Genomic DNA, 72,089 nt, shown 5'->3' with positions numbered 1-72,089 from the left:
GGCCGACAAACTCAAGCCTAAAAAATAAGACAACGCAGACATTGGAGAAAAATACATCACGAGAAACCCATACTGAGGATTACCTCCAAGAATTCCAATAATGGCCGTCGAGACCGAAGCTGCTCCATTACTTGCGGCGCAGACAGAGAGGAGAGAGGAACGCAGTGGTTATCGAGACGATCTGCAAAATCAGACCCAATGGAATCGCCACATAGATGAGATTTTCCACCTGATTAAAGGAGAGAACTATTTCAGGGCCCCAAAAGATTATCAACCAGGAGCACCAACGCCGGGCAAGAATAATCTATTATGCGAGTATCACAACCGTTATGGTCATCTCACCCGCGAATGCGGACACTTGAAACATCAATTGGAGATCTTAGTAAGAAAGGGGTTCCTGGACCAGTATATAGAAAGGCCCCGTGGCACATACAGAGAGCGCCGCTATGATGAACATAGACGAGACAGAGAAAACGAACGGCGCAGACACGACGACTTCCGCCGTGGTCACGACGACAGGGATAGGAGGGACAGACACGAAGAAAGAAGGGAAAGAAGAGACCACAGACGAGACAGTCAGGATAGACATAACCCCGCAAATCATGCTCAGTATGACAGAGAAGTGCACATGATCACAGGAGAGAACAATACACCAACATCTAACAGGGCCAAAAAGTAAATCGCTCGCATAGTTAGATCCGGATACTACGACCAATCTGTCATGACAGTCAGCACTGCGCCCGATGAACCGATAATATCTTTTGGTCCAAAAGATGCTAGGCCCCTGTTTTATCCTCATGACGACGCCTTGGTATTTTCCGCGAATGTGGCTAACGTACTGGTGCACCGCATCTTTGTTGATTCAGGCAGCGCTGTCATCATTCTATACCTGGAATGTTGGCAGGTGATGGGTTTGGAGGCTAAGTTAGAGCCTGATGTGGCTCCTCTTTACGGTTTTTCAGGGGAATCAGTCCTACCAGTGGGAACAATCGAATTGCCAATCACGATAGGGCAAGCAGGGGGAAAAAAAACTCGAATGGTCAAATTCCTGGTCATCAACGCACCAAAGCCTTCTTACAACATGATCCTTGGGAGACCAGCGCTGAATTCTTTCAAAGCAGTGATTTCCACTCTTTACCTGAAGATGAAGTTCCCCTTGGAAGGTGGGAAAATTGGAGAGGTTTGGGGAGACCAAGCCGTGTCAAAAAAATGTCACGTACAAGTGCTAACTCAATACTCAGGACATAAAAGGGAAAGGTCAATACATCAAGCAGAGATAAGCAAGAAGGGGAAAACCGGAACAGTGACGGCCTCAGAGCCCCAGCGTAAGGAAATCGCAGAGCTACAGGGGGGAATGATAATATTCCTCTCGTCACCACCAGTGATACGTGCATGATTATCGAACTTTTTATGGATAAGGAGGGATTTACTACCAAAATCGGAGCACACATGGAACCAGAGTTGCAAAGAAGGGTAATCGCTTATCTGCGCAGAAACGCTGACGTATTCGCATTTAGTACAGCAGATTTAAAGGGGATTGACAGAGAGCTAGTTGAACATCGATTGAACGTAGATCTCACAATTAAGCCAGTGAAACAAAAGACGAGGCACTTCGGTGCCGAAAAAGACGCCGCTATTCGGGAACAAGTACAAGCATTGCTAGAAGCTGGGCATATTGTGGAAGTTCAATATCCAGAATGGGTGTCCAACGCGGTTATGGTAGAAAAAAAGGCCAAGACCTGGAGGATGTGCGTGGACTATCGGGACCTCAATGCAGCTTGCCCAAAAGATTGTTACCCACTGCCGCGAATCGATCAACTAGTGGACGCTACATCAGGATGCGAACTTTTGTCAATGATGGATGCTTACCAAGGGTACCATCAGGTTAAGATGCACAGAAACGATGTTATCAAAACAGCATTCGCAGTCTGTGCAGGGATCTTCGCTTATCAGAGCATGCCATTTGGACTAAAAAATGCGGGAGCAACGTACCAAAGAATGATGGACAAAATTTTCAAAGATCAGTTAAAGGAGAATGTGTCGGTTTACGTAGACGACATGCTAGTGCGCAGTGTCGAAGCACGTACACATGCGGATGATTTGGAAGAAATCTTCTCGGTAGTGCGAAGACACAAACTCCTGCTCAACCCGGCCAAGTGCACTTTTGGGGTCCAATCGGGAAAATTTCTGGGATACAAAGTTACACCTGAAGGGATAGAGGTAAACACAGACAAGGTTCGGGCTATTCTCGACATGACAGCACCGCGAAACGTCAAGGAGATACAAACACTGAACGGAAGAATAACCGCGCTGAGCCGGTTCATATCAAGATCGGCGGAGAGAAGTTTGCCTTTCTTCAAAATCCTAAGGAAAGGAAGCTGGTACGAATGGAACAGTGAATGCCAACAAGCTTTTGAAGACCTCAAGAACTATCTCAAAGAGCTACCCATCTTGACCAAGCCAATGCCAGGGGAACCATTATATCTATACACTTCAGTGGGAATAGAATCGCTAAATGTTGTGCTAGTCCGAGAGGAAGGAGGTATTCAGAAACCAATTTACTTTGTGAGCAAAATCATTCAGGGAGCCGAGATTAGATACACTGCGGCAGAAAAAACAACCTATGCTATCATGATTACGGCAAGAAAATTACGTCCTTATTTCCTATCACACAAGGTCATCGTCAGAATGGCGCTGCCTTTTCAGCAAATTTTGGGGAGACCCGATCTCGCAGGAAGAATGGTAAAGTGGGCCATTGAATTGGAAGAGTATGATGTGGTGTTTGAACCTCGCACAACCATCAAAGCGCAACCTTTGGCCGACTTCATCCAAGAAACTACAAGGTGTTGCGAGGACCATGGACGGCGCAGGTCGATGGCTCCGTCTCCAAGGAGGGGTGTGGAGTCGGAATATATATCGAATCACCGGAAGATGGAACATACCAATTCGCGATCAAATTTGAAGATAAATTGTCAAATAATGAGACAGAGTATGAGGCAGTAATAAGGGCCACTCATATCCTAAAGGAGCTTAGAGCAGACACAGCCATCATCAAGACTGATTCTCAACTAGTAGCCCAGCAATTGAGGGGTGAATGCGAGGTCCGCGATGATAGGATAAGAGTCTATTATGATCAGATGCAGCAGATCAAGGAAAAATTTGAAGAATTGAAAATAGTACAAGTTCCCCAAGAAGAAAACCGAAAAGCTGATCTTTTAGCAAGGATGGCCAACGCCATCGAGAAATCATGGAACGATGAAATTACACTCATGTTCGAGCCAAAGAAGGGTTCAGGGGTCCAAATCTGCGCAGTCGAAGTCGGAAAGGATTGGAGAGCTCCAATTATTCATTTTTTACGAACAGGGGTGATGCGTCTTCGACTTTTGGGCCATTTGGCCCTATTTTTCCCTTTATTTGTGTCGGTACAGGTCTGTCAGGCGGAAAAACGGAGTTGTGAAGGAAGGAAGGTCAGTAGAGCGGAAACGGAAGAAATGCGGTCAGAATGGGCATTACCGAGCCTGGATTGCTAAGTCATGTTTACCAGCATGGAGCTTCGGCCAACAAGTACCTCTCCAATTCAACTTGGGGCATGGGAACCTGGAGCAACCCACCTGGTATAAGTCACACCAAAGAGAGCAATCCGTCTGATCGTTACCATGAGAAGCAGACAGCCAGAGCCATAAAAGGAAGGTAAATCTCGGAGATCTGGAAGAAACAAGTAGAAGGTGGAAGAAGAAACTGGAAGGATCGAATGAATGGGAAAGGTTGACTAAGCTTGCAGCTGGACGCCATCTTCAATCAGGATTAATCAAAGATCGAGCTAATTAAGGAAAGAAGATCCCGGCGAAGATTTGGAACCGGCGCAGCTAGGGTTAGGCCTCTACCATCCGGCAGTATAAAAGACTAATGTTGTGCAGCGTGAAGAAGCTCTTGGCACCTTGAAACTCTTGTTTTTACTTTTAGTATTCAATTAAGTTCGCCGTGTGTGGCATCCAAAACAATTTACATTTTCGTGCTTTTCCATATTCCGTTGTGTTTCTACTTTTGAACAAGTTCGAAGGCTTGAAGCCTAGGTACTATTTATCTATTTCAGCATTTCTTTTCGTTCTTTAATGTGTTTAATCCCTTTTGTATTTATGAATTGCGTTATGTGTGAGTAATTCCCTTGGTGAGGTTTTAGGGGTGGAAATAATTGTTGTTGACATGTAAACATTCGTGAGGCACTTGTTCTTTCGGTTGAATCTCGTGGTTCCGGAAGGATCTATTCGAAACCATGGACAGTAGGGGCCTAACGGGTGATCTCCGTTCGGTAAAACGCTATCCATGTTAAGCAAAGGCCAGGGTATACCAAGGTACAACAATCGGTATGCCCAAGACCGAGTAGCTGAGCAGCGTCAACAAAAGGCGTTGTAGATCCAGAAGGTGGGGAAAGGGTTGATGGGATACACTGCCCTTCCTCAGTCTTGGGCTTCTCTAGAGACTATCCATCAACTGTGACGAGGCATAAAGCCATGGTTATCAAACGAGGAAAGCAATCTCGGCGCCGTAGCATGTCTATGACTGGTCGGCTGACAAAGCCGGAAATAGTTGAGTCCAGGAGGCATGTGTCACTAAAAGCGTGGAGTTGGGGACCTCGGGAGAGAAGGTTGTTGAGGGTCATACTTGGTAAGTAACGGGTATGACTACTATCTACGGAGAAGTGAAGCACTGCCTTGTGACCGGGGATTGTGTGACCTTCGGACCAAGTGACCACAATGAGAATCAACCATCCTATATGTGAAGTATAACCCCTTGAAACGCCCCAATGTCTTTGGGCCACGCCTTGGGCTTGTATGGATCGTAGAAGGATCATCAGTGTGCCTATGACTGAAACAAATGTTAACAACAGTTATGACCTAACCGAATAACCTCACCCCTTTGTTATTATTGATCTTGTTTATTTCTTGTGCAAAGTATACAGATTGAGAATTGTGACACCTCAGTTTGTCGTAGGAGAACAAAGTGGTTCCTCACTCCCTGTGGGATTCGACCCTACACTTACCGCTAAGGCTAAGTTTTTATTGCGAGAAGTAGGAGCGTGTATTGTCTGTACTGCGCATACACAGGTATTTTGTCCGCACCGCACGACGGGTGTGTGTCAAAATTGGCGCCGTTGCCGGGGAGTGACGCGCAACAATTTTGTTCTCTCCTCATTCCATCTTCCGCTACTGGTGTATGCGTGGAACTCGTAGAGCTGTAAGAGCATTGGTATTTGACCCCGATATTGATCGTACAGAAAGACGACTGCGTGCAGAAGCACGAATAGCGAGACACGAAGCTATGGCAGAAGCCGAACAAGCAGATGCCGTACCGGAGCAGACCCTCAGACAGTTGGCATACCCAACTAACCTCAACTTGAGGCCGAACGGAATCACCTTACCCGCAAATCCGTTCGCACCTCGTCGGTATGACATGAAGCCCTCATTGCTTCAAATCTTACCGAAGTTCAATGGATATCAAGGAGATGACCCTCATACTCATCTCCAAGATTTTGAGATGACAATCATGCACCAATCAAATGATGAACAGCAAGAGTATGTCAAGTTGATACTCTTCCCTTTTACCCTGGTGGACAATGCAAGAAGATGGCTGTATGACCTACCCGAGGGCAGTGTCACTACATGGGCACAACTGCAACAAGCCTTCTTGGAAGAATTCTTCCCAGCAGCACGAGTGGAGCGGATGCGATGGGATATCCGCAGCATAAGGCAAGATGGGCTAGAATCCTTCTACGAATACTGGACGAGATTCAAGAGAATGTTAAGCAATTGCCCCCATCACCAAATCTCTCCGAAAGATCAGGTGGAGAGCTTTGTAAAGGGCATGCGGAGGAACGATCGCAGTCTAGTCCTAGCAGCCTGTAATGGATCGTTGATGAGCAAAACCCCGCTGGAAGTCTTCCAACTGTTGGGCACCATGGCAGAGGAATCACGCGATGAAGGGCATGAAAGGAATCTGGAGAAACCAAGGAAAGTTGAAGAGAAGGAAGGGATGTCTAATCCGGAGAAAACTATGGAGAAGAGCATGAACGAACTCAAGGAACTTCTTTTGGGCTTGACTATACCATAGAAGATTCGCCAGTGTGGCCTTTGCGATGCCACTGGACACCAATCTGAAAATTGTCCAAATTTTGGTGAAGATATTGTTGATGTCAATGCCATGGGAGGACATGATGGGAATCCACGGAAGTACGATCCTTATGCAAATACTTACAACCCTGGGTGGAGAGATCACCCCAACTTTCGGTGGAAGCAAGATGGTCAGCCCCAACAACAGAACAATATGGGCGCACCAGTGCAACGTCCTCAGTATAATCAGAACCAGCATCAACAACAATACCAGTTAGGACCACCTCAACACCACAACCATAATCAGCAACAACCTCCTTACCAACCCCCACATCGGAGAGCACCTTGGGAAGAAGCAATTGAAAGCATGGCTAAGGAGAGCGAGAAGTTTCGCAATGAAATTCGTGCCGGCATGAACCAAACTAACCAGCAAATTAGTCATTTGACTAAGGCAGTGGCCAAACTGGAGGAGAACGCTGGTAAACTCCCAGCCATGGGAATCAACCCCAGAGAGCATGCCCAAGTAGTGCTAACCGAGTTTCCTGAGGGAGAAGAAAAGGAGGAAGGATTGTTAGCAGAAGCTGAATTGCTTCGAGGAGGCTGGAATAAGAACGGGAAGGGTCCAACCAATGAACAAGCTGGAGGTGGCAACCCAACCGAAGCACCCTACTCGGGACGCTTGAAACAGAAGGCTAGAGAGAAGGAAGCAAGTGAAATGATGAAGATGTTTCAGAAGGTTGAGTTAAGCATACCTTTACTCGATGCTATCAGGCAAATCCCCAAATATGCCAAGTTCTTGAAAGACCTTTGTTCAAGAAAAGTCAAAATAGAGGAAGAAGTCCGGTACGTGATGGGAGAAAGTGTTTCGGCAGTGATCCAACGGAAGCTACCCGCTAAGCGAAAGGATCCAGGGATGTTTACCATTCCATGCAACATAGGAGGAACCAACATGGATAAGGCAATGATGGATCTTGGAGCCTCCATTAATGTGATGCCATTGGCTGTGTACAAGAGATTGAATATTGGCGAGATGAGGGACACCCGTGTGGTCATACAGTTAGCTGACAGATCCAACGCTTACCCTGAAGGAGTAGTGGAAGACGTGCTGATCAAGGTTGGGGATTTGATTTTCCCAGCAGACTTCTATGTTCTAGATACCGGACCTGAAACTGGAGAGAATGCCATACTATTGGGAAGGCCGTTCATGATGACCGCCGGAACCAAGATCGATATGAAAACCGGAATCTTGACATGTGAGTTCGACGGAGTTCAAGTGGAATTCAATATCTATGAGACCATGAAGAGGAAACAAGCAATGGAGACGGTGGACATGGTCGATGTATTTGAACCCTTGGTGCAGGAACAAGAAATTACTTTCGGTTCCAGGGATACCACGGAGAAGGTGATTCAATATGGTCTGACTGATCGGGATGCCGAACATATGAAGGACGATGAAATGAAGGAAGCTATCATGGAGCTCTACTCCCTCCGAGAAAGTACTTTAGAAGCCGAGGTGGAGGTAGACCAGAAGATCAAGGAATTAATCCAGGAAGTCTATCTAGCTGGGGGAGCAGAGGCAAGTAAACCGGAGTTATTGGCTCAGTATGGGCAGAACGAGAAGCTGTTACCTTCAATTCAGAAAGCACCCGTTTTGGAGCTCAAACAATTACCTAAGCATTTACAGTATGCTTATTTGGGACCAGAAGAGACGTTACCAATTATCATCAGTTCTGATCTAACCGTCGTGCAGCAAGACCGATTGGTCAGAGTATTACGAGAGAATAGGGAAGCCATCGGTTGGACCTTAGCTGATATAAAAGGCATCAGTCCTACGGAGTGCATGCATCACATTTACCTTGAGGAGGGAGCCAAACCCGTTCGAGATTCTCAAAGGAAGATGAACCCGGTCATGAAAGAGGTAGTGCTGAAAGAAATTCTCAAGCTGTTGGAGTTGGGAATCATCTATCCCATATTCGATAGCCAATGGGTGAGTCCAGTCCATGTCGTACCGAAGAAGTCAGGGATACAGGTTGTGGAGAATGATCAAGGCGAGCTTGTGCCCACCCGATTGCAAACTGGATGGAGAGTTTGCATTGATTACAGGAAGCTGAATGATGCAACCAGGAAGGACCACTTCCCACTGCCCTTTATCGACCAGATGTTGGAGAGATTGGCCGGTAATGCCTATTACTGTTTTCTAGACGGATATTCTGGATACATGCAAATTTTTGTGGCACATGAGGACCAGGAAAAAACCACTTTCACCTGCGTATTTGGGACATTTGCATACCGGAGAATGCCGTTCGGACTCTGCAACGCACCGGGAACTTTTCAACGGTGTATGATGAGCATCTTCTCCGACCTATTGGAGAATTGCATTGAAGTATTCATGGATGACTTCACCGTATATGGTAGTTCTTTCGACACATGTTTGAAGCATCTAGAGCTTGTCCTGAAAAGATGTGTGGAGAAAAGCCTAGTCCTTAATTATGAAAAATGCCATTTTATGGTAAGGGAAGGAATAGTGCTTGGGCACGTGATTTCAGAAAGGGGTATTGAAGTGGACAAGGCGAAAGTCGATTCCATCGCCAAATTGCCCTACCCGACGACCGTGAAGCACATACGGGCATTCCTAGGCCATGCAGGCTTCTACCGGCGATTTATCAAAGATTTTGCCAAGATTGCCCAGCCCATGACCAGACTTCTTCAACAAGATGTGCCGTTTGAGTTTAACGATGATTGTAAGGAGGCATTCACAATTTTAAGAAACAAGTTGGTGTCGGCCCCCATTATTCAACCACTGGTGTGGGACATACCGTTCGAGATCATGTGCGATGCCAGCAACCACTCCGTTGGAGCAGTACTAGGACAGAAGAAAGGCAAAGAGAGTTGCGTGATTTATTACGCATCCAAAATACTGAATCCAGCACAGTGCAGCTATACCACTACTGAGAAATAACTACTGGCGGTGGTATTTGCCATAGAAAAGTTTCGTTCCTATCTTTTGGGAACAAAGGCGGTGGTCTACACGGATCATGCTGCGTTGAAATACTTGATGGCCAAGAAGGAATCCAAACCTCGACTCATCAGGTGGATTATGCTACTACAAGAGTTCAATATAGAGATAAGGGACAAGAAAGGAGCTGCGAACCTCGTAGCAGACCATTTGAGCAGGTTGCAACTGGAAGAAGATGACGGTATGCCCATTACCGATACCTTTCCAGACGAGAGACTATATTCCATGAGCGCCCTGGAGGAAGAAGAAGAGATGTATACTCTAACCAAGCAGGAGCCCTCGTATGCGGATATAGCTAACTACCTGACAACCAAAGAGTTACCCTCAGGATTGACAAGATTCGAACAACGGAAGTTACTCGTACAAGCACGTTATTATTAGTGGGAGGATCCATATCTCTGGAAGACTGGAGCAGATCAAGTCATACGGAGATGCATACCTGAGGATGAGCATGCCCAAATTTTGGACATGTGTCATGGAACAGCAAATAGCGGACATTTTGGAGGAAAACGCACGGCCCACAGAATCTTGGAGAGTGGATTCTACTGGCCCACCATATTCGCGGATGCAAGGAAATGGGTACAGAGCTGCCTGAAGTGTCAGATGACAGGAGGTATTACCGCAAAGGATGAAATGCCACAAGTTCCGATCATGCCGGTCGAAATTTTCGACGTATGGGGAATTGACTTTATGGGACCCTTCCCAAAGTCAAGGAACTACGAATACATTTTGGTGGCAGTAGATTACATGTCAAAGTGGATTGAAGCCAAGGCAACCGCAAGCAATGATGCCCATACCGTGGCAAGTTTCCTGAAGGAACAAGTGTTCGGGAGATATGGTATACCCAAAATTCTAATCAGTGACCAAGGGTCCCATTTCTGTAATGCCATTATCAGAGCACTAACCAAGAAGATGGGGGTGACACATAAGGTCACCACTGCATATCACCCCCAAGCAAATGGACAAGCCGAGATTTCAAATAGGGAGATAAAGAGCATCCTGGAAAAGGTGGTGCACCCCAACCGTAAGGACTGGAGTGATCATTTGGGAGATGCGTTATGGGCATACAGAACTGCTTTCAAGACACCGATTGGGATGTCCCCGTTCCGTTTACTCTATGGGAAAAGATGTCATTTGCCTGTGGAGATAGAACATAAGGCGTACTGGGCTATCAAGCAAATCAATCTCAGTATGACCCTAGCTGGAGAAGCAAGAAAGTTGCAGCTGAGTGAGTTGGAAGAACTTCGGTTGGAGGCTTACGATAATGCGGTGCTCTATAAAGAGCGAACCAGAAGGATCCATGATGCCAAGATCAGGAAGAAGGAATTCGTGGTGGGACAAAAAGTCTTACTTTTCAACTCACGCTTCAAGATGATGGCTGGGAAGCTTCGTTCAAAGTGGTCAGGACCATTCGTGATCAAAGGGATCTTTTCAAATGGAAGCATTGAAGTATATGATCACAATGGAGTTGATACGTTCGTGGTGAATGGGCATCGCTTAAAGCCCTATCATGAGCTTGCTGAAGTAGGAAAAGAGAAGGAGGAGTGCCACCTTCTCGACCCTGAATACGAATGAAGAGTGAAGGAAGGTCGAGCTCAAGACGAGAAACAAGAGCGCTTGCTGGGAGGCAACCCAGTGTGGTTACTTCGGTATGGTCTATACCGAATTTTCTTTTTCTTTAAAGTTGTTTTGTTTTTGTTTGGATGCACTAACATGCAGGAAAGTCGGACCGAGATAATTCGGAAAGAGGCCCAGAGGTTGATCCAAGCCCACTTTGCGTTGCAAAGTGTGTAGGTGGAGAGTTAGGGATTGGAACGGTCTGGAAGAGGGCTTACGGAGGGAGATGACGCGAGCGTGTCAGAGGCAGGCGGCGATGTGACTGCAACTCTTCGGTTTCCGCAGAAATTTGAATTTCAAATTTTGGCCAAGTTTTTATTTCCTTAAAAATTCTTTTTCTGCCATAACCGTCACACTTACCATATTCAAAGCCTCAACCCACGATCTTCCTCCCCACAAACCCTAACCTCCGAAAAAACTGCTACACCACGATCACCACTCGCCTCAAACCCTAAATTCCCATAATTACCGATCACCCTTCTTAAAGACCAACCTTGCCTCCAAAAACCCCACAAAATCCGAAACTTCTGCACAAATCCTAAGTATTTTGATCTCTGCAAATCGCAATGGCCAAAACCAAAGGAGGAGCAGGCTCCGGAAGCAACCAACCGCCGAAGAAGAAAGGCGCCAAACTCCCACCTCCAAAGCGTACCACAAGGCGGACCGCTTCGGAGGAGACCTCCACTAAAATCACCGAAGACCCTTTGCTGGAGATCCAGCCCGAGGACAAGGGGCGTGCCGAAGTCCTCCAACAAGAGGAATGAGAAGTAGCAAGAGCAGCCGCCGAGTTGACGCAACCGGAAGAGGGGGAGCCCGAGCTCACCCCTCCTGTGAAGAAATCAAAGAAGGCTCAAGCGAGCAGAGCAACTCCGGCGCGGTCCACTGTCGCATCACCACTTATTCAAGCTCAACCGCAACCGCAAAATCCAGAAACCTCCGTGCAAGAGGGAAGAACAGCTTCCGAAGATACGGAAGAGGAAGAACAAGAGAAAGCGGAGGAGGAGAAGAGCGAAGAAGAGAAGGTGGACGAGGAAGAGGATGATGAAGCGGAGGAAGTTGAGGCCGTTCAGGAAAAGGAAGTAGAAATCCCGACACCCCAGAGCAAGAGACCCGGAGTAAAAAGGAAGCTAGATGTTGCCAAGCCCCCACTACCAGTTAAGGCCAAACCGGCACCGGCAGGCAGTAAGATCCGAACAAAAGCTGAGCAGAGTAAGAAACCAAGGAAACCCACTGCAGCCGAAAAAGGAAAGGCCAAGGAGATGGAGGAGCCAATGGAAGTAGACCCAGAGAGAACTGAGACCGTGGATAGCTCCAAATCTGAGGAGGTTTTGGCACCAAAGAAAACCACCTCCAGTACAGCCACTACTGCAAAGCCGAAACTTACAAGGCAAAAGGGGCTGATACGCACCACTGCTTCCGGAGTGGTCATACCGAGAGAAAGTCAGAGGTATGCCATCCTGCAAAACAGAGAAATTACCCCTTGGTATTTTCTGGTGACTGAAGCTTTGGAGGATTTGGGGATCAAGGAGAAAGTAGAGGGTTATTTTGAAGGGATTGGTTGGAAGAAGATACTGGAGTGGAACCCTAAAGCATACCAGAAGTTGACGGAGGAGTTCATGGGAACTGTCGAGTTTAAGCCCAAAGGGAACTACACAATTGAGACCCCAGGTACCTTGCGGTTCCAGATGCAAGGTAGGATATTCCCGCTCTCGATCAACGAGCTGAATATCCACCTGGGGGTGATTGAAGCCACAGAAGTCTACGATGAGGAGTACAAGCAGGCAGAAACCATAGCCACACCGGAGTGGAGGAGTCGGATTGACCATTACTGGTCACTGCTGTATACCGGAAGCAAGTATGTCAAAAACATCAGCAAATCGAACGAGATCAGGGACCCCGCTTTGCAGATCTGCCACAGGTGGCTGGCCTACAACATCTACGGCCGGCTGGAAGGTTCCAATGTGGTCACCCAACAGGAAGTCTTCCTGTTGTGGTGCATGATGGAGAGGAAAAAGGTGAACTTCGAGCTCACCGTGGCGCTTCAATTTCAGTATGGGGTAACCCATACCAACAAGTACCTCTCGCTCTGCCCACTGGTGACCATCTTGGCAGAAAAGCTCATTAAGTTCGACACCAAGAGCTCAGATGATGCAGCCCTGGCCGAAAGTCGTCTTCTGGACTTGGGCAGGTTCGTGCGTTGGAGGGTGGTCGAAGCACACGAAGGCGGGAGATACCGTTTGGTGTATCCTGAGAGAGCAGCGGCAGCTAGACCAGAACCGAGGAGACCACTGGAGCCAGAGGGACCCCGCCTTGTCAGCAGCGAGAGCGTAATGTTGTTGGCAGAGATGAATGAAGTGAAAGACGAGCTGCTGATGCTGAGTGCGGAGATCACAACCCTGAGGGAGGCTATGGAAGCTGGCTTCAAAGCAATCATGGACCGGCTGAATGCGGAGGCAAGATCCTCCGACCAAAACAATTAAGTTTTTCCCCCTAACTCGTAGATTAGGTTTTATTTTATCTTTTGCTTTTCTTGTTTTAGTGTCTGTTTAATCTGTTTTTGATGTCGAGTCTACTTGCACTGTTTGATGGTGAAAGATTATGCATGCTGATTTCTGTTTTGGTATGATTGGTGGATTGAGTATGAAATGCATGATGGTAGTTGTGAGGATACAGAGAATACCCCACCGGTGAGATCAGGACCAAATTGAAAAATGCATGTTTATGGTGAGAATTTGCTGTGACTAGGAAATCTTGACTTTGTTTGAGGACTCATTTTTGCTAGTACATGATTTGTGTGATTTGGGCACGATTCTTTGACTTAGGGCCCCAGATTTTTCTTTGATGTTTAATGTGAAAAATAATCCCTTGTATGCCAACTTGAGCCGAATTCATTCTTTCTTGAGCTTTGTCAATGCTATATTTAGGAGAAAGAATTTATGAAGTGAATAAAATGGTGGACAAGGAATTACAGGAAAGAAAGAAAATCTGGGCACAAAAAAAATTTGTATAAAAATTATTGCCCACAAAAGAACCCAAGGAAAGATGAGCCCCATTGAAAATGGAGGAATAAAGGGTTGGTTGTAGCTGTACTGAATGTGTATACTGAGTAAGGGTGATACTGAAATTAGCCACTGAACTATATATACCTCACCTTAGCTCCGTATGCCCCATTACAACCCAACAAAGACCCTTTGATGAATCATACTAGTGTGCTTAATTTGTAGTCATCAATCAAACTCTTAGAGGAACTAGCACAGCAAATTATGAGTGTAAACACTTAACCCGGTGCTTGAGCGAAAAGAGAGACTACCATCACACTTTATGCATGATCATTACTCTGGTTTGTGGTCTGTTTGAACTGAATGATGCATGTTGGTATGATCTGATCCTGAAATCTGTGCAAGTTTCGTGTCTTTTAGTTTTATTCCTTTTCTTTCAACCTTTTCGTCCGTGTCTTCTGTGAATCCACCTACATACTTGAGGGCAAGTATGCTTTAAGTGTGTAGGTGTGATGCGTCTTCGACTTTTGGGCCATTTGGCCCTATTTTTCCCTTTATTTGTGTCGGTACAGGTCTGTCAGGGGGAAAAACGGAGTTGTGAAGGAAGGAAGGTCAGTAGAGCGGAAACGGAAGAAATGCGGTCAGAATGGGCATTACCGAGCCTGGATTGCTAAGTCATGTTTACCAACATGGAGCTTCGGCCAACAAGTACCTCTCCAATTCAACTTGGGGCATGGGAACCTGGAGCAACCCACCTGGTATAAGTCACACCAAAGAGAGCAATCCGTCTGATCGTTACCATGAGAAACAGACAGCCAGAGCCATAAAAGGAAGGTAAATCTCGGAGATCTGGAAGAAACAAGTAGAAGGTGGAAGAAGAAACTGGAAGGATCGAAGGAATGGGAAAGGTTGACTAAGCTTGCAGCTGGACGCCATCTTCAATCAGGATCAATCAAAGATCGAGCTAATTAAGGAAAGAAGATCCCGGCGAAGATTTGGAACCGGCGCAGCTAGGGTTAGGCCTCTACCATCCGGCAGTATAAAAGACTAATGTTGTGCAGCGTGAAGAAGCTCTTGGCACCTTGAAACTCTTGTTTTTACTTTTAGTATTCAATTAAGTTCGCCGTTTGTGGCATCCAAAACAATTTACATTTTCGTGCTTTTCCATATTCCGTTGTGTTTCTACTTTTGAACAAGTTCGAAGGCTTGAAGCCTAGGTACTATTTATCTATTTCAGCATTTCTTTTCGTTCTTTAATGTGTTTAATCCCTTTTGTATTTATGAATTGCGTTATGTGTGAGTAATTCCCTTGGTGAGGTTTTAGGGGTGGAAATAATTGTTGTTGACATGTAAACATTCGTGAGGTACTTGTTCTTTCGGTTGAATCTCGTGGTTCCGGAAGGATCTGTTCGAAACCATGGACAGTAGGGGCCTAACGGGTGATCTCCGTTCGGTAAAACGCTATCCATGTTAAGCAAAGGCCAGGGTATACCAAGGTACAACAATCGGTATGCCCAAGACCGAGTAGCTGAGCAGCGTCAACAAAAGGCGTTGTAGATCCAGAAGGTGGGGAAAGGGTTGATGGGATACACTGCCCTTCCTCAGTCTTGGGCTTCTCTAGAGACTATCCATCAACTGTAACGAGGCATAAAGCCATGGTTATCAAACGAGGAAAGCAATCTCGGCGCCGTAGCATGTCTATGACTGGTCGGCTGACAAAGCCGGAAATAGTTGAGTCCAGGAGGCATGTGTCACTAAAAGCGTGGAGTTGGGGACCTCGGGAGAGAAGGTTGTTGAGGGTCATACTTGGTAAGTAACGGGTATGACTACTATCTACGGAGAAGTGAAGCACTGCCTTGTGACCGGGGATTGTGTGACCTTCGGACCAAGTGACCACAATGAGAATCAACCATCCTATATGTGAAGTATAACCCCTTGAAACGCCCCAATGTCTTTGGGCCACGCCTTGGGCTTGTATGGATCGTAGAAGGATCATCAGTGTGCCTATGACTGAAACAAATGTTAACAACAGTTATGACCTAACCGAATAACCTCACCCCTTTGTTATTATTGATCTTGTTTATTTCTTGTGCAAAGTATACAGATTGAGAATTGTGACACCTCAGTTTGTCGTAGGAGAACAAAGTGGTTCCTCACTCCCTGTGGGATTCGACCCTACACTTACCGCTAAGGCTAAGTTCTTATTGCGAGAAGTAGGAGCGTGTATTGTCTGTACTGGGCATACACAGGTATTTTGTCCGCACCGCACGACGGGTGAGTGTCAAGGGGAAAGAATGGAGGGAGACACCGCAAAGTACGCTAAATATGAGAATTTCTGTCTGATCAGTGACCAACTTTACAAAATATCTTTCACACAGCCGTTCCTTAAATGCTTGTCACCAGAGGAGGCAGAGTTTGCTTTAAACGAGATTCATCAGGGCTGCTGAGGGAAACACGCGGGATACAAGGACTTGACCAGGAAAATCATCAGAGCGGGATTCTATTGGCCCGGCATCGATAAAGACACCAAAGCCTACGTAAAGAAATGTGGATCTTGTCAAAGACATGCGCCAAGAATTAACACCCCAGGAGAGGAAATGAGGATAATGTATTCGGCACATCCTTTCGACAAATGGGGAATTGATATCGTAGGCAAGCTACCCGACAGCGCCCGGCGGAAAGTGCTTCCTGATAGTGGCGGTGGACTATTTCTCGAAATGGGTAGAGGCAGAGGCTGTAACAAGAGTGGATGAGGCCACCATCGAAAAATTCATCTGGAAGAACATCTGTTGTAGATACGGAGTGCCCAGAGTTTTAATATCAGACAACGGAGCCCAGTTCACTAGCCAAAGAATCAAAGATTTCTGTTCAAGAATGGACATCAAGCAAAGATTCGTCTCAGTGGCTCATCCACAAGCCAATGGTCAAGTAGAGCTGGCTAATCTCACTATTTGTGAGGGCATTAAGAAAAGACTGGAAAGGAGCAGAGGGCGATGGGCAGAAGAGTTGGATACAGTTTTGTGGGCATTGCGTACCAGCCCAAAGATAGCTACGGGTGAAGCCCCGTTCACTTTGGTTTATGGTTCAAACGCGGTCATACCGGCAGAAGTAAGGTTAGAATCACATCGAATTTGTACATATGATCCAGCGCATAATGAGGAATTGCGCAGACTCGAACTGGACTTGATAGACTTAAAGAGAGAAGAGGCCCAAATCAAAGCATCTAAATATATGAGTATTGTCAAAGCAGGGTACGACAGAAAAGTCAAGCAGCGCCGACTCCAGAAAGGGGACCTAGTGCTCAAGCGCGCGGATGCTCTAAAGACCACTGGGAAATTTAAAGCTACTTGGGAAGGACCTTATATTATCACTGAAGTCTTAGGAGGCGGAGCCTATCACTTGTCCGATCAAGAGGGGAGATCTCTCACGAGGCCGTGGAATATCAACCATCTCAAGAAATTCTATGTGTGAACTTCAAATATATTCTGTCGTTGTGTAGACCAGATACTCTTTTTACCCACAGGGGTTTTAACGAGGTCTGGGGCCATGGTCATCATCAATAAAGATCTATGGTTTTAGGGAAAATTCGCCTCTTATATTTTCTTCAGCATGATTTTCAACATAGGTCATAGAGACGGCGCAGACAAAGGCATCAACTGCAATATTCAAGGCATAAATTGCACGACGAGGGCATTAATTGCACAAATTCAAGGCATAAATTGCACGACGAGGGCATTAATTGCATAAATTCAAGGCATAAATTGCACGACGAGGGTATTAATTGCACAATTCAAGGCATAAATTGCACGACGAGGGCATTAATTGCACAATTCAAGGCATAAATTGCATAACAAGGGCACTAATTGCATGATCCAAGGCACGAATTGCAAAATCTAAGGCATTAACTGCAACTCCTAAACCGCGATGATTAGTCTCCTGGCGGCGCAGACCAATATCCCAAGTCTGTGCAGACGAACACAATGCCCAAACAATCAGCCGAAGTTCCCATTATTAAACCACGGGTTTAAACATTTTAACGTACGCAGGGGTGCAGGGCATTAATTAAAACAACGACCCTAGTTATCATTTGAAGTGTAATCTGACCCGAAGAATGTCATCTTACAACAACAAAAGAGAGATTATAAATAACAAACAATATTTACGAAAGCACAGTGCGAAATAACGAACAGCTGTCAAGAAAGGGAAAATACTTGAAAGGAAAGATTCACGCAAAAGATAAAAATATTATACCAATCTCAGTCACAAAAATCTCGGTACAAATATTCAGAGGTTTTACAAATCAAGCACAGAAATATTTCAAAGTCTAGGGATTGGGGGTCGGAGCCGGGGGATCTTCCATCTGCAACTCCTCGTCCGCACTACCGTTGTCATCATCACCAGAGGGTCCGTGCTGCGCAGGATCATGAACTTCGGATGTCGGCGCCGCCTCAGCCACGGGAGCCGGTGCATAGAACACCCCACCGCCGGGGAAGTTACCCCGAACTGATCGAATACGAGGGCAGATAGCGTCCAGGTATGGGGTTCTCACGAAGGGCTCTGCCGGCAAGGGGTCAGCGCTGCGGCCGGTCACAAATAGGCTAATCGCCTTGTCTACAACCGGGAACCACCACTCTGGAGTTCTCGACGCATTTGCATCGATACCCAGAATCCCTCCGAGACCACTCGAGTCGATGGCATTCAGTACTGCATCATTCTCGCATAAAGCTCGTTGCTCGGGATAGGCTTGTATCAAGTCAAGAGTGACCTGGGTTGACTCCTTAACAAGCCATTGCAGCGCTGGAGCTGCCGCATTCAGCAGCTCGGGGGTGCAAAGGAATGCATTACGGTTTCCATCAGCATGATGCGCAAGAACGCATGACCCTCCGAAGAAAGAAAATAGCGCAGCTGATATTGCTCGGTTTCGCGCCGGAAGGCCTCATTCTCCTTGGCCACGACCTGCTGCTGGAGGGCAGACAACTTCTTCGAGCAATCCTGAGTAATCGCCGCGAGTTCTCCCCCTTTCTCGCGGGTCGCATGCGCTAACTCCTCTCGAACCCGGGCCAACTCTGTGTCAACGGACAATCTCTCGGCTCTCAACCTCTCATTTTCCTCTCGCAAACGGCGAGATTCCTCCTCAGCATTAGTACACCTGGCCAGCGCTGCCAGGAATTCCTTATCCTTGGCCTGGACCTTGCCCTCCGCACGAAGAAGGCTTCGAGAGAAAGCCAGACACTCAACCCTGGCCTGCGCAGACAATGTAGAGAAGAAATTGAAGGAACGTCCATTAAAAACACCATAGAGAGAGTAAATAACGACATCTTACCGTTTCAATCATCAACACAAGGTTGTCAGCCATTTGTTGGCCTCCCAAGGATTCCTGGGCCTGGAGGTCAGAGGGAGCGATCTGGGCGATCATTTGAGACCGACATTCTTCGCCGATCAGATCTGCAAGGGTACGAGGGGCAATGCCCACTCCGGAGGTCGTCCCACCATCGAAAGGACGGGGAGGAGAGACAAGCATCTGAGCAAAAGAGTCGGCATCCTCCGAGATCAGTTGAAGGGTTTATGGTTGCGCCGCTGGCGTCACTGCCTTCTTCTTCTTCTTTTGCTGGGGTTGTTTCTTAGTCGGAGCCCCTTTCCGTTTTCTCTGAATTAGGGGACTGCTCTCTTCCGTATCTTCATCGCCCAGTTCCTTATCGCGAAGCTGAAAAGTACTGAGCTAGGGCCGACGAGAGGCCGAAGACCCCGCTGCAATGGCCTGAGCGGCGCTGCCAATGGTCTGCGCAGCCGGGGCCGATTGGCCAGCTCCTGTTTGAGTAAAGTTAAAGCTGACGACGACACCATGTGACTGTGTTTTTCATGAATCCATACCTAACACGGATTAATCAATATGAAAAACACGTCAGAAATATATTTCAAGAAACAATACGAGCATCAGCAAGATCAAAGGAACAGATAAGGATGCAGAACAGAACAAATACTAATATTAAAACACCAACAACACGTTCAATACCTACAGGGGACAAAGGATAGCGGGAGAATAATCCTGCGCCGGCCAAGACAAAAGGCCTAGTCACTAGTTCCTTCACCTTCAAAACATTAGCATTACGGGCTGCAGCTAATTGATTCAAAAGGTTGTCCTCAATATTAGTGATACGTTCGGAGCTGGAAGGGGAAAGATGTTTGGTACGATGCCATTGAAGCTGGGCATCAGCACCAATAATATCTGGCCAAGAACCATGACGGGTTTGGACAAAGAAATATTTGTCATGAAATTTTTTGTCTAAGGAAGTCAATTTTTTCATGAAGGCCATATGGCCCCCGGACTTGGAAGTAAAATTATAGTGGGACCCGGTCCGTTTCAAGACATGGGTCTTATGAAATAGGGCGGCGCTGTAAGGGTAATTGTTAGCGGCGCAGACTATATGCAACAAATGGGCTCGGCGAATAGAAGAGGGAGAAAGCTGGAAAAAAGGAATCTCATACCGATTACATACGTCAATCAAGAAGGGGGAGGGAGGGATCCGCAGTCCTGCATCGAGTTGATGCACCCAAACCGGAACGACGTCAGGGTTAATGCCCCGATGAGTATCAGGCATATCAGAGTTAGGATTAGCCGAATTTTGGATTCGAACTTTGAAGTCCGGATCGGTGATGTATATGAAGAGCATCTCTTATCACCTTTATAGACTGGATAGATAGGGTAGATTGGGGAAGTTCGGACCCCACGGTAGCCATGGATGACACAGAATTTTGAGGGTGGAGGTAGTACGAAGCGGGAAAGGGGGATGGCGAAAAGATTGCCGGGAAAAAGAGTAAAGTACAATAAATCAGAGGGAGGAAAGAATGGGTACCTGGTCAGACCTAGCGACGGGTAAAGCGAGGGGGGGAAGGGAGGCGATCGACAGAGAAGAAAAAGAAACTGGAGCAGGAATAAAATGCAGAGGAATGTGAGGGAAAAAGAAGAAGAAAGAAAGAAGAAGATGACAAATATTTATAGAGGAATGGAATTCAAAAGGACGAGAGAGGAGGAAATCATTAGGGCTAATACGTGTGCAGAAAAAGAGGGGTCCAGATTGCATCGAAAAATGACGGTTGGGAACGGAAGGCTCAGATTGAACCAGGGGCTGCGAAAAGGTACGTACGGGGAATAGTGAATGTGTCAGTCATTAAATGAAGAGACGTCATAGAAAGAGAAAACTCTGCGCTGATGGGAAAGCGTCGAAAGTCTAGTGCAGCTACGAAAATTCAAAAATTTCTTTTCGTAGACTAGGGGGAGTAGCTGATGAGGAGTAAGGATCTCATCAGCCACCCTATTCCAGAAATATCAGGTCAGCATAGAAACTAGGAGATGAGAATCAGCAGCGCCGATTCAGGCTCTAAACATACTTGATTCAAAGAGCATAAGATGCGTCATATAATTGTCAAAGCAAGTCAGCGGCGCAGACTAAAGTATGCGCAGACTAGAAGAGATGACTTAACCTCAAGATAACACCTGGAGAGGACTCAAAGAAAGAAACATCTTCAGCGGGAACAAGGATCAAAAGAGCTGTATGGATAAGACCAGAAGGCAACACACACGAGGGGATCAATTGCGCCCTATATAAAAGACGGCGCAGGTCAAGGTCCGTCCAGTTCAAGACGGCGCAGACTCAGGGCCGCCCCGTTTTAGGCGGCGCAAACAAAAGTTCGTCCCGATTAAGTCAACATAGATGAAGGCTAGTCCCTATAAAGTCGGCACAGACGAAGAATGAAAGCAACTAGCGTCGAGCTTGGGAGGACCACATGTTCAGCATAAAGCTGTGAAGTAGTTAGGAAAGTTTGTTAAATAGATAGAGAATCATTCACGAGCACCGCATATGGAGCACGTGAATGACCTGTAAAGTCTTCTTTACCCTTCGCCCTAATGTAACTCTATAAATACTCCTTGTAACCCATCATAATAGACAGGCAAAAAATACTTTAAGGAATTCATCTGCAAGCTTTCTCTCATATCGTTACACAGGTTGTTCCGATCTCCTTTTCCGATTTGTTTAGATCTAGGTTTGAATGTTGAACTTCACCACTAGGCTTTGGGTAAACAGGGGTTTGCCTAAGGTTTAAGAGAATGTATGTAATCAGCAGTGACTCATTTTTGGCTTTGGTATTCTCTTCTTCGATTCAAGCTTTGGAGAGATTTAAGCTTTTGGCTCAGAATCAATTTTGGTAGAGTTTCAGCTCAAGTTGTTGAATCGGTGAAGATTGAAGTGATCCTCGAGCGCTATTTATAGGAGAGGTCTTGAATAGATCCGTTGGCGGAGAACGTCTTCAAGATTTCTTCCGTTGGAGAGCTTTTCGAGTTTGGGCTGAGGCTTCAATCTTCGAGGTTCCTTGTTTGGTGAGAACGGCTATGTTGAAGAGCAGGAAATGCGACGTCTCTGATAAAGTAGCCACCAAATAGGAATGACCTCTGCAGAGAAAGGAGGATCCTGAGATCTCTGCATTTAATGCGGCTGTACTTTTGGAGTACGTGGCTTCCTTTGAACGTTGGAGGTTCAGTCCGAGGAAGAATGTTTAACTGATACTTGACTTTAGTATCAGTCCGCTGAATCCATGTGGCACACATTAAGTAATCAGTTCCAGACTGATTCTTCAACCGATACTTCAGTTGGTAACTTCAGTCTTCAGTCCTTCGTCCTTCAGTCTTCAGAACAACAATCTATACTAGGAAAGAACTCTAACACTTGAGTTCGAACAGTTCTAGTCTATTACAATTAAGGCCTATGGATTTTGGTATCATCAAAACAAGGATTAGGATATTTCAATAAGTTCCCAACACTACCAAATGTGTGTGCAAGGCCCTCTGTGCCGCTCTCTCCTTTGCTTCGTTACTCCACCACCTCAGCAACCAATCCTGCACCCTCACCCTCAAGACCTCCCACTGTTACGTCTCCACCCTCCTCACACTCCACGCCTTCGACCCCGCCGCCAATCAGTGGTTGAAATTCTCCTTCTCCTTCCTCCCCTTTGCTGGTCTCCACCCAATCACCTATTCCAACGGCCTCATCTACCTTTGGGCCTCCTTCTACACCTCCCAAACCCCCAAACCCAAAAAGCCCTCGTCGTATGCAACCCCCCTCACCAAGCTCGCTGTTCTCTACTACGGGTGGTGGTGGTAGACTGCAAAAGGAAGGTGTTTGGGGAAGGGGGTAGGTTTCGGAGGTGTTTGGGAAAAGGGGTAGGTTTTTTTAAAAAAAAAATTGTAAATTAATTTATTAACAAATTATTATATTTTATTTAAAATAAAATTATTAAAAAAATAAAAAATGACATGTCATAGTTTATTGCCATGTAATTGACTCGTCATCAGTGTTTGCCAACTAATGTCGTCGGATTTTCTAATTTTGAGAACATTAAGAAAAAAAAATTCGTTTATGTATTCCTATGTCAAATTGAAAGGTCGTGAGAAAGTTGCGAAAAATCCGAAACCTTTTAAATTTACAGGCAATTAACCCTTATTTTTATTCATTAAATTAAGGATAATTTAATATTTTTATTACCTTTTGGATATAAAACTTACATTTTTATCTTGGTCGCTATATAAGTCCTACACTATATGAGATTGGCTAGTTATGTCTTTCACCCATAAAAAAACACCTACGTGTCTACCATAACAACTACAACAAATTCTCGATGATGGCCACCCACCACGTTATCCATAGTGGAAGTATTCTTCGTTAAGACCACTTGCAATAAACAATAGTAAAGGTCTTAATTTCTACCTGGATTATGTAAAAATGACAGAAATCGCCTTATTTCTCTTTAGCTCTTACAATATTAATTTGCGTACAGAAGACAAAACGACACCGTTTCACATCAAAACAATGTAGTTTAGATGTACATTGTCCATACGCCGCCGTTTTACTAATACACGTGTATATACACACGACATTTTAAATGACACGTAAAATTTCAGGGCGTCGGAATTGAATTTTATGAAAAATTGAACTTTATAATTTAAAATATAAATTTTAAAATTCATGTACAAAATAAAAAAAGTAACTGAAATTTGTATATTTTGATGCAATTAACTTCATAATAATAATCCTTTTTTTTTTTTGAGGAATAATAATAATCATCATCCGTGTAAATATAGTACCGATTATAATCAAAAGATGCCAATTGTAATCAAAATAGTGGATGGAACCTAGAAACTTCTCAGCATATTCCAAACCCCCCCCCCCCCCCCCCCCCCCCAAATATTTATTTGTTAATCTTATGATGAAATCTACCTAACTGAAGGTTGAAAAAAAAGAATTTCACACGCTGCACAAAGTCAGTCAACAAAATTCCAGCGACAAGTTAAAGCAATCAAACCCCAAACCCTACCGCCACCGCAATGCAGCCGGACTCCGACTTGCCTCCGCTCGCCGCCATCAAGGTCCGCTCCTCCTCTCCGCGCTTCCCTCCCCCAACCACCCCTCTCTCCACCGAAACCCCTACCGCCAACGCTCAGCGCAAGATCGGCATAGCCGTCGATCTCAGCGACGAGTCTGCCTTCGCCGTGAAGTGGGCCGTCCACCACTACATCCGCCCCGGGGACGCCGTCATTCTGGTCCACGTCCGCCCCACCTCCGTCCTCTACGGGGCCGATTGGGGCTCCGTCGACCTCTCCATCGTCGACACCGAGAACGAGGAGTCGCAGCGGAAGCTCGAGGACGATTTCGATACGTTCACCACCACTAAGGCGTCCGACCTCTCGCAGCCGCTCTTGGATGCACAAATCCCCTTCAAAATCCACATTGTGAAGGATCATGATATGAAGGAGCGGCTCTGCTTGGAGGTGGAGAGGCTTGGGCTGAGTGCCTTGATTATGGGGAGCCGGGGATTCGGTGCCACCAAGAGAGGAAGCGACGGGAGGCTCGGGAGCGTCAGCGATTACTGCGTGAGGCACTGCGTCTGTCCTGTTGTTGTTGTGAGATATCCTGATGAGAAGGATAACGCTGGAGGGGGAGAGGAGCCTGTCGTGTCGGTTGCTTCTGCTGCCGAGGATGAGGATGAGCCTGAGTATCATGATGCGTCCGATGGTAGAAAAGGTTTGCCCTCTTGTGACTGTTGTTCTTTTTATTTACTTATTTTCTCTGCATCTCATTTTATCTGGTTTATGTACTTATTATACACGTGGTTTATTATTTTTGTTTTTATGCATTATTGTAAATTTGAGCTGTTGTTGAGCGGTGAACTTGATGAATCATCACCACATTAGATGGATTACTTAGAACTGTATGAATTCTTGCTGATAGATGCCATGGATATCAAATCTAATACTTGGTTAAATGATTAATAACTTAGTGGATGTGTGAGATTACAATTGGTGCCCTTTTTTCTTACAGTTTTTGCAGGATGAGTCTTGCAATCTAACTTTGGCATGAGTATATATTTCACTTTTAGATACTTGGGGATTACATCATAGCTTGAGTTTACTTCTCGAGAAAATCTTTTTGCAGTGCTTCTTGCCTAAATATAGCAAATTAAATTATACTAAAAAAATCTCGATTGAAGCTAACAACTTTGTGAATGGCACACTGCCTTCTCATAAACTCCAGCTCTTTTACTCATTTTAAGTAGTGACAGGCACTAAAGATCTAACTTGCTAACTTACTGCATCATTTTCTTGTGAAAGTGAAATGTCGTTATTGCCAGAAAGGCTATTGCTGCTGTGTATTGGTTGTATCAATGATAATGAATTTTGTCTACTGAAGAATCTATCAGCTGTTGTATTTAAAGTTTGTATAAGAACTTAAGAAGTGCTAAAGCTTAAACCTTAATACAAGCTTCCCAGATACAGGCCAAAATTAAACAAATCTTAGAGCACTACGAACTCATTTCTGTTTTCCCAGTTAATATACTTCATATATCTGTCAAGTGGTCCATGATTCTCAGTTCAAAATTATACATGCAAGCTTAATAACTTATACAGTAATCCAAAAATTAAGATAAATATTTCAGTGAAGCAAGATTTAAGTATACCTGTTTTATAAACTATTGTATCTTCTTTTTTATGAACCTGACTTAAGGACCAAGCTAAACCATCGATTCTAGCTAATAAATAGATAATTGTATTTGACCTTCAGTCTTATTTATCTTTATATTCCACCTTTTGCCTAATAGGGCCTAAAATCTGTGATTATTTGGCTAAATTTACTGAAGTAACCAGTCTTTTCATTTTGTTCAGGTGGTTGTTATTGATAAACACTTGAAATGGTTTGGCTAAAGCTTCCAATCTTTGTATTGTTTTTGTTGACTTCAGCAAGTGCACATGTAATTGGGGCAAATTTCTGGAAGTCTTTTCAATAATTTCATTTTTAGGAGTATTAATCTTGTTTTTCCCTAGCTTCATTACTTACATGACTTGGACTTGTTCCATATTGAATGTGATCATTGTTGTTTTGCCTCCTAATGCCTTTGATTTTTTAAGAAAGAAAGAAACAAGTATCCCACCGTATTCATGCTATCATGCATATAGTGCATTAATTCAAATTTGTGACCAGTGGTTTGAAGGTGTGGGAGTCACATCCAAGCAACTTTTGAGGGTATTTCATTAACATTGAATGTCTTTTGCTCATATGATGCCTCCTCATTGACCTTGAAATCATATGCTCAAACCTCACTTTGACTTGGATTGGCAAAACTTTGATGCTGAATTGAAAGAATGAGATGTTGGCTGCTTTTGATTGACTTGGAGTTTGAAATGTTTAGATTTAATCCCTTCATGACAGGATATTTCTTGAACTACTTTTTCATGCACTTTTGAATATTGTTAGACTTAAGGGGTGCTTACTTAAGCTTATTTTTGACATCTTATATGCTCGAACATCTTATAAGATGTTGGAGCATATAAGATGTTTTTCAAGAGTATAAGTTGTCAAAGTTTTTGGATAATTGAGCAAAGTTAGAGAGAATTGTGAATTAGAAAGAGAGAGAATTATGAATTAGGGCAAGATGAAATGATAAGGTTGGAGATAACAAAACATAGTAGGATTATTTTTGTAACTTGATTATTGCTTAGAAGATGGGATTGATGAACTTAAATTTTCTGGAAGCTTATAAGTTGACGGAGCTTATTTTTGGATCTTATAAGCTATGTAGGATCTGACTTAAACTTATAATTTCAGCCAAACACCCCCTTAACATCTGTGTTTTTAATCACTATGGGTTGCTTGTCTTGCAGATTCCTAATTACAACCTGTCTTCAAGGCTCTATTTCATGGACACAGGTCTGTATTTATTTTCTTTGAGTTTTCGCTGCCAATATTACCATATTCTAGTCCTATATATTATAAAAAAGCTGTTTTCCTGGAGTGTGTTGCTTTATGCTGTGAAATTCTGATGATTATTCTGTGCCTTGTTTTTGCAGCACATAAAAGGCATCTTAGCAAGCAGTATTTCATTTTATGAGATTTGACAATGTAATGCCATTTCATTGCTACTTTATCACATCTTATGTAACATTTTTACATGTATCCTAGCGGTATCTTATGTGCTGAGTGTGCGTAACATCTCATTGCCTTCTGCAATATGTAAATCACTGTTAGTTTCTGTATACCTCAGGATTTCTTCTCCTTACTTTTGTATCAGTTTGATGTTTGAGATACGTTTGGTTTGTCTCCGCGGCTTGGGTTTGTTTTCATGTTTCTCTTTTTAGTGCTCTTTGCTACTTGTGATTATCAAACAATACGTTAAATCTCTTGTTCGCAAATGGCTAAATTGTCTTCTGGTGTTTTGGGAAAGAATAAACAAAAATCTACGGTGCATTGTGGTTGTATGGTAGTCAATTCTTTTTATTCGGTAGAAAATTTTGTTTGTTATGTAAAGGTTTAGTATGGGATTGTGTATTTATTGAGCATGGCATTCAATAGAAGAATTTGATACACACGGAGATTTGTCCACTCCTCCATGTTGACTCTTAAGAACACTCACTGCCTATTAAACTGATGCACAGAGAGACTTGTATTAATTATATATCAAATTATACATTCTATCTTACAAATTCAATTAAAGTTATTTTTGAATCAAGCAAACTTAATATTGAAATTCAATAGGTGAAACTGAGGGCACGAGAAAGATGAACGTACGCGAAAACAATGTCGAAAAGTTGTTAAGAGGAAATATTTCAAGAAGTCTTCAAATAAAAAAAAAAAAAGAAATATTTCAAGAAATTTCTTTCCAAATATTTAAAGTTTGTTCTCTGCCAAATTCACTAAATTAGAATTTTATTTTATACTAGTAAGTGAGCCGTCGAAATTCGACGGAATCTATTAAAATATAAATTTATGAAATTATTAATGTATTTTTTGTTTCATGATTTTTTTTTTCACAAAAATAGAAAAGTTAATAAAATTGTTTTAAAGTAAAAAAAATTATAATATTTATTTGAAATTGGCCTAATTTAAATGTCTTACAAAATTTATATGTAGTAGAATTTCGATCCAAAAGAGAAATTGGAACAATTATTTGAAATGTATCTATATTAGATGTCTGTAGTTGGAACAAACAATTAAAAAATAAGAAAAATAAATAAATTAAATAATATCATTAATGACTTAAACTTTAAAAGTTTGAATAAATTATTAAATTTGTAATTACCTCATAATATATCAAAAATTTCATCATACACCACGTTAGTTGTTGCGTCTTGCGTATGACCTCTTTTTTTAGTTACTTTTGAGATTGCCACGTAGAATTGTCCATAACTAAAAATATGTTTCAGCAGGTATAATCCTACATTTGAAAGAGTTTGTCCATGACTTTTATTTATTGTCGACATAGCAAAAACAAACGCTCATAGGGAATTGCCTTCTCTGGAACCGAATTGGGAATTTAGTGTAATGCGATGAAATCATAATCATTCTAGCTATAGAAAACTTATTGCGCACATTTTTTCCTGAAATGAGTGCCTTCACTTGCGCGTTCCCCAAGTTGAGTTACTATCAGTCTGGTGCCATTGTAAAGCTCATTAGATTGATCATATTTTTTAGAAGCATGATTATGCATTTCTCTTTCAATTTAATCTCATGATTCGACAATCCTGAACACTTGACTGTTCTTTGCAAATGCTATCTGAACTTAGATAAATCCTTTCTTTGGTAGACATTAGAGACATGACGTAATCATTTATCGTATCAATCATCTCATTAATTAGTGGGGGCAAAGTCATATATATTAAAGTAAATCCTGTACGTTTTAAATTGAAATTGCAAATTTGGATATCATAAAGTATAATATTACAATAATCATTGCAATCTCAAAATTACAAATACTTATGTATTTTCTATTTTTCGTGTATGGATATAAATAAAATTTTATTGATCAGTGGAATATTAGTATAATGATTTTAGATATTCAATAGTTTTTAGATATATAATGATTTTTAGATACTTAATAGTTTTTGGATATGAAAATTGATTAAAATTTTTAAAAAATAAGATTGAATGAGAATTGAGAAAAATTAGAATGGAGTTATTATAAGAGGCCACGTAGGATAGAATTTATTTTGTTGGAATATTTATATAATAATTTTTTAAATATTTAATTTTTAAATATATCATGACTTTTAGATTTTTAATGGTTTTTAGACATATAATGATTTTTAGGTATTTAATAGTTTTTGGATATGAAAATTGATTAAAATTTAGAAAAAAATAAGAATGAATGAGAATTGAGGAAAATTAGAATAGAATGATTATACGATGCCACATAGAATATGATTTATTTTGCTTTAATATATATATAGATTAAGGGAGGAAATGTTTCAAGAAAATTCTTTCAAATATTTAAAGTTTGTTCTCCGCCAAATTCACTAAATTAGTATTTACTTTTAGAGTTAATATATAGAAGTATCCCCTTTCATATTGTAAAATTAAAATCTAGCCTATGAAATAAAAACATTAAAATATGGCCAATTTTTGTGTAAAAGTACAAAATTACCCCTTACTTTAAAATTTAAAAAAAATGGCCAGTCACAAGTCATTCAATCCTCTCTCTCACACACACACACACACAAATCCACCGCCCGCTGCTAAACTTCGCCGCAGCGCAGTCGCCTTCCAGCGCACTGTAGCCGTCGCCAATTGTTAAATCACCGGCGCCTTCTCCGTTGGCGCAGCCGCCGAGTCACGCGAGCCCTAGCCCAACCCCTACGACGGTCACCACTCCTTCTAAATTGAGAATTTGTCGTGCGATTTCGGAGGTATACAGTTGCTGCGATTGATTTAGATATGAGTGACAATTTGGTAAAGCATTTTAGTTTCGATTGATCTAAATTTGAGTGGACTCCCTCTCAAGCCTTTCGTCAAACAATCGTGCCATAGAATGGCTGAGATGGTGATCTCAGCAGCAAAGTGCATACCTCCGATTTTTTTTTTGGATCAGCTAGGGTTGGGTTTGGTTTGGGGTGGTGGAAGTCGGTGTAGCAGAATTCCTCGAGCACGACGCCAGATTTTTTTTTCTTCATTAAACCTTATTTTGTAATATGAATGACTGATTTTACTTTGAGCTTGAAAAAAAAATCACAACTAGCTCTATAAATTCATAATGTTCTTGAATTCACAATCGGGTCTATGAATTCACAACTTTATATTCTTGAATTCACAACTTAATACTTTTAAATTCACAACTAGATCTAGGAATTCACAACTAGCTCGATTAATTCACAACTTAATATTCTTAAATTCACAACCAGCTCGATGAATTCACAACTTAATATTCTTGAATTCACAACTAAATCTATGAATTCACAACAAAAATAAATTCTAGTTTTAGTTGTGAATTCAAACTTTAAAAACTCAAATTCACAACTACTTTAATTCACAACCAAAAAATTCTAGTTTTGAATTAAATTTTGGTTGTGAATTCAGAATCAAAAAATTCTGGCTGTGAATTAAATTTTGGTTGTAAATTCACAACCAAAAAATTCTTGTTGTGAATTCGACTGTGTAGGGTTTAGGGTTTAAGGTTTAGGGTTTAGGTTTTAGGGTTTAGGGTTTAGAGTGGATTTAGGATTTAGGGTTAGGCTTGTGAATTCACAATCAAAAAATTCTTGTTGTGAATTCGACTGTTTAAGGTTCAGGGTTTAGGGTTTATGGTTTATGGTTTAGAGTGAGTTTGGGGTTTAAGGTTTAGGGTTTAGATAGGGTTTAGGGTTTAAGGTTTACGGTTGTGAATTAAATTTTCATTGTGAATTCGACTGGTTTTGAATTCACAACCAAAAAATTCTGGTTGTGAATTAAATTTTGGTTGTGAATTGTGAATTCACATCGGTTGTGAATTGCGGGATTTTTTAAAACGGTGATGTTTAAAGGGTAAAATGAAGCAGACATTTTTTTAATTTTTAATGTGAAGGGTATTTTGGTAACACTGGCCATTTTTTAATATTTTTATCTTAGTGGACAATTTTTAATTTTACAATATGAAAGTGGCCATTTTAAAAATCCACTCTTTATTTTATATTAAGGGTGTATTGTAAAATTATCATGAGAAAATGAGGGATACAAAAAATTTATACTTTTAAATCTATTTTTTGTAGTGGACAAATTTCGCATAGTCCATTTGAATAAATATTCACGGCTCAAACATCTAGCCTAATTTAAAAACACTGAATTAATTCCAATTAATTCAGTCTGTACTCTCGGTCATCAAGGCCCATCGACCCAAACCCTAGAGAGGGTACCGACTTGGGGAAGAAGGCAGAAAACGTATCAAGGATATCGACCCCACAAATATCGGAGCAACTAGGGTTTAAGGAAAAGTGTTAGCAAAACCCTAGCCGTCAGGCCATCATGGTATAAATAAAGACAATTAGGTCAATGGACCGACAGAATCATTCGCACTCCAACACATTCTCTCCACCTTCTCTCCATACTCGCACTATTCTGCCTCCACGCTCTCAGCCTTAGGTTTTCCGGTGACCCGATCAACCGAGACGACCCAACGGCCCTCGCTCATCGCTCAATCGCCCAATCGCCCTCCAATCCCATTGACCAAATCGACCTGATTTACTCTTCCCTTTACTATATATTTCAGTTATTTCAATACAGTTTCTTAATATTGTTTACTGACTTGAGCGTCATATGCCCTTCCATCGACATCCCCACCGGTGCTCTAAGAAGGGCTCTAACATTTTTCGTGTTTTGGGTTGCTAGTGCCCATCGTACCGGACGACCCCGACGTCCTTATTCGTAGTTGTTGAATTTATTCCCAACATTTTTCATTTCCAGCTATTTTCTACAAAATAGAATTTCACCATTTATCATTTTCACTTTTCACTTTGAGGGATCCCTCATATTATCCTTCATTGAAATGAAAAGAATGAATGAGAAATGGTAAATTCTCTTTTGTAGAAAATAAGGATAAGAAATGAAGAATTTAAAGGGAGGTTTTTTTTTCTTTTTTTCTTTTTCTCATGATAAATTTACAATAAAAAAGAATATATCCTAAGATTATAAACCTCAAGATTTAAGGTAATCAAACTTCTTAAATTGTTAGCTTCCTAACCTTAATAAAATATAAAATTTATATTTGAACTTATAATATATTTTTAAACCTATCTTTCGGGCTAATTTTTGGTGCCAAATGGATGACATGGCATGCAAGAGAAATATTTTAATTTCCTTTTAAAAGATAAATTACATATAAGCTTTTTATATGTCCTGTTGGAAATTTAGTCTAATGGAAGATTTGAAAATATTTTTAAAAATTAAGTATAAAATTGATATTTTTCGTAAAGAAAATATCTATCAAACACGAGGATAGAAACTATAACAAACCCTAAAATTAAAGACTAATTTAGAAAAAGATAAAATATAAATTTTACTAAATATCTTTAATATCAAAATTGAATTTCATTGATTCTCACTAAAAAAAAAAATTTAATTTCATTGTGATTTTTTAAGAGGCCAATTTTGTAGGTGTTCGCTAATTTTATTTAACACGCCGCAAGTGTACGAGTGCAATTGTGTATAGCAGTTACAATGTCGAATCCATAGAGACTAATTATTATCAATGCTTATCCTAAATTACTTTATTCTATCTGGAAAAACAAAATTTAAAGTTTTGATTTTGAAAACAAATTAAATAAATAAATACTGAAAAGAGAAGAAATCAAGCTATGAGAATGCGAAGTAACAGAAAAGAGAGAATTTCCCAAGATAAAGGTTTCAACAGATTCTCCTAACTAACACGTTCAATTCAATTAATAAGATGATTCCTAAGGCAATCTCTAAGTTAGTTCATACCCACTCCCGTGGCATACAAACCGTTGATTACATGCAAGGCTACCATCCCTGGATCACACTTCTAACATGTAACTCCTAAAAGTTCCTAGGATTAATGCCCTCACAATTATCAATTCCCTTTAGAATTAAAATAAATGTGTTCTATGTTCTTAGTTCAGGTAATAATCATCATCTCCCGATCTCAAATTAAAACCTATGATTATGCTAAATTGGTGATCAAGCAATAAAGCAAACAAGATAAACAAGAACAAAGAAAGGAATAACAATCTAAATTAATTGAATCAAACAGTCAGAGAAACTTAAGCCTAACAATGTGCTCAACCCAAAAAGCTATTGCGAAACAAAGGATTTCCGCTGCGTGTGTTATCAGTCTGACTGATCTATCTTCTGATAGTCAGTAAGATTTATAACATCTCTGTTTATCAAACTCGACTGAAGCCTTACGTGCATCAGTTAAGTTCTTGTGACTTAACTGATAACTCCTTACTGAAGAGTCTTTCAGTATCAGTCGTCAACCCTGTTTTGGTCAAATCTCTTTTCAGTAAACCGGTGTCTGAGTTTGTGTTTAAAGTTTCATTTTGATCTCTATATTGAGATCTTCATTAAAAATAGCCTATAGGTGTATCCCCCTCATACACCTATTCGAGACCCTCCGGACCTAACATCTGTGGTACCACGCTCCGACATAGTACAACTTACCATCCTCAAACTGACGGCCAAACAGAGGTGGTCAACCACACCCTTGAGCAGTACCTGAGAGCTTTCACCCTTGCGAGACCAACATCATGGGCGTCTTACTTAGGATGGGCAGAATATTTACATAATACTTCGTATTGCAGCAGTATTCGCATGACACATTTTGAAGCTCTTTATGGCCGTAAACCTCAGATGATCCCTCCTTAATCACCCGACGCGACGTCCATTCAAGCCTTGGATGATCTTTTACAGCAACGTGATGCCTTACTAATTAGTTGAAAGAGATTCTCCGGTAGTCTCAATTTCGCATGAAGCAGCAACCGGATAGTCATAAACGCGATGTTGAGTTTAAGGTAGATGATATGGTCTTGGTCCAGTTGCAGCCCTATGACACACACCCGTCATGCGGTATGATCAAAATACTTGTGTTTGCCCAAGACGGACAGAACACTCTCCTATGCCCACAACCAAAGATTAGTCTAGTAGTAAGTATAGGGTCGAATACCACAGGGAGTGAGGAACACTTTGTTCTCCAAGGACAAATTGAGGTGTCACGAGTCTCAATCTGTATAACCTGCACAAATAAACGAAACGAAGTTCAAATATAACAAGGGGTAAGGGTTTTCGGTTAGGGCATAACTATTGTCGATATTTTATGTTGGTCATAGGCATACTGATGATCCATCCATGATCCATATAATCTCAAGGCGTGGCCCAAAGACATTGGGGCGTTTTAAGAGATCATACTTCACACTTAGGATGGTTGAGTCCATTGTAATCACTTGGTCCGAAGATCACAGTTTTTCCCCGGTCACAAGGTTGTGCTTCACTTCTCGTTAGGTAGTAGTCATACCCGTTATTCACCAAGTATGACCCTCACCAACCTTCTCTCCTGAGGTCCACGATTTCGCACCTTCGAAGGTGTATCATCATGGGATATTCATTTCCAGAACTGCGTCCAACCAATCATGTGATACTCCTACGGATGTGTAGTGCTTCCCTCGATCGATAACTATGGCTTTATGCCTCGTTACAGTTGATGGGTAGTTGCTAGAGAAGCCCAAAATCGAGGAAGGACAATGTACTGTGTATCCCATCAATCCTTTCCTCGCCTTCCGGATCTACAACATCTTTTGTTGATGCTGTTTAGCTACTCGGTCATGGGCATACTGGTTGTCACGCCTAAATATGTATGTCCTTTGCTTGACATGGACAGCCTTTTACCGAACGGAGATCACCCGTTAGGCCCCTACTGTCCATAGTTCGGCACAGATCCATCCGGAATTACTAGACTCAACCGAAAGCACAAATGCCTCACTATAGATTTACATATCGACGACAATTATTTTCACCCCTTAACCATACCAAAGGAACAACTTACACATATTGACAAACATTAATGCGAAATAACTTGAATTTAACATGTAGCAAAGATAAATACTCGAATATATAAAAGTACCTAAGGCAAACCGCCTCGATCTTGTTCCTTGCACACGATTGAAAATACTAGAAAACAGTAAAGTGTTTGAACGGAATTAAATCAACTGAAATATAAATTGTTTCTGGAACTAAAATGCCACACGTTGGCCATAAATATCAAAAGTTCTAAGTACGAGCAAAAGTTCTTTATAGTTGGGGTTGTTTCTTCTCTTATACTTGCATCTAGAGGAGGGCTAATCCTAGCTGCGCCGGCCTTCAATCTCCATCAGGATCTTCTTTCCTTTTCTGGCTACAACCTTGATTGATATGATTGAAGATCCGATTGATTCTTTCCTCCAGCTGCAGATTAGGTTAGCTCTCCATCCTTCTGGATTCTTCTACCTCTTTCTCTTGTCTTCCACGATCATCCCTCACATCTCCTTGCATTTGATTCCAAATCCTGGCAATGGTTGGCTGCTTCAGATTGTAGTGGTCAGATAGATTGCTTCTTTCAGTTTGACTCATACCAGGTGGGTTACTTCGGGTTCCCATGCCCGGCTCAAGTAATACTTGAGAGGTACTGCGTCTAGGCTCCATGGTGGCAAACATGACATTGCAATCTTGGCTGGTAATGCCCATTCCGATCACATTTATTCCGTTTGCGCTCTACAGGACTGCTTTCCCTTTACAACCTGGTTTTCTCCTGGAACGACCTAAACTGACGCAAATAAAATGGAAAAATAGGCCCAAATGGCCCAAAAGTCAAAGACGTATCACCTTACCACCAAACTTCAATTCGAGGCCACCGATCTCCAAAAATTGCTTAACGATTTATGGGCCATTTCGTGTCACCGAGCATATTGGCTATGTTGTGTATCACTTAGCCCTCCCGCCGGAGAGCCGCATTCATCCCGTGTTCCACGTCTCTAAGTTGAAGCTGTTCAAGGAAAGCAGCTCTACTCCACTGTGTGCATTGCCCGAAATAGCACTTGGATCAGCGCCAATGCCGGTCCACTCGCCATCTGCGGCGCACAAGAAGTTATTACTCCATCGGTACCACAACGATAGGTTTTAATTTAGTGGACCAGAGAACCACCAGAATATTCGACTTAGGAGTCTAGGGAGAAGGTGCAAGGTTCATTCCCAAATTTTAACCTTGAGGACAAGGTTGTTTTTGAAGGTGGGGAGAATGATACAACTATTGGATCCATTTCAAAGAAGCCCAATATCACAAATGATAAGGCAACCCAATTGGGAGAAGGCCCACTTACTGAACGACGACTCATTCACAACAAAAAGATCCCGGAGCGTTTTGAAGACTTTGTTATGTAGCAGACGTGTGAGCACTTGGTTTAGGGGACCACTTTTCTGTTAGGTTTACCTTTTCTGTTGAGGTTTCTGCATGATAGTGTGTGGTGCCGTTTTGACAAGTAGTGATTAAATAGCTGCAGAAAGATGTACGTTGGGAATTAATGAATGAACATTTTCTGCTCTTATTTTTTTTCTTCTTTACCTGGAGTTTTGGCTCACTCGAAGTAGTCTATCTCTGATTTATCCTTTCAACCAAATTGAGTTTAGAGTAATGATTTGATTGGTGCTACTGATACAACAAGGTGCATCTTCTTTTCTGGTGACCACATAGAAGAAACTTCAAGGTTAAGCGTGCTTATCTTGGAGCAATTCCAGGATGGGTGACCCCTGAAAATTTCTCGAGGAACGTGCAAGTGAGGACAAAACACGCTAGAAAAGACTTGTGTTGGTCTGTGGGATCATCCGTCAAGTCTAGAGCCGAGTTACAGATCTCGTACTATTGCGGGCGACTTTAGCTGTTAGTTTAGTCCAAATAGAACCCATTCACAGTTTCACACCATTCGTGCCAACACTTGGCACGACATATCTTGGAAGGAATAGGTTGAATATATCATTTCCTTTCAATTCATGCCAACACTTGATGCGACATATCTTTGAACGAAATGTGTGAATAACCTCTTTTTGTATGTATCCTGGCAACTACGCACGTTCACGCGGATCGAGTTGCCCAACGTACGATGCACCTGCTTTGTCGCCCAATGCCGATGCTACTGTTGCGCGCGCCTTGCTAGAGTTATGTATACTGAAAAGCATGCTTTAAACTACTAGTATACTTGTATTAACTTTATTTCCTTATTAATGAGAATAAATATTTTTGTCATACAGTTTGCATTATATTTATTTGTCAATTATACTGCAATATGTTCTGATTCTATATCAAGATTATGTGATGATGATTTTTTTGTGCGATTTTATTCTCTCTTAGATGGATCATAAAACAAGGTTGAGCCAGACGTGGAAAATGTTAAAATATGTTGGCCCAACTCTCAAAGGCCCATCACTGCTCACAACCATGGCAGCCCCCATTTTATGTTTGTGCCTAGGATCAAATTTGATCATCTCTTTCCTTTTGCCCCGAGTTCTTTCTATGTGAGTTTTTCAAGCTTAAGGATTTATAGATCCTCATCGCAGCCTCGAATAAGCAACAATGTTTTTCTAGGCTTTGTGGAGGAGCTATATATGGAGTTTTGAGTGTGTTGTTGAGTCGGTATATCTGACCTCTCAATTGGACACTTGTGGTTGTTGTGTAGCAAGGGAAAAGAGTGGATTACAAATTCACTTATCCTAACTGTCATTCTTTTTCCCTATTCTTCTCATTCTAAGTTTCGATTGCTATCCTTTTTTCCTATTCTTTAGCAATCCTTTTTTCCTATTCTTTTCATTCTAAGTTTCGATTGTTATCCTTTTTTCCTATTCTTTTCATTCTAAGTTTTGATTGTTATCCTTGCATGTGTGCAGGAGACTTAAATTAGAGTGCAGTAGCTACTGCAGATTGGTAACGACTAATCACCAGTTCTCGTCTTCTACCACGAGGTGTTGGAGAAAGGTGAATCAATATCACAACAGAATTATAGATACTTTGCTGGGATTAAATTTATGACACTTGGTAAGAAAATTCTCATTTATGGTAATACACTGAACATAATAATTTTCTATAAAATGGAGATTATATTAATAATAATTTTAATTGGCATTGTCACATCCGTTGTTATTACTAACTTTTACACCAACAATGAACTAATTTGAAGTAATCATCTGATCTAATTAAAATTGGAATTAAAAAAAAAATACAACTAGAATCCAGATGAGCGAAATACTTAACCAAGGATGAAATGATCAGAAATAACGAGTCTGGAAGTTTTAGTAATTCAAAAAAAAAAAAAAAAAAAAACAATCAACATAAACAAAAGGAAAAGGGTGTTCAATCCCGGGTGAGATTGCAAAGACCTAATATGATGGCCGACGCCTCCACGCTTTCCTCTCTCACAGTCACAATTTGTTGCTCGAATCTCCGCAGTTTCTCCACAATGGCGGCCGTCCCCTCACCCTCCCTCCGCATCTTCAATGGTCTTAACGACGAGGAACTACAATTCTCATACGATTCCGATTCGTAACTCCTCATTTCCGCATTCTCTGATGAGCAGCATCCATCCTCATCCTACACCAACCCAAAATTTATCATCACCAACCCATCAATTTCAACGTGTATATATGTGAAACGATTTGATGAATTTTTTTTACCTCAGAAGACGGGAAAGGGTCGTCACGGGCTCTTTTTGAGGAGGAGAGAGAAACATTCTCATTCTCATTCTCTTCCTCATCGTCGGCGCTGGCCGGCGGCGAATCCGACCACGGCACCACTTGATTCTCATCCACGTCCTCGGCCTCGGCCTCATCTTCGTCTTCACTGGAATCATCTGTCTCAGTGGCAGAATATTGGCGATCATCATCGTCAGAGTCGGTTTCAGTGGTTTGAGATGGGTGTTGGTTGCGATGAGCGCAGGCGTGGCAGACGGAAACGGTGGGGCCGAGCTTGGGGCCGGCGGCCTTCCACGGCGTAGGCGAGTGGCAGACGTGGCAGAGGAGGGTGCGGGAGTGCTTGGCCACCAGGAAATTGGCGGCGTGGACCTTCTCGTCGCACTCCCAGCACAGACTCGCTTGATCGGAGTCGCAGAACATTCTTGCAGGATTGCTGCACAGCTCACACCTTCCTTTCGACATTGATCGGATTAATTGGATCTCTCTCTCGAGATATGCTCCGTTTCTTTTTTGGATAAATTTAGTGAGGAAGAGAAATGGGAGCTTGGATGGGCATATCATATTTATAAAAGAGGGGTGAGCTGAGGTCTTCTATTTTAGTTAGTAGTGATAAAAACAATTAATTATTACTATTATCTCGAAAATGTAAATGGTCATAATCACGCAAAGTGCAACTTGCATCTACTTATGGAAATCCACCTGTTCCCAAACCATGAAACCGCCCCTAGTAATCATTCCCGTTTTGGTTTTTTTAACAGTAGTATGAGTTAATATAATTATATTAGTAAGCATTAGTATATTTTAGACTTTAATTGGCTACTCTAGCCTATTCCCCCACTCGATTTCATAATAATTGTCATATTTTTCTTTTTCAGCGATAACATATTTCCTCCGTCCTATTATTAATGGCACATATTTTATTTTGAATTGTCTAAACATAAATGATTCGTTTCTCCTTTAGGCAATAATTTTATATTATAAAATATATGGATCCATAATACATTTTTACACTATAATCTTATTTTTCTTAATTTTTGTACCCAAAAGCAACAAGTCATAAATAATGGGACGGAGGGAGTAATATTTTTTTTCTAAAATAAAAACGTGAGCTCCACTTTTTATCTTTTTATTTTTTCAATTATTTACACTTTAATTCTATTTTCTCACAAAATAAAAATGAACTCTACCTTTTTTTATTATTTTTACTCTTTAATCATATCCACTTAAATTACCGTCTCAAAACAAATTAGAAAATTTATTATGAGATGAAAGAAATATTTTAAACAAAAAAACTTACCTATAAAAATAAAAATTGAAAACAATAATACTTTTGGTATGAATATACCAATATGACCATTAATAACTAGACCATGCATCTCCCTCCCTATTTCTCTCCCCTATTCTGCACCGCCGCCACCTGCAATAGCTTCATTCACCTATCTATCTCAATTATCTTTCTGTCTCGGCAACCACTACCCCTCTTGCCTCGGCCCATGTTGCAACACCGCCACCACTATCTGGCACCTCTATCTCTCGCCTCCACTTCGTTTGCCTTTCTTTTCTCTCTCTCGATTCTCCACTGCCTCTTTCTTTTTTTTTGATGAAATTACATTATAAATAATATAAACCACACACACCCCACCTAATGGTTATTGTGGCCGAGAGTATTCGAACCTGTGACTTCTTGGACAACAGGCAACCACCCAACCACTAGGCCATCCCAAGGGGACAAACCACTGCCTCTTTCTTGATTTTCAGCATCGTCGTCTCCTGCTTTTTCTCTATTGCCATCGGCACCTCGCCAATCACTGCCTCCAAAATTTTAGGACTATCAAATAATTTTGCAAAATCATATAACAGTTTAAAGTACACTATTACACAATTTTTCATATAATCCTATAACTTTATTTTTTTACTTGGGAAGGAAGATCAGTGAGATTTGAACCCTAAACCTCAATTTTCATATACAAGAGTTCGCACTATTTGGACCATATAATTGTATGATAGTCATCAAAAAGTACTGCCTCTGTCCATTAAGCTGAAATAGAAATTTTATTGAAAAGAAGAAAAAAGAGTGAGAGATCCTTGAGAGCACAGGCGCCACCAAGGAAGGAGCAAAAGGAACTCCAAAAAACAAACAAAGACCAGAAAAGAACCAGCCAAAAAGACACCGTTCGAAACAAACAAATCCGAGCGAAAACCCACTAAAGAAAAACCCCAGACATGGCAGGCCCTCCAGTGCCGGGCAACCACCAGGCGCAAAGCAGGATTTCAGAATAGAGCAAACACCAGACCAGCGCAAACGTTCAGTGCGACGACTCTAGGGCGTCTGACGGTGCCGTGCCGCCCGCACAGAACAGACCAAGGACACAGACGGGCTGGTTGATCTCCAAGGCGGACAGCCTATCCCCTTCAGCGCATTGCAGCACGTCGAGCTCGAGGAGATCCTCCATGCGTGGCAGAGAACACGTGCAAGAGGCACGCCGATCGAGAGAACGAACACCAACTGACCTGCAAACATTAAAAGAAAGAGCAGCAGGCCGGGAAAGAAAACAGACGACCAAAGAAATGAGAGAACGTGAAACGTGAAACAGCTGTCAAACAAGAGATAACCAAACCAAAAGGCCTCTTCGAACCTCAACCACTTCCCCGATGAAAGGGGAGCCCGGATAGTCACCAAACCAAACAACCAGCAACCTGACCCGGCCCCAAAAGAACCCACAGCCACAAAGGTGGTCCGAAGCAAAAGCAAAGGAAGCTACAACCCGCAAACCCAAAAGCCGATCAGACCCAGTTCTCCGCTAGCAGTGAACCTCCTAATGCAATTACTTTTATAATCATTCTCAACCAAACCAAATTAACCAATTTACAAACTTCGAACTCCACAATAACAAAGACAAGCTTAAAAGGTCATCTTCACGGGATGTAGCAATTGGGGGTAACCAAAAGACTTCCCGCGTGGTTTCCCATGCTCATAATGAAGGAACCATCAGAGGAGCAGAGACCGGCAACATATGTCAACAAAGAAACAAGAGAAGATATTAAGCCTATTGCAATGGAGACACTCCTGCTAGCATAAACCGGACACTCCTGCCTCTGTCCATTAAGAGTGACATGTATTTCATTTTGGACCGTTCCACTATAAGTGGCGTATTTTGTATAAATGGAAAAATTTAACCTTTAAAAAAGTGTAGGTTCTACCACTTTTAATCAATTTACACATTTTTCTTAGTTCTCGAAAAGTTTTGAGTCATTTAAGTGGGACGGAGGAAGAATGTAATAGTTCTAAAATATATTATTACACATTTCACGACTATTACATATTTAGATTTCAACCCTTAAAACACTCCAAACTTTTTTCATTAATATTTTTTGTTGGGTATTTGGTGGTTTTATTTGTATCTACATGGTTACTTTAAAGAATAATACTATATGTATCACCAATCGTAGCAGATCATCCCAAACTCATCTCCGCCTTTAGAGCTTTTACTGATTTTTATAGAAGAACGAGAAGAAATGAATGTTCAATGGTATGATTAACTCTTTCATTCAATTTCTTGTTTTTATAATTCACTAAAAAAGATTGCATCTTCTTCGTTCTACCCTCGTGCATTTGCTCATGTTGGTCGGAATTAGTTGTCTACGGCGAACTCTATCAACTTTGTTTTATAAAAATTGATTGTAAATTCATACGTTATAGTTAAATTTTATTTTTTCTCGTACACTATGAAATTAGTGTTAAAAAAATATATACTTTAAATTTTTTTAATTTTTTTATAAATTTCATTTTTTCCTAAATTAAGCTAACGTGGAAAAATTAAAACTAATGTGACAAACTTGTAGATCAAAACAACATCATTTTGATTTTTTTTTAATAAAAACTAAAAAGAAATCAAATGGATCACAATCGGAAGCTGCATGGCGACCTGACACCGTTGACGATAATGCGTCAAATTGAATTTCTTTTTTTTTTAAATAATAATTAAAACGACGTCATTTTAATCGATAAGCTTGCCACATCAATTTTAATTTTGCCACGACAGCTTTGATTTGGGGGACATTAAATTTTATGAGAAATTTCAAAAAGTTTCAAAGTATATATATTTTGGCACCAATTTCATAGTGTTTGAGAAAAATCAGAATTTGACTATAATGTATAAATTTACAGCCAATTAACCCTTATAAAAACGTATGAATGTTTTAATCATGTTGCAGCGAATGAAATCATTGGTAAGAGCATCCACATTGGTGCTTACTTGATAGCTTACTTGATAGGAGGGGACCGCAATGATTACAGGAGACCACATTGGGATTACTTGATAGCTTACTTGAATTTTTTAGATTTGATTTTTATATTTTTCATTTAATTTTAATTGCTCAAATTTAAATAACATAATTTACTAATAATTCACATGGAAGGGAAGTATTGATTTAAAGAAGAGAAAAAAAAAATAGAGTAAAATTCACAAACGGTCAAATTGACCAAAAATCATTTTTTTTAATTCTGCCAAAAAGTTGTCATTTTCAAAATTTGAATTAAATTTTTTTTTTATAAGGGCGCGTATAGAACACGCGCCATTATTTAAGGCAGATCGGGTATATTCGAACAAATGAGTAGCCCTCGAGTATGCAAGCCCTGCATTGGACTACTCGAGTATGGGGCATAAATGCAATTACGAAGAAGAAGAAACAGAAACAAAAGAAAAAGACGTGTCTTTGTTTAATGGCTTTTAAATGGGAGTATAAGTTAATCATGAATATTGGTTAAAATAAAGTACAATTCACAATTACGTTTTGACTTGATTGTTAATTGTAAAAGAATAAGGGTAATTAACAATCTAGTCATACCTTAGTAACGAATTACCTTTAGTTTTTTCACAAAAACTCCTATAAAAATCGATTTTATAGTGTAATCGGTTTCACAATGACACTACTTGAACATACAAATGACATTTTATCATTTTAAAGTGTCATTTGTATGTTGACATAGTGTCATTGTGAAACGGGTTTCCCCATGAAATTAATTTTACAGGAGACCACTTTTTTTTTATCATTTACAACTAAGCTATGCGTAGGTTGCAAATTACAGATATTTTGTATAAATTTTTAAATTATTACTCAATTTTCATTAATCTACATATTTTATTATGTATTTATCTTGTTATATATATTTCCATTTAATATATAGACAAATCAATTAGGCGTTATCATAATTATGCGAAAAAGTACGTAATTCACTATCAAAAGTATTTTTAGTTAAGGATTGTAGCATAAGAAACTCAAATTCACAATCAAAATATTTTGAGTTGTGATTTATAGTAGAAACTTTAATTTACAATCAAAAGTATTATGAATTGTGAATTATAACATAAAAACACAAATTCCTAATCAAAAATATTACTCCATACGTCCACGAAAAAAGTATACCATTTCGTCATTTTTGGTGTCTATCAAAAGTATGATACTTTTTTCTTAAAATACGGTCCCACATCTTTTTCTTATTTTTTTATCCTTACAAACACCTTTTACTTACAAAACAATCACCCTTAATTCAATCTCAATCATTCATTTCATATAATGATGAAATCTTTTCTCCACTATATGAAAATCACCATTCATTTTATTAAAATCTATGTCCACCAAAAGTATCATACTTTTAGTGATATGAAGGAATATGAATGTAATTTACAAAGATAAAATAATAAATATATTTTTTATTAATGGATATTTTATTTTTTACTATATTAATTTGGATATTTTATTTATGCAGTCATCTAATATTTTAGATTAGACAAGTGGGATTAATAGTTCATACTTTCATACTACCCAAAAACATATAATTCGTCCCACCAATTAGCTTCTAAACTTTCCCAAGAATGACGGTGGGATTCGTTGATAAAGAAAGAATGCTTTATTCCATAGACAATTCCCATTTATTCTTCCAACAAATACATTCATTCCGAAATTTATACTTTCTATTTTTATTTTTATATCCAAAATCTTTCCCCGCCCTAATGGCACAAGACAAGTTAAAAGCCATCAATATCCTTTTATATTTTTTTTTTTTTTTTTTTTTTTTTTTTTTTTTTTTTTTTTTTTTTTTTTTTTTGATCGGTCAAAGTCATGTTAGATGTTAGTAGTTAGTTCCCCATCCACTCCAAGAACCACCTTATCTCTCCATTCACCAAACTCCACCTTATATCTCCAATCACCAATTCGTTCCCAAGAGGGATCGAACCCGGGTCACTTCACTTAAGTGAGGACCCGGTGGCCAGTGGGCTAAGCCCCCTGGTTATCAATATCCTTTTATATGTAGATATAGAGTTGAGTTTAACATTCTGTATTCTCTAAATATTTAACATTCTCTGTTAAACCTATCTCTATATATATATATAACAATCGTAATCTTGAATCTTAATAAATTAATAAGATTTTTATGGTTACGCTTCACTTCGGAGTATTTTTAGATGAATTCACTTCAGAGTTTCGTAGTTTGGAGGTGAAATAGAATTAATTATTTTCTAACCTTATTTTTTGTGTTTAAATTTAATATATCAAGTTATGTTATAAACTAGAGAGAAACAAGAGAATAGAGAAGAGAATATGTATTGAGCGTATTCAATATGAGGGCCCAAGGCCTCTATTTATACAAGTAGGAAGCTAGGGTTTTAGGGAGATTTCTTGGTCAATACACATAAGATATATCTTATAGATATATTTACAACACTTCCCCTTGATTGACCAATCCCTAAAACAAAAAAAATGTTGCCTCATTAAAATCTTGCTAGGAAAACCCAATGGGACAAAACCTAGTCGAAGGAAAAAGAGTACAATTGCTTCCCCTGAACTTGAGATCATAGAAGATCTTTGAGTCGACGCATGCCGATCTCATGTACCAACTTTCTGAATGTCGATGTTGGTAATGCCTTGGTGAATAAGTTCGTCAGATTATCACTTGAGCGAATTTGTTGAACGTCGATATCGCCATCCTTTTGAAGGTCGTGTGTGTAGAAAAGCTTGGGAGAAATATGCTTTGTCCTATCGCCATTGTTGTATCCTTCCTTGAGTTGCGCGATGCAAGCAGCATTGTCTTCATATAAAACAGTTGGTTTGGCCTTTGATGAAGCTAACTCGCACGACTCTTGGATATGACTCGCCATATTTCTCAACCATACACATTCTCGACTTGTTTCGTGTATTGCAATGATTTCAGAATGATTTGAGGATGTTGCAGTCAAGGTTTGCTTCACAGATTTCCATGATATAGCAGTTCCACCACATGTGAAAACATATCTAGTTTGTGACTTAGCTTCATGTGGATCGGATAAAAATCCTGCATCCGAGTACCCTACTAGAGTATTATCAGATTTTTCTTGATAATATAATTCAAGGTCAATTGTACCCTTTAGATAATGTAGAATATGTTTAACACCATTTCAATGTCTCAAAATGGGTGCAGCGCTAAATCTTGCTAGAAAATTGACAGAAAAAGCTATATTTGGTCTAGTATTATTAGTCAGACAAGTCAACGCTCCAATTGCACTTAGATATGGTACTTCTGGACCAAGTATTGTTTCACCCTCTTCAATTGGTCGAAATGGATATTTCTTAGTATCAATAGATCTAACGACCATTGGTGATGCTAATGAATGTGTATTGTCCATGTAAAAGCATTTTAACACTTTTTCTGTATATGTGGATTGATGGATAAACGTTCCTCCACGGATACGTTCCATTTGCAAACCAAGACAAACTTTGTCTTTCCCAAATCTTTCATCTCAATTCTTTCTTCAAATATTCAGCAGTTTTATTGAGCTCTTCAGGAGTCCCAATTAAATTTAAATCATCAACATAAACTGCTATGATTGCAAATCCATTTTCGGTTTTCTTAATGAAAACACAAGGGCAGATATCTTTATTCTTGTATCCTTTTTCAAAGGATACTCGCTCAGTCTATTGTACCACATACGACTAGGCTGTTTAAACATATACAACGACTTTTGCATTTTAATTGAATTCATGCTTTTGGGTTTTGACTGCAATCCTTTAGGCATTTGTTAAATCCTTCAGGAATTTTCATATATATGTCATTATCTAATGACCCATATAGTTAAGCAGTTACTACATCCATAAGGCGCATATCAAGCCTTTGTGACACAGTCAGACTAATCAAAATCTGAAAGTAATAGCGTTCATTACGGGAGAGTATATTTCCTCATAATCAATTCCTGGTTTTTGTGAGAAACCTTGTGCTACGAGTTTTGCTCTATATCTCGTAACTTCATTTTTCTCGATTCTCTTTCTAACAAAGATCCATTTGTTTTCAACATGGATTTTAGTTTCCGGAGGTATGGCTACATCTTCAAATACTTTCCGGTTATCACAAGAATTTAATTCCCTTTCTATAGCTTCTTTTCACTTTGGCCAATCAAGTCTCTGTTTGCATTCTGCAACAGCTTTTAGTTGAGGATCCTCATTTAAAACATGAAGAGCTATATGAAAGGCAAATATATCATCAACAATGAGATCTCATGATTTTCAGATACTTGTAATTCTTTAGGAATTACATCGCTTTCATTGGTTGATTAGTCATTTTCGTCATTGTTTGGTTTTCATCTTGTCCCTTTCTTTTTCTAGGCATAGAATCTTTGGAACTAACTGGTCGACCACATTTTTGACGAATTTTAGACTCATTTGCTGCCAAATTTATTTGTCCTTCAAGGACATCAATTTTAGCTGGAGTATTTGCAGCATATATGTGAGATTGTGTCACTTTTCTTGTATCTACAAAAGCATCAGGAATTTGATTTGCAATCTTGTGCAAATGAACGATCTTTTCAATTTCTTGTTCACATTTGTTTATTCTAAAATCAAAATGTGATAAGTTTTTCTCATTTCAAGAGAGTTCCTTGTGCTTTTCTGGATGTAGATTTGTTCCTCCTAATGTTGGAAATATTATTTCGTCAAAATGACAATCTGCAAAACGTGCAGTAAATAAATCACCTATAAATGTTTTATATACCTTATAATTGAGGGTGAATCAAATCCAACATATATCCCAAGTCTTTGTTGGGAACCTATTTTTGTTCGTTGTGAGGGGGGGTGCAATTGAGACTTAAACCGTGCAACCAAAAGTTCGTAAGTGAGAAACATCATGTTCTCGGCCAAAGATAATTTGCATCGGGGAGTATTCATGATTGGCTAATGGCCTTAGTCCTTAGTCGAACTAATGTTGCAGCATATAATATGGCATGACCCCAAGCAGTAGTTGGGAGTTTTGATTTCATAAGTAATGGTCTAACAATAATTTGAAGACGTTTAATAAACGATTATGCTAAACCATTTTGAGTATGGACCTGAGCGACTGAATGTTCAATCTCAATTCCAATAGCCCATACAATAGTTTTCAAATGCTTGAGACATAAACTCACAAGCATTATCAAGACGAATTCTTTTAATTGAATTGTCTGTGAATCGAGCTCTTAATTTTATGATTTGAGCAAGTAGTCTAGCAAATGTTGCATTTCTAGTAGAAAGCAAGCATACATGTGACCATCTATGAAATACATCAATTAATACCATAAAATATCGAAAAGATCCACAAAGTAGATGTATAGGTCCACAAATGTCTCCTTGAATTCTTTCTAAGAAAGATGGAGATTCAGTATTAACCTTCGTATATGAAGGTCTAATGACTAACTTGCCTTGCGCACAAGCATCACATGGGAATTCAATTGTAGAAAAAACCTTTTGATTCTTATGTTGTACCCATATGAATTATTGATTATTCAGCGCATCATAGTTGCTCCAGAATGTCCAAACCTATCATGCCAAATTAAGCTTGAAGCTTTTGAGTCATTGAACTTCGCGTTCATGACATGGTTTGTCTCAATTGCTTTTATGAATGTATAATACATTCCAAAAGGTAATGATGCTAATTTTTCTTTTGTCAGCTTATAGCCTGAAACAAAAGAATTTATGCAAAGATATTCATTTCTACCTTCCACACAATTGTCTCGATGTGGTATCCATTATTACGGACATTATTGAAACTTAGTAAGTTCATTTTAAACTTACTAGAGTACAGGGCATTTTCAATATCTAATTTAGTATCATTTGGCAAAATGATACAAGCTCTTCCGGAGCCTTCAATGATTTTTGATGCACCTGATATTGTGTTAACATTATTCTCATCTAATGTCAACTTAAGGAAATACTTCTTTTGAAGAATAATATGTGTATTTATTTACCAAGACAAATATCACAAGATTTCATATGATATTAATGTATATATATTCATGCCTTGTTAAAAACCTCTCCGCAAAAACCCTATGGGAAAAATTCGGTAGAGGAAAAGAGTACAAGACATATATATTTACTCATATATTACAGTAGTTGTCTCGTTAAAAACCTTAACTAAGAAAACCTCATAGGAAAAAAACTTAGTAAGGGAAAAAGAGTACAACCATTCGGCCTTTAGGGCCATTTGACCTTCACGGTCTAATTTTCAAGAGCATGTAATATATATTTCTTTTCAAGAGCATGTAATATTCTTCAGGAATATTACTTGTGCTACTTTAATAGCATCAATTTAAGATCTTGAATATAATATTATTCAAAAATGTTACTTGTGCTCAAGGTCTAATTTTCAAGAGCATGTAATATAAATCGCTCTTCAAAAGCATGTAATATTCTTTAGGAATATTACTTGTGCTACTTTAATAGCATCAATTTAAGATCTTGAATGCAATATTCTTCGGGAATACTACTTGTGCTATTTAAATAGCATCAATTAATTTTCAAGATTATTTTGAAATAATAGAATGTATATATATATATATATATATATATATATATATATATATATATATATATATAATATTTCAGAATATAATATGTCAAATATTAAAATAAGAACACAAAAATCATGGAATTTAGCATGAAAATTGATACCAATAAACTTTATTGTAAACAAATTGATTTGATTTATTTTAATGAATATCAATTCGTCATATTAGAGGAAATTATAAAAGTAGGAATTTGATAAAATCCTATCAATTCTCGACAAAAAGAACATTTATTGATCTCATCACCGAAGCATGTGAATAAATTGAATCCGAAAAAGGGGCCTCCAATATCTCCATTTTAAAGCATGGAAAACAACGATTAAAATGATCAAACAATTGAATCCCAAAGTTGAACTATCGAAATATTCATTTAAATATTGTATCAATCGAATCCAAAAGCTCTTAACAATATCAGAAATCAACGGACATAAATTTATTAGAATATAGGACAGTACTTAGAAATAGTCGAATTCAATAATGAATACTAATACTCCTATCATATTATGAATTACGCAATTATTATGTCGAAGCAATGGTACGAATTGAAATTCAATTAATTAATTAATTCTATTTCCCTTGATTTGAGATTGATGTAGAATTCTGCTTCAAACATTTTCCATTGATACGTACAGCGGCCATTGCTTTCCACGCCATTTTTGATGGAGTAAGTCGGAAGAAAAAAAAAACAATTGAATCAAAACACAAAAATAATTGCTAGAGTGTTGACTCCATCAGATTCACAAAATACAAATCATGCGACTTTTTTTTTATTTTTTTTTTATAATGAAAATATTTTTAGGATAAATCATAACACCAACAATAAAAGTAGAACAATCGTGCTGATAACGTGTTATAAACTAGAGAGAAACGAGAGAATAGAGAAGATTTTTTTTTTTTTAGAGAAGAGAATATGTATTGAGCGTATTCAATATGAGGGCCAAAGACCTCTATTTATATAAGTTGGAAGCTAGGGTTTTAGGGAGATTTCTTGGTCAACACACATAAGATATATCTTATAGATATATTTACAACAAGTTATTCTTTTGCCTTTATTCGTGAAGCATATATTATGATCAATTGTCTTATTTATTCAGTATGAAATTATTATTATGAAGAATACATTATTAGCCATTTTTTTTCTTTTTTGTGCGCCTCTACTTTAAATGTTTAAAAATATTTAACAATTTTTATAAGAAACTATGAGATCGAGGATTTGAAGTTATTTTATGAGCAATGAATATATGTGTGGTGTGAGATTTCAATTTTATCTTGTTTGATGACGTGTCTGATTAAAGAAGCTAAATTAGATTCTTGGCCGCTCTGGCATACATGGCTGATTCTGGTCCATACAAAGGATTATGACACGTGAAATTCAGGTGGTCCACCTTCATTATTCTGACTAGGATTTCGGGCCCACTTTCCCTCTTAATAAATAGATGTTCACATAATTTGGCCCATTCTTTGAGGCTTTTGTTTTCATATACGACTATTACTTAATTATGATACATATATATCTGAACAAGAAAAACTGATCTCCAAAGTGAAAAAGACACCAGTATGGGGTGTTGTATTCGGATTTATTCCAATCATGCCATGGCAACACCATGTGATCTTGTCCTGCGTGGCAACCCAGCTGCAATTGTTAGTCTATATTTCTTTCATTTTACAAAATTACATGGGAGGAGAGATTTGTATATATCAATAACTCTCAATTGCAATTCTCACTTCTAATTATCATAATTGATATTTTTTTATTATTTTTTATTAAAATTAATTGTTACTTTTAAGATTGAATAAACAAAATTTTTAAAAGTTACATCATAGTGTACTTAAGCCTGAACTTCAGACTTTTGACCATTAAGTCAATATATGCATACGAATAACTATTATTTTTACAAATGTTATTTTAAGCACAAGAATTGTTACTTTTATTTATAATACATTGTTATTTTTTTATATTTAAAATGCAATTATTATTTTTAATTAGAAGAATAGTAAATTCACAATATTACATAGTGAATTTATGGTCAATTCAATTTATATGATAAATATAAATTGTATAATAATTATGCCCTAAATATAGAGATTTTACTTCATAAAACTATAACCAAATGTAGTATAGCATTATATAGAATTGAATTAGTATTTAGAAAATTTAGAGGCGATAGATGGAAATGGTGATGAGAAATTGGTTGATTGTAGAATCTTGGTGGATGACATGTCTGAATAGCAGCCCGTTATTTGATTCGGGGTGGAAAACAGCTTTCATACTTTATTAGATAAAATGTGTGGATGCGAAAGAGATAGGATTTTGATGCAACGGTTCTCTGAATGCGGTCTCAATTTGTAAAATGAGAAATTGGCAATATGCATTATTATATGTTCCACAATTTGGACTTGTATCGTATCACCTACCAACTAACTCTATAAGTTCCAATGCCCAAGTGGACCCCATGTCTCAAATTGCTGCTCTTGACTTTTATCTAATCTATATATATATATACATTTAGTGGAGTCTATTTTCCAGATCTATAGGATAAATACTCAAATATTTTTATTCTTAAAAGAATTATCCTTTTTTTGGTAGTGAAAAGAAGGAATAAGTAACGATCAAATTCTATTTTATAAGAAACGAGGAAAAAGAAATAAATAATTTAAAAGATAAAATTTTATTTATTTTTAATTTTTTCATGATAAATTTGCAATTAAAGAAAATACACCTAATTCGCACTGTGTGAGCATTCACACAGGAGACCTCTTTAAACTATTTGTACGTGAGCATTCGCACTGTGTTGACCTCTTTAAGGTCAATTGCAATTTAATAAAAGATGAATAACATGTTAAGATATTGAATCACATATTTGTTTCATTTTGTTTGTACTCGATCATATTAAAAAAGATAATATATCCATGTTATCCTAACGGAAAACCATACATAATTAAAAAGAAAACGAGAAATAATAACTCCAGTCGCAAGTTGTCACTAATCTCTTATTCAATTCACTCTACCGGAAAAGAAAAAAGAAAAGAAAAAAAAAAGTGATGTTAAGATTAGTTTGAATTGGCACCTCCGATTACATCAAAAAAACTCGAGCGTATAATCGCATTATGAGCAATTTCCAATTCACAGAAACACTGGAGCCATTACGAGAGTTATCGTAGCCAACATTTTTATGAGAACATGCAGAGATGGTCCTGCAGTGTCTTTAAATGGGTCTCCCACTCTGCAAAATGGATAACAATTTATAATTTCTTAACAAAAGGGCACCACCTTCGAAACATTGCAATAAATATCACCATATATTAATTTGCTGCAAAACTAACACCCTCGAATTCCTCGTCACCGAAGAGTTAACGTGACATGCCTCACCAGAATCGGCGTGACACAACTGCCACTAGACAGTCTAAATATGTTCGATTCGGTTAGTATTACGCTCGACATGTCAAGTCCTCGGTGACCGAAACAAATTAGGGGACTCAATCTTGTAGCAAATCGAAAGATGGTGAAACTATTGCAATGCTTGAAAGGTCATGTTAAAATTACAAACACTTACGTATCACCGGTAATTGCTGCTTTATGGCACTCACTCCCTTTGCCTCCCAGAGCTCCCGTCTCTATGTATTTCTTTGCATTATCCCAGGCACCTCCAGAAGTGTTGAGGAAAAGAGCCATAAGGATACCAGAGACCGTGGCAAACATCAACATTGAAGCCACGACTTTTGCCCCGAGGAGTGGCTGACCTGTATAATAGCCTAGCACCCGGAACACAATACCTACAGGAAAGAGAAAAAATTTCAACGCTTTATGTATCAAACACCTAGAACATCACCTCTCAACTACCACAAGGTTTTTGACAGCAGTCACAGATATTTTTAATTGAAAGCCCACTTTTAACGAAGTACTAGAAATTAAGAAAACGAAAAATGAAAAATGATATAAGCAAGGAACTTAAAAAGTTCGTTAGGCATTGGATGAGAAGAATATTCTTATTTATAATCAATCCCCCAAAGAAGACCAGTATGTTAAATAATCTCCCATGTAACGCAAACAAATACAAACAAAAAAAAAGAGGGTAACCAAAGTCCTCATAAGGAACAGATGTTAGTAGGCTCATTTTACCAAGTCCTCGTGAGGAAAACAACCAAGGTTAAAATCAAAAGTAACCAGTGATTATCCTTAAAACTATATTTTTAGTCTCATTGGACTTTCCACCAAACAATCAGCTTGCATCTGGTTTTAGTTTATATCTTTACCAATGTTATAAGTCTTTGCATTTCAGATCACCGCAGGAACAACTACAAATTTGCCAAAGAGTACTTGTTATACATACGTGGATTTGTTATGTTAACTTTTTATTGAACTACAAATTAGTATGTTTGGCACACATACAAGTTATGAATTTAATAACATACATATATCTGAAATTGTCGTAGTTTTTATGGAATTTTGGATCCAAAATGATTCTTTTATCTTATTTCAAAATAAATAAAACCTAATACATACATATATATATGGCGCGCATGTGTGTGTGAGTGTTTAAAATAAGGATATTATAGGTATATCAAAATCTGTAGAATACGCACTTCTATCATGATAATAGATAATAGATAATAGATATGGATCAATCAATGTCTAGCAATGAGCATAAAATGAAGTATGTGTTGCATTCGAGAAGAGCAAAGTCTAAGTGATACGAGTTCTTGTAAACAATAACACTGTTTCAACAATCTTAGGCAAGTAACAGCTTAATGCAATCATTTGTTTTCTATAGGAAGAGTACAGATTCTATTACTGCAAGGCAATTTTTTGATACAGATCATTATTTAGTTATAGTTAATTATATATTGTTTCTTTAATTTATTTAGTTATTTAGGCTTAAGCTATTTAGGGCTAGAATAAAGTAATGACCAAGTAATGGGTCAGGCATTTGTATGGGCTTTAAGATATTTCTTGGGCCTCAAGTTTCTGTAGGTCTTTAAATAGTTATTAGTGAGTTAGGGTTAGGATTATTGTTGCAGTATTATTCTGGACAGCTTCTCGCTGTAGGCCTCGCAAGAGGAGTTCGGGACAGCGTTATCGCTGTAGGCCTCGCAAGAGGAGGGTTACTCTCTATTTTCCTTGTTCAGTTTTTATTTCAATTTATTTTTCTTTCAGCTCTCCTGTTTCCTGTTTATCTCAATCCCTTTACTCTATCAATAATATTCGAAAGCTGTTAGAGAAGCCTTGAACAAGGAAGCAAGAAATTACCAACAACAATGGGTGATATGATGGCCAGTGCTCCAGGCTTAATCATCTCCCTTAAAGAAGCAGAGGCAACTATAGAGACACACCGACTGTAATCAGGTTTCTCCTTGTAATCCTGACACAGATAAGCAAGGTATTAAGCACCATAGTAATGGAAGAAACTATACAAGCTATTTGAGAGATCAAACTACTATACGAACCATGATCCCGGGCCTCTCAATGAACTGTCTTCTTACTTCAGTGACAACCTCCTGAGCAGTTCGACCAACAGCAGCACAAGCCCATGCACTAAATAGAAATATAAGCATAGAGCCCAGAAGTCCACCAATAAACACTTCAGGAATGGCGATATCAACCTGTAATAGTTCAAGAAGATATGAAACTAATAGATTAAACAAAAAATATAATAAAGTCAGTAATCAAACCAAGTAGACAGGTCCTAACAAGAGTTCTTTGATTCAGACATCCCCTATTTCATAGGTAAACAAATATCAGGGATAATTTTTTTTTTAGCAAGAACTAGAATGCTTACCTGATGAAATTGTACATGTGCAAATGAACCTACTTCATCCATGTATGCACTAAACAGAAGAAAAGATGCTAATGCTGCAGAACCAATTGCAAATCCCTTGGTCGTAGCCTTTGTAGTATTTCCAACCGCATCAAGCACATCGGTGATTTCACGTACGCTTTCAGGCTGTGACATTAGTTGAATAAAACATTAGACTTTCTTGAAAAGTAATCTAAAGGCATTAAACATATCATGATCATCCTGAGTACCTGCTGACTCATTTCAACAATTCCACCAGCATTATCAGCTATTGGACCAAACATATCCATTGTCAGGACATAAGCTGCAGTACTGAGCATTCCCATCGTGGCAACAGCTGTCCCAAACAACCCACCAGTTGGACTTCCAGACTCATCAACAAGACCCGAAGTCTGGCCTAGCCAATATGCTGAAATAATGGATACGCTTATAACAAGAACGGGAAGAGCTGTTGATTCGAGACCTAAGCTGACTCCTGCAATTATATTAGTTCCATGACCAGTGGAACTAGCAAGTGCTAATGTGCGTACAGGCTCATGCTTGTAATCGGTGTAATATTTCGTGATCCAGACAAAGAGATAAGCTGTAATGATCCCAACTAGACCACACAAAGCAAAGTTCAGCCATGCAGAAGGTGCTTGTTCAGTATACAGCATCCAGCGTGTGGACTGCAAAAAATGTGCCATGACCAGATTGAACAAGTAAAAGAGTGCACCAGAATACAAACATGCACACAGACACAAAATAACACGAAAAAACACTGGAATTGCACCATGGCTTTCTACAGGCCAGAAACTAGAACTAATAATCCAAAAAGAAGACGAACTTCTTACCAAACCGAAAGTCACAACTGCTAACAATATTGTTACAGAATATCCTTTCTGCAGAATTGCCATTGGATCCTCTAAAGCACCAATTGCTCCAGATTCACGTGTATTGCGAATAGAAAAGATTCCAACTGATGATATCACCAGGTCGAATGAGTGAACAACTAGAGGAAACAGAATAAAACCAGATGGATCTGCAAGTAAACATCAAGAACCAGTTATTTTTGTTTAGCTAGAAAAAAGCATATAATGTGTTAAGGTCGTTACATCATTACTAGATATCCAATCGTTAGCAAAGAAGGTTAAGGCTTAAGAGCTCAAACTGAAAGCATAATTATGCAAATAAGTAATAACAAAGTTTGAAGAAGTGCAAAGAAAATTAATAGCCCTAAAGATTAATGGACTGATAAATCACACTCATTATTTAACTGGATCCACAAAAAATAGGAAGAATAGAACAATTGGAATCAGATAATGGTCTTAACATATGGAAATACCAAAAACAGAATAAGAAAGAGTAATCACCCTATTTGTTGAACAAGCACTTTCATGAAAGCTTTCAACAAAAGAAGAAATATAGAAGAATCAAAATCATGTGAGAGTACAATTTCTTTGAATTGTTGACGCTCACTTGTTATGACACTGATTTCAATCTGTTAGAAACCTTTCCATCAAGTCAGACTCTTCTCCGGTAATAAAGATATATGTTCTGATGTACATATATGAATCATATTCATTATTAGAGGGAATTAGTAAAAGATACAACCAACTTAGACATTGAGAATTACACAAAAAGCCATCAATTTGAAAATACAAAGTTAGCAGCAATATCTGAAAGAGAGGCAAGTCAAGTTCAAGGCATGAATCATCAAAAGACAAAATTCAGAAACTCCCTTATGTAAAGGGAAAGGCCGAAAATGGCTAGTACGCATAAAGAAAAATGTTTGAGAAAGTGAACAAGATAAACGAGGCTACATTCTTTTATAGGTTTCAAAATGCATTTTCACGTAGATAAAAGAATCCATCATGTACCTTCGATTTTGCAGCGCCGTGCCATTGTACCACCAAGTATCATTGCACTAATTATTTCTGCAGCAATACTTTCAAAAAGATCGGCACCTCGAGCAGCACAGTCACCAACATTGTCTCCAACCTTTAATTTTCCAACGATGAAAAATAAATACCAATCAATATGATTTAAGACAGATAAGGACACAAGGTAAACGGGTAGAGATTTATCATAGACGATAAAATAAACACGAAAACTGCAAAATGTTGTACAGTGAGGGCAAAATAAATTTTTTTCGGACCATGTTTTTGTGCTGCTTACAGCAGCAGCCACAACTTTCAAATGCTTTGTATAATGAGGAATAAATAGAGGAAATCCTCCATACCAGATCAGCAATGACAGCAGGATTTCTTGGATCATCTTCTGGAATACCCTGCTCCACCTTTCCAACAAGGTCAGCTCCAACATCAGCAGCTTTGGTATATATTCCACCACCCAACTGCGCAAAAAGTGCGACAAAAGAAGCTCCAAAACCATATCCAACAAGAAGAAGAGGCACTGAAAGAGAAACGATTATGGTTGACTAATATAACTAAAAGTTGTGTTAGAAAAGGAAAAAAGCACACACAGCACAGACAGAATAACAGCATTTCAGAGTCCATTAAGGTAGGAAGCTGAGAACCGGGAAACTTACAGTCAGTGACCTTCATGGCACCTGTTGAATCTACACCCAGCCAAACATAAAAGGTGGAATAAAGAATAGCAATACCAAGCACAGCCATTCCAACAACCACCAAAGCAGAAAACCCACCAGCACGAACAGCAATCTGAGAAAAGGTCATGGCACTCATCAATTTCAAAAGCATCCCAGCTAGCATGAAGTACACATGTCCAACAAAATATGTGAGAAGTGACAAACAAAGAAAAACAAAACAACAGACACCTGCAATGCTTCTCTTGCAGATCGTCTTGCTGCACTTGAGACTCGAACATTTGCGCGTACAGAGACCCACATCCCTACGTAGCCAGCAATACCAGAACAAAGAGCCCCAAGAAGGAAAGAAGCAACAGTGATATAAGCAGTTGTTGCCCTGCATCACCACAGGAGAGCACACAAATATTGTTAGAAGTTCCGTAAACAAATTAAGTCTAAAGTGCAGTAATTGTGCGTTTCTCAGTAACTGGAGTTTCAAGCGGTGTAGTTGAATAAAAATAATTACTATACTTCCAGATTGAATTCCTGTGCGTACCTCCCTAAACCAGAAGATTCTTGTTGTGGGCTTGTACTCCGTAAGAGGTATATGATCAGGATTACTAATCCTAGTAAAACAGCCATCTTTGAGATAGTTCCATACTGAGTCCTAAAGAAACCTTCAGCACCATCACGTATTGCCTCTGATATCTAGCATGTAAAGCAATCAGATCATGTAAAGCAAGCAAAAGAAATCCCCAAAGATCAACAGGACAGAATATACAGAGTCATACTGACTAATAAAACCTGGATGGACAATAATAAGCATCAAAGAGGAAGAAAAAGGCTAAAAGGCTGCATAGTGTTGCCACCTAAGTAGACTAGCATTAACATTATACAATTGCTTCTGGGAATTTACTCATACAGGAATTATAGGTCAATGCAAATCGGAGGCATGTATCATATCTAACCAAAAGGAATAATAGCTTCTATACGTTGGAGAAACAGAAATGAGAAACAACAGTTCACTAGCTAAACTGGGATCATTTCTAAACTTATACATCATATATTCTATGAAAGCTTCTTATTAAAAATAAATTAAATAATAACAAAAATGCTGCTTATCATGTGAACTAAAAACTCTTTTCACTCTCATTCTACTAATCATAAGATTTATGAGGATCAGAAAAGACTATTAAGACTTGTAGCCATAGCCAAATCACATTCATGCAAGTTTGAAACACCTAAAAGGTAGATTCGACCACGGAAATCCACATAGGTGGGCTTATAATATTGGTATTCTTGTGTGCATCTGCTATCCTTGACATGCTTAAGAGTTAAGAATAGATATTTTCGTAGCTTGCATTGATCCTTGATATGCTAAAGAGAAGCTTTAGAATCACCAATTTTAACATCCAATCACGTTGGTTTCAGAATAGAAAAACTAAAATAAAGAAAAACAATGCCATCAACCACATGCAAAAAGTGTTTGATTCAAGTTCAGATTTTAGACTAAGCAATGCATTCTCTTGTAGTTGTAGTCCATCTTAATGGAAGACAAAATATTTCAGTATGCATCTTAGGGAAATAAGTACAAAATGGTAAAAAGGAACCAAATTAAGAAAAATAAATAATACCTGAACCATTTCAGGAGGCCCCTCATCCTTAGAAAGTACCCATTTTGTAAGGTATATAGACACGAGAAAACTGATAATGCAAACTGAGTATACAAAGACAATAATTGGCGAGGTACTTGCACCAATATAAAAGAGAGCTCCCAGTCCAATGAGCAGAAGCACCAAAAGAACACGACTGTTTATTCTCATTAGTAGACGAAAGATCTGAAGAAAGAACTTGCAGTCAGCATTTAAGCAAAGACGAGTGAGGAAAAAAACATGCAATGCATAAGATGTAAAAAAAAAAAAAAAAAAACTAACGCAGGAAAAATAAACTTCATACTTCATTCTTTATACTTACGCAAACATCACCTGTTTATCAGAATAACAGGATGTCCTAAAAGGTTCCAGTGAGTTCGATAGAAAACCAAGTTCCTCAAAGAAATAGATGAAGCCAACTAGCAGTTTTAAACCTTTTAAAATGGTTTTAATTTTAGTCCAACCCCCAAATACAGATTTTCATTTCTTTTAGTTGTGAACTATGTCCTTTAAAAATGATGCAACATTATAACACAATACTAAAAAGGCATATTCTCCAGTTATGAGTATGATTTATTAGGTTATACACGTAATATTAAACTAGAGTAATGGCGTATGAAGCCTTTATATCACAGTATTTAGATAGGGATAAGTTTATTTTTAATGTGCAACCTATAACAAGTCCAAAGTTTCTTTTGCATCCATGTGGCCATTAAAAGCATCAGTCACATGGCAAAGAACATGCAACTGACAACATAACGCAAAAGTATTTTCTCAAGAGAGGTGTAAATCAAGATAATTAGAGTACAGATAGATCCAGTTTGATGACATGTTCTGCTCACAAGATACATAAGTTGAATAGATGCACTTACCAGTGGGGTGTAGGGTTTACTACGCATGTTAGGAAATGTCCTTGGCCTTTCCTGGTAAGGCCCCAAGCTCCCACCTTCCATATCATCATCCATGGCAACACTTTGAAAGGAATTCACCCTCCGTGCTACAGGGAAAGGGTTAAACTCTCCAATCTGGGGCAACTCGCCCCCTGAACCTGGTCGCTGTATCTTGAAATTTTATTTACTACCCCAGTGAAAGGCGGAAATGCGGTTCGTGAATTCGGGAACCAAGAATAGCTTCTCTCTTTTGTCTCACCAGTTCACTTGTTACCACATGCTCGCGTCTGATAATCCCTTTCCTGAGAAGCATTTCGAATAATAATCAGCCCTCAGGCAAACGGAATTTTAACATGATGGCGAACACAAACAAACAAGAATTTTCAGCAAGAACCCATAGAATAGAAAAAAGGATTGCATCAGAAACTCTACGTTTGGAACTTAAGAAACCAACCATCCAAATGCACATACAAACTAAAACTAAAAAAGAAAAAGAAAAATCCTACCCAAAAAGGTAAATGCTTGCAAACCATCTAATGGAGAAATATGCATAAATATGGGTATAGAGAACTAGATATTTCTGGATCGCGAGCAGAAAGAAGCCACACAATTCCAGCATTGAATACAAATCAGATGGCTTAAGAAATCACCGAAGACAAATATACAATATTATGAAATGCACTCATTGAACAGAATCAACTAAGCTGATGAAGAATTGAAAATTAAAAGAGAATAGATCAGAACAATACGAGTGATGCGTGATTGGATGGTAGGGCTTCGGCGAGTGAATTTGGGAACGACGGCGGAATCAGTATAATTTCAGCCGTTGAGCGGTGGTTTTGTGAGTGTTGGGTTTTACCATTTCCGCTGCGGACCAGTATACACTACCTGTCACGACTGAAGACAAAGCCAATTACTAGTTGCCACGTACCATCTTCCTGCCAGGTCATCGGTTATTTTTGTTTTGGTCAGGTTTTCTCTAGCTTCTCTAATGGTTGAAGCAATTACTTAAGAAGTATGCGCCCTGGGCCACTTTCCCGGATCAACAGAATAACGAAGCAGCTCATGGGCTCGAGCATCCCTCACAGGGACCCGAACACTATGGCTGCGAGTCGTTTGAGGTTGACTAGCTACCTCTTCCTCATCCTCGCGCTCCTCCACAACATGGGCACTAGGGCGCTATGGAAATTGGAGCCCCTAGGCTAATGGGTTCTGGGGGGTTCTGTATCCTACCGCGAGTGCGCCCGATGACACCGCTGATATCCAATACCCACTCCCTACCTCATATTCATCGGGGTTCAAAGTCAAGACACCACCCTAGAAAAGCAACATAAATAATTTTTTAGAACATAAATAAAGACCACTAACGGTGAAAAATTAAATTTGAAATAACTGATTACATGTCCCTCAAATAGATCTTGTAAACCATTAAGCCGGGGCTTACCCCTAAAAGTCCATCTTAGAAATCTAGGGTGCGTTGTCGGATCACCACTAGATGCCGCCACAATCCCTCTGAAGCCCAGGACGCGCTCCATTGCCCAAACAAATAAAGCCCACGAGGGACCGTAGAAGTGATACTTCTGGCCGCTTCCTACATTTGTCGTATAATGACATAAGATTTTATATGAATACGCACCCCAAGGAAATCGATCAAATGCCTCCAAATCTTCCACCAGCACCCAAACCCACGGCTCTACATGCATATCCGACCCAAAAATAAAGGTGTGAGCCACACACACGAGCACGACATGAAGGTACAGGCTCTCATCATCGTCATGTATTTGACTATCCAAATCGCACACACATTTAATAAGCTCGTGTACGATCATATTTGGTCCTCCACAAAATCTTCGGTAAGCCTCCACGCGTCTGCAGTCGTGCTGTAATGTGGGATCAAACGTCGATGCACCGAAATTGAGCCCATTGACAATTGCGTAGTCTCCGGTGGAAAAGCTGACTCGTGATCCGCACAGAAAGAACCACATCGTATCATCCGCAGATTCATTCTGCCTTGATAAAACCTGGTGCAATGCCCTATTGCTCTTCATGCTGGGTCTCCAATCAGTAAAATGGCCAAAACATGACGCTCTAAACCTTCCCAGTAACTGTTCATCGTCGACCACCTCCTGGTTAATAGTCTCGGGACGAAGATCCCTATTCATTACAAAATAAAAATCATATTAAATTCAGTAAAATAGGAGTAATAATTACTATAAAGATAAAAATATATAAAATCACCATTTTTAGACAACTTCAAAGTTAAAAGTTAGATAAAATCAAATTCTATATCAAAATGCACGATTCGAAATTCATCTATATCAAAATGCACAAACTAACATCTCATCTATATAATTCCATAACAATACGAATTAATACCCTATAATTTCATGTTATACATCAACTAAAGAATGATTTTTTCTCTCCAAGCAATATAATTAACTCAAAAGGAAATTCAAATATATTATTCAAGGAAAATATAGCATGTGTAAATACTAATTCAATAATTAAACAATATAATTTACAAAATAAAAACCATATTAAACAAACTAACATCTCATCTATATAATTTCATAACAATATGAATTAACACCCATGTATTTCATGTTATACATCAACTAAAAATTAATTTCTCTTTCCAAGCAAGATAATTAAGAGAATTAACTCAAAGGAAATTCAAATATATCATTCAACTAAAATGTAGAATGTGTAAATACTAATTCAATAATTAAACAATATAATTTACAAAAAAAATCCTATTAAATTCAGTAAAATAGTAAAAATTATTGTAAAGATAAAAATACATAAAAAGGTGATTTTATGCAGATAGAACATCTGACCGGCCGGTAAAGTGGCTGGAAAAATATGTTCGGCCGGTAAACTTTACCGGTCGGTCAAATGTTCTATCTACATAAAATCAAGTTTTACAAATTTTCAAAGTTAAAAGTTATAAAAATTTTCTATTTAACATATGAAAACTATATCAAGAACACAAACTAACATCTCATCTATTCTTAAAAAAAGAAAAACTTGTGTAGAAGATGATGAAGATGCCATGGATTCTTCCTTCCTCTCTATCTCTCGCTGTTAAATTACTTCAAATTTCTCCCACGCTCAATGTCTTGAAGATGTGAATATTTCCAATGATAAATAAATCAATCGCCTACTTAGTCTTCAATAGTAAAGGAATATAATGATATATATGAATGAGATTTTTTTTCCAACTGATGGGATATGCGTCGACTTTACATGCATGAGATTCCTTCTTATTAGGCTTTATGTCTATCATCCAAAGAAATCTTTATTTTAAAAAAAGATTCACCCTTAGATGAAGACGATTCTTGGGCAAAGTAAATATATTGAAAATCATCAAAATTTAATTGATTGGTGGTATAAGAGGTGAGTTGTTTTGGAAAAGATATAGATACATATATATCTATATTGGAATCATAATATCCACATGCTCGGTCGAATAATATATTGGAATCATTAATCCAATTGGATTTAAAAGAAATTTAAAATTTAAATTGGTATAATTTAAAGAAATATCCACTCGCTTGGTAAAGCGTATCACTGAACCACCCTCATACCTATGACATATTTATATGTTAATTTGCATGCATGTGTATTTACATATATTGGTATAATGCATAAGAAATTTAAAAGATATAGATACATATCTATCACCACTCGCTCGGTCACAACACTCTCGGTCAAATAATATCCAATTGAATTGACACGCTTCCCAATTATGTAAGAATTTAAAATTAATTCACAAGTTAAAATTTCCAGCAAATTCGGTCAACATCAATGTTCTTTATTGGAAAAGCAAAAAACATACTTGACATGTGTAAGAGATCAAAATTGATGTTGACATGTAGGGGTAAGATAGACCTTTAGGGCATAGAATGCTTAAATTTACAAGATAGGGCATTTTAAATTTTCACTCTTTTTAAGAAGAGTAAATATCACTTTTTGGCCAATTGTTTGGGCATTTTCTCAAAAATGTCACCCTAAGGATAATTACAAAACAATACTCATCGTTCCCTTTTTTCCTTGTTTGTGGCCCGCAAAAATAATTCGACGACCAATATTTGACGTGTTCCTACCAATTGCAATGCTGTTAGTACATGTGAAATTAAAAAAAAAAACAACAGAAATTCCACATAGAAAAAACGCATCTGAAAAAAAGAAAAAATAACAGAAATTCTACACCCAAAAATATTTTCCCACAAGAATCCTATTCTCATTTCCCCCCATCCGCTGCTGATGACTTCAATTATTACACCCGTTTATTAAGAAGAGGATGGTTTACTTGTAGTGTGCGATGAATCGAGAGAATAACAAAAGTAATGGAAGCAAAATAGAAGGTTATAGTATTGTTGATTGCGTGTGTTTACAATGGTGAACATATCTCCTATTTATAGAGGTTTACAATGAGGGAAAATAGGTAAATTCTCAGCTGATAACGACCCTTAGGTTGGTTAGAAAGATTCTTTTATAAAAGGTGTCAGTAGTTCGTACGCCTGCAGCTATTTTCCAGCGTAGTCGTCAGCTCTGGCCTTTCTTTGTAGATATGCCAACCCTATTCAATGAAGCGAATTATCTCTGCCCCGTTCTCACCCAGGTCTGTCCTTCTTTTCGTGTTTCTCCTTTGGTCATGTTAGCCCTGACTATCTTCATGGTAGAATTCCTTCATAGTGGCTCTGGGGCTTCTGACTTACGTGCTCTTCACGAGGGATATTATTCAGACTTTTCTTCACCTCGTCCTTGCCAGGGCTGGAACCATCGCTGCTGCCAAGTTCGCCCTGAATATATTTTACTCCTCATCAGCTACTCCCCCCAGTCTAATTGAGTATTCTTTGGTTTATACTCAATTAGTCTTTTGGTGTGTCCTCTGCGTCTTACAGCGCTGCCCTGTACCTTCTGCGGGGAATTAAATGCTCGCTAGTTTGGTGGACCCCGACCCGTCTAATCACCTCACCCCTTTTCAGAAGAAGGCGCCCTTTCGGTTTTAACCTCCATTGAAAAACGCCACGTGTCACTTCCCTATTGCACCGATGGAACCCTCGTTCTCCGCGCCGCCCTTTCGTATATATAATCCTCTGTCTCCTTCATTTTACCATTTTCGGTGTTCCTATTCACCACCTAAATCTTTTGATTGTTTTATGCTCCAGTCGTTCGTCCGACGCCTCCTCGACATCTGCCAGACTCCATTTACTCTTTTCTCATTTCCACGACCAGACTTAGGTATTATTTTCACTTTCCTCTTCTCGGGTTGTGTAGTTGTAAGTGCCTTCGTCGTCATTTTGATTTGAAAAACTCTAGGGAGTGTATTGTAGAAACAATAAGGATGTTTTCATACTCTGTTCCTGCCTCCGTTATGGGAGTAAAAGCAATGAAAAAATTGGAGAAGGCACTCCTGGGGCCTATCCCCAGCTTAGTTTTCCGCCTTCCCGATAACAAATCACTAGAAACCCCTTCAAACCTTCGGGAAAATAGTATAGCTCTATGGGAGCAACAGGTAGCGGTAGGGCTGCGTCTCCTTCTCCCTCCCTTCCTTGTGGAGATATGTAATTATTTCCGCGTCCCTTATTATCAGATAGCCCCTTCAGCTCTGCGAAGGGCCTTTTTCTTCCATATTCTTGTCAGGTATCATGGCTGTCAAGATACATCATAACTTTTTGTCAGACCCAGATCTTAAAGAAAACCAGTACCCACTACAGTTTTTCCACCAGTAAAAAGTTTAAAACCACTTTCATGAGCAAATTGCCTTCTTTCGATAAAATTTTTGTAAATAAATATTGTATTGTGTCGATGGTCAAGGGAACTTGGCGCGTGTTCGCTAGCGTCACCGACGTGATCTGGCATCCGGAATGACATACTTTGTCGTACTGTCCTCTTCCTCCTCCCTCTGATGATGATCTAGAGATCTTCAACAGACTTAATTTCTACCATTCCGTAAAGCCATTCGTTCCGAAGAATTTGGTAGAAAATAATTTAGCCTTGGCGGCAAACAGGCAGTTCTCCCGTTTTCCCGAATCCAAGATAGGTAATAAAATTATCTTTGTTTTTTTTTTGCTTGGTGTGCGTAATGATAGCATATGCTGGACAATAACCCTCATTTGTTGTTCTAGATATGAATTGGATGGCGGATTGCGACAATCTCCTTCCGGCCCCGACAAAGGAGGAGGAAGCCAGGGCTGATGCGCCCAGAGATGAAGCAGCCAAGGATGGCAGCGGCCCAACTACTCTTCCCTCTGATGCTGACACATCCAGAACTGTCAGCGACGCTCAGGAGTTTGGGGGCCCAACCAAGGCCCCACTTTCTATCGACAACCCAATGACTGAGGGTATCTCCTCGGTCCCGATTTCTTATGTTCCTTTCCACCCTGGTCCTCGCCGCCCTGCTCCAGTTCTGGAGCATGTTCCCGAAATCTCTACTGTTCACACCGGGCTTCGGGACGAGGATGAAGAGGAGCGAGTCGACGAGGAGATAGAGATTCTCGACGTCTCGCCCATATCTACCATCCGCCCTAGGGCCACCAAAACTGCCCCGAAAAAGAGGAAGAATAACCCAACCGCGGAGAAGGTTGAGGAACTGGCTCATAAGAGGAAGGTGATCCGCCTTGGTAAGACTGTTGCCCAAGAGCCAGAGCTTCCAAGGAATGCTCCTGACGAGGGGACTACGATATTGATCTGTCCCGTCTCCAGTATGGAGGGACGGGAGTACTACGAACAGATGTTGATCCGAGTTCACCCGGAAGACCAAGCCCTTGCCCGCAAAGCTTCGGGCAAGGAGTTGGCTGAGTCGCTGGGCCATATGTACATGAAGGTATGTTTTATCCTTTCTTTATAATCTTTCGCCTCTTCTTTATCATCATGCAACAGAATCGAAAAATAGAAAAAGAGATCAGTCGAGACCAGTTCAAGAAAGAAACAGTCATCTACTATCCAGATGAAAACTGTCTCGATGAACTGATCTTGGAGAATCATCAACTGAAAGTTCAACTCAAGAAATCAACAGAAGAATGTGAGAAGGCCTCTTATGAAATTAAAAGGCTCAATTACAAATTGGAGCAAACAGTTAAGGACTGTTTACGTGTTTACGTGTTATATTGACTTTTATTTTGGTATCTTTCACTCAAGAGTTGACTGATTTGAGCTTTTGTGCTAATTTTGTTGTCTCAGGATTGTATGCTCAAATTGATTGATATGTGGACAAAAATAAAGTCAGAATTTAGTTGAATGTTCTGCAAAAGAATCGAAGTTTGTCTCGATACGAGTTCGTAGGCGAAAATGGATCTAAAATCCGACTTGAAACGAGGGAGAACAGACCAAAACAAAAACGCTGCGCATTGCAGTGGCCGGCGCCTCCTGGCGGCGGCCGCCGCCCGGGCAGCCATGGCCGCCTGCGCGATCTGGAAGTTACATTTTTTAGGGTTTAAAACCCATTTTTTAGGGGTTTTTGTGCGATTCTGGACCCATCCAGCCTCCAGCTCCATTTTTACTATATTTCCTTAGAGTTTTGGTAGGGAGAAACACATTAGAAACTCTCGGATTACGCTAGATCGTCGTTTCCTTTAATCAATTGTAAGTTCTATCTATTGATTTATCGAATTCTACAAGCTTTCTTGGTTGCTCTTTTTCTAGATAATTGAACACATTTTGATAATGATATTTAGCATTGATTTATGCTTTGTTAATCTTATTGCCTAGTTAGTATAGTTAGATCGTTGGTTGATTTGTTAGAGTAATACTCAGTTGAATTTATGTCGCTTTTCATTTACATGTTCCTAGGGAAAATCATGCTTAGTATTAATTTGATTAGATGCTTGTTCTTTTATCTCGCCTAGATAATCGTTGTCGATGGTTGTTGATTTAATTATTGCTTTCTAGATTGCTAGTTTAGAACCCTAGCTTCAATTGCCTTCTTTCTTTCTTTACCTGCTTCCTATCTTTCGCCTAGATAAATTTATATGCTTTATTTTAATTACGAATTAGTTAACCGGAGAGAGAGTGTCAGACCCAACCTTCTGATTAGAGTGTTTAGGTTTATTTCCTGTTTTCTGTGCGTAGCATGATCAGAGCCCTGTTTAACCTTCATTGAGAGACGACTTGGGTTAGCTTATTACACTAGGACGACCTCGTACGATTGCGAGTCAATCTCTTAGGTGTTTTGGGTTGAGTCAAATTTTGGCGCCGTTGCCGGGGAAGGCTTTAGGCGTTTGGTTGTGCTACGTTGTTTTCCGTGTTTATTTTATTTTTATTTTTGCTCGGTTAGTTTCTTTCTCCCACCGGTGCGTTTGATCTGTTTTGTTGAGTGTTGTGTTGCTAGGGAGTTAAAGACTTAATAGGAATTTGGCATTCTACTTGACAACACTCACTGTGCACGCGAGGTGCTTGAAGCCTAGGAGAGGGTACCAAGTCTCTTTTGTCTAGCGTTTGAGTTGAGAATATGGCAGGGAGAAATTTGCAGTATATGGGGGATTTTACCCGGCCTGTCATAGAGGCCACGAACTCAGCTATTGTGCTCCCCACTGCAGTCAGGAATTACAACCTGAAGCCCAATGATTCAAGTCTGCTCCCCCTCTTCTATGGGCTGCCGAATGAAGATGCCATGTAGTTTATCAGAGACTTCTGCACCCAAGTGCAAACTTTTCCGCTGTTGGACCTCACAGAGGAGCAGCTAAAGCTTAAGTGCCTCCCATATGCACTTAAGGATCGGGCGAGGACGTGGCTGCTATCTCTGCCGCCCAACTCCATAACCACTTGGGGGGAGGCGTGTGAGAAGTTCATGCTGAAGTACTACCCGAATCACAAGATACAGGAGATCAGAGCTCAAATCATGAACTTCATCCAAGGAGCGGACGAGCCTTTTCATGAGGCTTGGGAGAGATTTCAAGAACTCCTCCGCCAGTGCCCGCAGCACCATCTGACCACTGTGATGTTGATGCAAATTTTCTATGACGGGCTGGTACAGACTACTCAATTCATGGTGGACAGCACGGAAGGAGGTAACATCGCTAGGAAGACCGCCGACGAGCTTAAGGAGATTTTCAAGACCCTAGCTGAGAGCTCACAACAGAAATCAGTCCGTGGAAGGAATGCTGAGGCCAGTGCAGTGGCACCCCAGTATGAGCTGCAGAAGCAGGTGGCAGAAATTATGAGAGAAATGCAGCAGTTGAAGATGAGTAGGGTGGAACCACCTCGCACCCGTGAGCTTAATGTCGAGAGTTGTGGCATATGCGGCGAGTATGGCCATGGAACCAACGAGTGTCATAAGATTGGCGAGCGTACCTATGAAGGAGGAGTTGAAGTCTTTGCTACACAAGGGTATTCGAGTAGGCAACACAAAGGTCACATGCAAGGACATGGGCAGAGTTCTCAATTTTGTCAAGTCCAGCAGCCTATGGGTTATCAAAACCAGCAGCAATTCTACCTATCCCCGCAGCAGTTCCCCATGCAATAAGGGAATTTCCAGCCGCAGCAGCTCTACCCACCTCAGCAGCACCAACCTCCAGGCCCCTTATTTGAAGATCAGATGCAAGCTTTCATGCAAGCTAGCAAACAGGCAATGGAGGCTCAGAATGCTACCATCAAGCGCCTCGAGACTACAGTTGAGCAACTAATAGGAGCCTTGAATCAGCTGCAGCAACAACAGCCAACTGGAAAGTTCCCAAACCAGGACAAACAGCCGCATCAAGCTCATGCCGTGGCGGTAGTCAAGGAAAATGCCCCAATAACCATGGGAAAATGGAGAAGCAAAACCGTGGAAGCAATCAAGGCTACCCAATGCCCCAGTGAGCCACTGCCACCTGTCACTGTTGCACCAGACCAACCACCACCCAAGCAAGGAGATCCAGGTAGCTTTATTTTTTATATTAGCTTAGGTGGGGTTGAAAAGGTTTTGGGAATGCTTGATTTGGGCGCGGCAGTCAATTTGATGTCGCTTGATATTTTTGAGAAATTGGGTAATAAAGAGCTGAAATGCACGAATATGAAGATAGAGCTAGCTGACGGCTCTATTAGTAACCCACGGGGCCTTGTTGAGGATGTTGAGGTTGTTGTGAGGGGGATTAGAGTTTTGGCTGATTTTGTTGTCCTTGATGTGGGAAAAGGGATTAGAGGAGATAATGGGCATCTTGTTTTACTTGGCCGACCTTTTATGGCCACTACCCATACTCGTATTGACGTGAGTACTGGAAATTTGAGTATGGCGAGGGCCGGGAGGTCTGTAACTTTCTCTGTTTTTGATAAGAAATCTCCTACTCGTACCCCCTTATTGCAAAACTGCTCTTATGTTGAGACATTTGAGGTTTTGGATGAGGACTGTATTGTGCAGGATTTTCTTTATAAGTTACAGGAGGAGGACGAGATTGTGGAGGAATTCCTTGCTAACTTGCAGGATGAGGCTGACATTGAGCAGGAATTTCTGGATAAGCTGCAAGAGGAAGATGATATAGAGCAAGGCTTTCTGTGTGCCTTGCTATTGGAAGAGAAGCTTGATGAGGTTGTGTCACTCGATCTCGTTGGATGTGTGGATAGAAGACCATCTCATGATATGAGCATGGAGCGCTCATTAGGAGGACCCGCAGCTGCAATTCAAGAAAATGTGTTTACACAGGCACTTAAGCAGCTGACGCTTCAATTGGATTTTGGTTAAGGGATCCTCTTAGTCGTGCTGGCAACTTAAAAACTAGCGCTGCATGGGAGACAACCCATGTTTTTTCTTACTTTCCCTTGTTTTCATTTTTCTTTCGTTTTGTTCGAGTTCGTGTTTCTGTTTTTTCTGTTGTTTGGTGCAGGTTGATGCGTTGGAGATTGTTTGTTCTATGGATGAGAGATAGGCAGACATCGTGGGAAACTACGGGCTCGCCACTTGGATCGATATTCAGGGAAGTTTTTTTCTTTCACCCCGCTTTTTGCGAGCACTGAGGACAGTGCTAGATTTTAAGTGTAGGGGGGTGTTTGTTGATCCTATGGGTGCCTTTTTGTTGTGATTTTAGGCTTTCTTGTGTGGGGCAAATGGTCTCCTTTATCTTGATTGTTGCTTGGCTTCAAGTAATAATGCACACTTTGATGATTTGTTCACAAGTAAATTTCATGAATTGTGTTGTCTTGGTTGCTATCTTTGTCTCTCAGGCTATGCATATTCCTTACTTGATGTAAGTTGTTTAATGTTTTGGATGCAACACCCTTATGAGCTATTCTTGACGTGATTTGTCCGGTAGATGCTAGAGGGAGTGTTTTCATTGTGATAGCCTACGATCTTATGCCTTGAGTTTGAATGTTGGTTTGTTGTGAAGTTTTCTATAGCTCTGGGTCTCTGCTCCTCTGACGGTAGTGTTATGAGCATGGAAAACCACGTGAGAACATTTTGGATTACCTCCAAAAGTGTTGATCTCACGAAAGTTGGCCCATCTATTGAGAATGGAATAACATCACCTTGAAAAGAAAGATGTATAAAATTAGATTTGGTTTGATTGTTTATCATCTTCAAGGAAAATGTGATTTGATTATAAAGGCAATCACATAAGAAAATTCACCTCTAGCGGAGAATCGGGTCTGATCGAATTGAATTGTATCATGTGGTTGTTGCTTCTTAAAATCTTAACAATAA

General features: G+C 39.7%; 3 protein-coding genes across 4 annotated transcripts; 1 reads left to right on the top strand and 2 right to left on the bottom strand.

The window, feature by feature from the left end:
* Positions 1 to 23,911: 23,911 nt before the first annotated feature.
* On the top strand, positions 23,912 to 27,372 carry LOC130987032 (universal stress protein PHOS34-like). 2 transcript variants are annotated; one of them, XM_057910593.1, is made up of 3 exons: positions 23,912 to 24,814; positions 26,950 to 26,995; positions 27,136 to 27,372. In XM_057910593.1, exons 1-2 carry the CDS (start codon positions 24,118 to 24,120, stop codon positions 26,955 to 26,957), a joined length of 705 nt encoding a protein of 234 aa, XP_057766576.1. In that variant the 5' UTR covers positions 23,912 to 24,117; the 3' UTR covers positions 26,958 to 26,995; positions 27,136 to 27,372. The 2 variants fall into 2 exon arrangements, with proteins under 2 accessions (XP_057766576.1, XP_057766577.1); XM_057910594.1 differs by having other exon boundaries at positions 23,988 to 24,814; positions 26,950 to 27,372.
* Positions 27,373 to 38,237: 10,865 nt separating this feature from the next.
* LOC130987033 (putative zinc finger protein CONSTANS-LIKE 11) lies at positions 38,238 to 39,411 on the bottom strand. Its single transcript, XM_057910595.1, has 2 exons — positions 38,738 to 39,411; positions 38,238 to 38,654 (listed from the first exon to the last, which is right to left on the bottom strand). The coding sequence occupies exons 1-2, from the start codon at positions 39,314 to 39,316 to the stop codon at positions 38,418 to 38,420; spliced, it is 816 nt and encodes a 271-aa protein (XP_057766578.1). The 5' UTR covers positions 39,317 to 39,411; the 3' UTR covers positions 38,238 to 38,417.
* Positions 39,412 to 52,448: 13,037 nt separating this feature from the next.
* LOC130987025 (pyrophosphate-energized membrane proton pump 2) lies at positions 52,449 to 61,449 on the bottom strand. The gene is made up of 15 exons (XM_057910585.1): positions 61,219 to 61,449; positions 60,452 to 60,771; positions 59,562 to 59,765; positions 58,484 to 58,635; positions 58,177 to 58,324; positions 57,928 to 58,060; positions 57,619 to 57,791; positions 57,257 to 57,377; positions 56,231 to 56,418; positions 55,628 to 56,065; positions 55,380 to 55,544; positions 55,048 to 55,203; positions 54,851 to 54,962; positions 53,157 to 53,376; positions 52,449 to 52,826 (listed from the first exon to the last, which is right to left on the bottom strand). Exons 2-15 carry the CDS (start codon positions 60,542 to 60,544, stop codon positions 52,727 to 52,729), a joined length of 2,403 nt encoding a protein of 800 aa, XP_057766568.1. The 5' UTR covers positions 60,545 to 60,771; positions 61,219 to 61,449; the 3' UTR covers positions 52,449 to 52,726.
* Positions 61,450 to 72,089: the final 10,640 nt, after the last annotated feature.

Source organism: Salvia miltiorrhiza, chromosome 5 (assembly GCF_028751815.1).
Source record: "Salvia miltiorrhiza cultivar Shanhuang (shh) chromosome 5, IMPLAD_Smil_shh, whole genome shotgun sequence".
NCBI lineage: Eukaryota > Viridiplantae > Streptophyta > Magnoliopsida > Lamiales > Lamiaceae > Salvia > Salvia miltiorrhiza.
The sequence above is the reverse complement of the archived record's forward strand: the minus strand, read 5'-3'. Positions and strand labels throughout refer to the sequence as shown.

Excerpts from the sequence above, each read along its gene's own strand:
- LOC130987032 (XM_057910593.1), top strand. The coding sequence starts at position 24,118 with ATGCAGCCGGACTCCGACTTGCCTCCGCTCGCCGCCATCAAGGTCCGC.
- LOC130987025 (XM_057910585.1), bottom strand. The coding sequence starts at position 60,544 with ATGGATGATGATATGGAAGGTGGGAGCTTGGGGCCTTACCAGGAAAGG. Across the intron at positions 58,061-58,176 it reads CTGCAAGAGAAGCATTGCAG|ATTGCTGTTCGTGCTGGTGG; the intron begins GTGTCTGTTGTT and ends ACCTTTTCTCAG. Across the intron at positions 57,378-57,618 it reads CTGCTGTCATTGCTGATCTG|GTTGGAGACAATGTTGGTGA; the intron begins GTATGGAGGATT and ends GGAAAATTAAAG.
- LOC130987033 (XM_057910595.1), bottom strand. The coding sequence starts at position 39,316 with ATGATATGCCCATCCAAGCTCCCATTTCTCTTCCTCACTAAATTTATC. Across the intron at positions 38,655-38,737 it reads ACCCTTTCCCGTCTTCTGAG|GATGAGGATGGATGCTGCTC; the intron begins GTAAAAAAAATT and ends GGGTTGGTGTAG.